The 71731-nt window shown below is 46.6% G+C and overlaps 1 protein-coding gene across 2 annotated transcripts; it reads left to right on the forward strand.

The window, feature by feature from the left end:
• Positions 1 to 213: 213 nt before the first annotated feature.
• PMP22 (peripheral myelin protein 22) lies at positions 214 to 28905 on the forward strand. Of its 2 annotated transcripts, none has more exons than XM_004326698.4 (5): positions 214 to 370; positions 4481 to 4592; positions 5843 to 5942; positions 19564 to 19704; positions 27601 to 28905. In XM_004326698.4, exons 2-5 carry the CDS (start codon positions 4515 to 4517, stop codon positions 27762 to 27764), a joined length of 483 nt encoding a protein of 160 aa, XP_004326746.1. In that variant the 5' UTR covers positions 214 to 370; positions 4481 to 4514; the 3' UTR covers positions 27765 to 28905. The 2 variants fall into 2 exon arrangements, with proteins under 2 accessions (XP_004326746.1, XP_019799790.1); XM_019944231.3 differs by lacking the exon at positions 214 to 370 and adding an exon at positions 2748 to 2943.
• Positions 28906 to 71731: the final 42826 nt, after the last annotated feature.

The following is a 71731-nucleotide window of genomic DNA, read 5'->3' on the forward strand; positions in this document are numbered from 1 at the left end:
CTCCTCTCCTGGCCGAGTCCAGGCTCTCCACACCCCCCAGGGCCTCTTGGGATCATTGTGTTTACTCTCAAATACGCAAAGCTGGGCGCTGTCTCTTTAAATAGTAGAGGCTGAGAGGCTCTCAGGCCACCATGACATATCCCAGCATTGGACCAGCCCCTGAATAAACTGGGTGGACGCCCGGTCTAGCTTCAGTTACAGGGAGCACCACCAGGGCACATCTCGAGAAGCCTGGCTGGAAGCAGCGGGGCTAGATCTGCCAGCTGCCGGTCTTTCCACCGCCCTGTTCCGGGGGGGCCTCGCCTGGGCCTCCGTCACGTTTGACTGCAAAGAAAGCCGCGGGGAGGAAGGGGTTACACCGTTTGGCCTGGTGAGTTGTCTTGGCAAACTCTGCCTCTGGATGGTGTGTGCTTATGCTTTGCAGAGAGCTGCCCAGCCCCGCGTCCTGCCAACCACAAATGGAAAGCGTTGCAGGGGAGGTGGCACGTGTGTGTTGGAATTCACCGGAGAGTCAGAGGATTTCTAAAATCCTTGGTTAAGAGCTGGATATATACTCTGGCTGGGGAGGCGAGAAGGACCCTCTAGGAGCATCTAGAAACCTCAGTGTACCCACAGTGGAAGGGAGAAAGGGGACCAGATGCGCCTTCCCTGATGGGAAACAGCTCTGCACACACAGCTGACAGGTGGCCTTGGATTGGTAAGCAGGTTAGGGAGAAACCTAACCTCTGCTCCACCTGTAGCGGAGCCCTGGCTGGGCTCTGGGTGTGGCCGAGCTGGTGACACCAGCCACACTGGGTGGTATCCTGTCTTCCACACCTCGGGGCTGAGTAGGCGGGACGCAGGCGAGGGGCAGTGAGGTGACCGCCAGGGACGGGTGGGTTCAGGTGTCCCACAGTGTGGTGTGACCTGGTTATTGATAAAAGCATTGGATTCAAAAGAAAGGAAGAGATGAGCTATATCTGACCACGTGTGCACTTTTCTAAATGTATATACTTCATTTAAAAGTTTAGTTGGAACAAAAGAAAGGAAGGGAAAGAAACTCCTGAGTTAAATATGCTAATATTTATAAAGTGCTTAGAATAGTCCGGGGTACCTGGTGACCATGTGAACATTGGTTAGATAAATAAAAATGTCTGAATGGCATATGAAGAGGGGCAATAATTCCCAGGGCAAACCCGGCCTAGACCATGACCCAGGAGGCGAGAGGTCACTCCCATTGGTAGGTAGAAGGTAGTCCTTCTACCTACATATGTGCTTTCAATCTATGGGATTGATAAGCAATTTTAGTTTAGGGGGGTCAGGCTTTCCTTAAAAGGTTGTTGTGAGGATTAAATGTGAAATAATAATTAATAATGATAATAATAGTGACAATTACTGGGTACTGATCCTTTATTCTTTTCCAGACGCTATGCTAATTGCTTCACACACTCTTTTAATCAACACCATAACCCTTTAAAATGGCCATTCTCAGTCCTGTTTCCAGATGAGAAAACCGTAGCACCCCAAACTTCAGCTAACTGCCCAAATCCACAACCCTGAGTAAGCAGGGTAATCGGGTTCGTCTAAACCCAGTGGCAACGTGCCTAACCATTGGACCACACCACCTCTCACAGAGTGTGTCATGCGCGCTGAGCGAAAACTTTACAAGGAGTCTTCTTTTTAATCTAAGGATTTTTGAAAGCCCATTGTTGGAAGATTTTTTTCAAATTATTTTTACCTGAAGAATGTACAATTAGCTACAATAAGCAGCTACTTTCATATAGTAAAATAAGTAGCATGGGAGTATTTGACTCGTTCAGAGCGATGATGTTTTGTGACACAGACGCTGGCAGGTGTAGGTGTCTTGTGTACGACCTGCTGCATTAGCCGGCAGACGTTTAATACCCACCTTCCGGCTCCGGGTTCCTGCCTCAAGGCTGGACCCCCAGAGCGTCTTGTTGGGGCGCGCCTGTCGTGCGCCCGGAAGGGCTATCCTCTCTCCCCGTGACGCTGGGCGGACCCCGTTCAGGCGGCTGTGAATCAGCTGCTTTCCCTGGCTGCGCTTCCCCCACCTCAAATGGCCAACTCCCCACCCTGTGGCCGGGGACGCGAGCCGAGGCCGGGCGCCAAGCCAGGCAAACTCGCCTGGAGCGTTCCGGGTTGTGGTCTGGATTTCCCCAGCGACCCCAGGGCGCGCTGTCCTGCAGTGGGCAGGCCTCTCCCTCCTCCCCCAACCCTCACCCGAGCAGACCCGCTAGATCGGTCCCGGGAATCCGAGGCACCCGGCGCTGATCGCGCAGGCGGGCTTGGCGCGGGTGCGCCCCGCTAGGACTGTAGGGCAGGCCAGGGACGCCAGGACCCGAGGGAAGGGAGGTCTGCCAGCGCTTAAGTGCCATCTCCCCCTACCCGTGGCAGGGGCATCCAGGCTGGCTCTCCCCGCGGGCGCGGTCCGACTGCGTGCGCCCCAGAGCCCCGCGCTGGTCACCCACGGAGGCGACCTCTGGCGGGCTTTCCCACGTGGGCAGAAGGGCCAGTATATCGGTCAACTCTTGGTCTCCGTGACCTCCGCGGAGCCAGGGAAGCGGAGGTGAGAAAGCTCGCTGCCTCCTAGTTTCGAGGACAAGCCACCGCTGTTTTGGAGTCATCGACTTTCTCCTGGGGCGCAGTGAAGGCCGAGGAACTGGCTCCTGCCCTGCCTCCCTCCTCACTGCCCTCTCCCCTCCCCGGGTCCCGCCCCCCTGCACACGCTGACCCGGGGACACACCCTACTGCAGCGACGCAGACAGGGCGTTGTTCCCGTTAAAGGGGAACGCCGGGATCCTCCCTCCGGCCCCTAGCTCGGCGCACGCAGCCCCGCAGAGCAGCTGTCTTTCCGGACGCCAGCCGCCGAGCGGACGCACGCGGTCTGTGCCCGAGGCCACTCTGAGGATCTCCGAGGATCGGGGACAGCTATCCCTTTGGGCTGTAAGTGCTTTTGGCAGGGAAAGTGGAGGAGATGGAAGAGGAACGTGGGCATCTTTCGTAGACGGTGACAGAACGCGCGGAGCAGGGGGCCTCGGGCTGGCGCGGTCCCCGATCGCGGGTAGACCACCGCCTGTCTCGCGTCCTTCCTACGGGGCTTGTAGGGACCCATTGCGGGGTGCCTGGTGGTCTGTAAACCGCCGGGGACGCGGGTGCTGGTGTCCGGGTATGGGGCAGGGGCGGAGCACTTTTCGCCTCGCTGGACTCACTGGCAAAGCGGTCCCTGCGGTGGACATCTCCGGGGTACAGGACCCCCGTGCCCCCCACCCCCACCCCCTGCCCTCGGCATTAGGAGTCACTGGATTTAATTTAAACCTTCTGGGAGACATCAGAAAATCGTGCTTATTTCCTCTTGCACATTCCAGAGTTCACTGAACGTGTTGCTTAAGGGGAGGAACGGAGAGGTTTGCGATTGGGTATTTTAAAAACCGAGTTATTGAAACGATGTCTCTGGCCCAAGATTCTGTCCTGAAGTAGCCCCCCAAACGCAGCTCATCTTCGCAGACGTGCAAATCCTCCCACAGGTCGGCGGATCTCAGTCCCTAAGGTCTGCAAAATGTGGGGCTAGGACCACGCCGTGGCGGAGAGAAGATGTCCTGCCGGCTCCGTCCGGCTGCGCTTCTCCTGGGACCCAACCCATTCCCTCCGCCTCTCCTTCCCACCGGACACTGGCTCCCCTCCATCCAGGCTCCTGGGCCCCTGTCCCGGGAGCGCAACGGCCCGGCCCGCAGGGCTGCCGGGGGAAGCGCGCGCGGTGGGCAGGAGGCGCCGGCCCCAGCAGTTCTCTCCGGCCGTTCTTTCCTCTCCGCTCTATCCAGCTCTGCGCCTTCTCTCCGGGGCCGCTGGTGTCGATGCCAAGCTGTGCTGGGGCCGGGACGGCTCCCCTGCGCGGGAGGAACTGGGTGGAAACTTGGGAGCCTAGCGGAATGCGGAGCGCCCTGGGGTCTGGGAACCCGGCTTCCCGCCGCGCGCTCTCCCTCCCAGCTCGCCGCTGGTGTCCCCGGGCCTCTCGCAGAAATCTGGGCCCCTTCCGCTCACCCCCAGCTCCACCCCACGGGGGAACGCGACCTCTCGCCCTCCGCCCCCCTTCTCCTCGTTGGGCTGCCCCCGGAACCCCCAGGTGGGTGGAGGCGCGCTGCGGCCTCTGCTTGGCACTCTGGAAAAACCTCGCCTCCCGGGGTGACTTCGACGTGCGTCGTGCGTACCACTTGTTTTGTTCCAAAAGCAGAAGATGTTCGGTCGCAGGCGGGCTCGACGGACTGTGGGGCGGGGATGCCGCGGTCGGCTGCTGCCCTCTCTCGGCGGTCGCCGGGCGGGGTGGGCGGGCGGGCGCGGCGCCAGGCCCGGGCCTTCCGAGCGCAGGACCCTCCCTCCGCGTCCCTCCCTCCCTTCTTTCCTCCCTCCTTCCTTTCCTCCCTCGCTCGCTCGGTCAGGCCGGTTCGCTCGGCCTCACGTCCAGTTCGGCCCTCTCTCCGGCCAGGCAGAGACTCCGCTGAGCAGAACTCGCCGCCAGAATGCTTCTCCTGCTGCTGGGTATCATCGTCCTCCACGTCGCGGTGCTTGTGCTGCTGTTCGTCTCCACGATCGTCAGCGTGAGTCTCCGGCGGGCAGCGGGCGGGCGGCGGGCGGGAGGGGCGCCCGGGGCTCACCCCGAGCTCGGCCTCCGGATGGCGGTTCCAACTGTGTCCCCTCCAGTTTGCAGACAAAGCGTCTCAGACATCCCAGGGCCCTTTGCAGTTTCTGGCAATCCGCGCCTTTTCAAAAGTAGTTTTGCGAAAACCAGAGCAGATTCAGCGGGAGGAAGGAAGCGAGCGCGGGGCTAGGTGAAGCCACGCAGGCCTCTCTTTAAGCCAGAGAATTTAGGTACAGATCCAGGGGTTCCCCCCCCCCCCCAGCCCCGGCCCTTCATTTGATAAGCTTGTGTAGCATTTTCCTTAATGCAGGGTCGTTGAGGAAGGAAGTGGAGTATTTAGGAAGGTTTGTTTTTTCTCCAAATGGCATCCGTCAGATGGGCGGTTTAGTTCATAAAACAGCCTTTAGGACTTGAAATTGGAAAGTTCAAACTGGCTTTTCCCTAAGAGTTCACAGCCCCAGGTCTGCTTTGCGCTGTGGACGTGGTAGCTTCTTAGAAAAGCCTCCTCCAGTACAAACAGGTCACTGGGATAACTTGTGTTGCAAAACCATCAGACGTCAAGCTCATTAGCTTTTAAACTTATTTTCTTGAAGCTAAGCCCAGACTCGGGCAGTTATGCGACCGTGGCCTTAACTTCTGTATATACAGCAAGTCCCAGGCGTGATGTTCTGGCCTGGTTCAAAGGTTGAGAAATAATTATGTTGGGGATTGGTGAGTTGGTCCATCGTTTACCAGCATCCTGCCAACATCTTAAGTGTGCCTTATGGCGATCTTGTCAGGTTGATAGGAATTGTAAGTAAGGAAATGGGCTCAGAGTGGCTGCGGCTTTGGGAATGATACCCGGGAGATGGGGGGTGGGGGGAGCTTGGATGCAGGTGTCCTGGGTTGAGTCCACGGCTCCTTCTACTACAGCACACACCTCGGCGCAGAGCAACTTATGTGTGTGTGTGTGTGGTACTTTTACACTTACAGAGTGCTTTTCACTAGCAAAGCCCCGGCCCTCCCCTCTGGCTGTCTGGGCCAGACCACCACATCTCCCCTTTCTCAAGCACGACCCTGGACTCTGGCTAGGCAGCCCCGGGGCAGGGCAGGGGCAGGCCCCGTAGACAGGTTGAGGAGGTTGCTCTTTGCCTACCCTTGGTCTTCTCCCTCCCCCTTTCCGTCACTCCTCACGGACTCCCCTGATTTACCACGTCTGGTTCTCTCCAGCAATGGATGGTGGGCAATGGACACGCGACCGACCTCTGGCAAAACTGTAGCACCTCTTCACTGGGCAACGTCCAACACTGTTTCACATCGTCAGCAAACGGTGAGAATGGTTTTTTGCTCCACAGGTTCGTCCTGATCTGTCCGCGGCATGTTTCTCTGTCCAGACCTGGAAGCACTTGTTCTTGGAAGACATAAGCTAGAGAGTTGTTGCCAGGGTGGGGTGGGACATGGCCAAGACGTCCCAAGACAAAAGGGGAGGGGCGGTCGCTTCACTGGCTACGCTGAGATCCTGGGGAGTCTTTGTGCGTTCTCTCTACCTACGGAGAAGCCCTAGAGCACCCCACCCCCTGCTTCCCATCACTTGTGTAAGGCTTCTTGTGAACCAAGAAATGTGGACACACATAAGCAGTGATGATGCAAAACCTTAGGCAGACCCCACTGGGAGTTTCAGTCCAGTTAGCGTCTTTGGTTTGGTGGCAGGATATCCAGGAATGTCCTGTGTCTTCCTGGTGCAGTGATGGGGGGGCTGTCCTGAGGATAGACGGGCCAGCTTTTGGTCTCCAGTTATAGGATTTCCTCTCTGCATCTTGGGCCTCAGGGGTACCATTTAGCATCATAGCTGTTGAGCGATTCCTCGTTGCAAGATGGGGCATTGACGCTATTTGCACAACCCCAAGCTTAGCCCGGGAGTATTTCTGCTCTGTCCTTAGCATCTTTTCTGTGAGATATTGGAAACCAGGCTTTCCTGGGTTCAGGTTAAGGGGTTAATTGGCCATGGAAGCACTCACCAGCTACTTCCAGTGCCCAGAGGGAAGGAGGGCTCAGTGGGGACCTGGTGTCTTTGGATGTGGAGAGGCAGAGAGAAACAGGATGCATTCTTTTTGGTGACTGGGAGGTGTCTGGTGGCAGCGTGGACCCTGGCAGGGGCCACAGTGCCCGGCATTGAGGACACGGTGGGCCAGGCTCTGCATGGTCTCGTGTTCCAAAGGACATGTCCTTAGCCTGGAGAGGGAAGTACCTATAGATGTGACAGAACTTTCCTGACATCTTGGGTTTAAAGACCAGCAAGTACACGTTTTGATGAGGCTGCAGCCGCCCCTAGATCAAGTATTTCTGTTGAAGATGTTACGCTCAGTGAGAGAAACCAGTTCAGACGAAGCTCAACAAAGCAGGAAGGGCAGTGGCCCTTCGTTCTGTATGTGCACGGTCCAATTTCTTTGCGGGACTTTTCCCCTCAGGGCTCTGCACCCAGCAGTACTCAAGCTGTCCCTGAAGTATCACCAACGAAATATCTCCAACCTCAGTATAAAGAGAAACTGCTCGAACTACTGTAGTTTATATGGGGAGGATAGGCAAGGACTAGAAGACCCTGCTTTATGTTTCCACTTTCCTGGGGGAAGAAAAGAAAAGACACCAGTCTTTGTTGAAGGGAGCAGTCCTTAAACTTTTCTCGGAGTCTGTGAAGGATATTGAATTCAAACCACCCTAGAGGTTGCATTGTGAGTTGGCAATCAAATAACTGAAACACTCGGAGCGTCTGCGCATGTGGCCACAGCACTGCTTGGCCCCAAAGCCACAGCATCCGGTCTCCGGGGCAGGGTTTGGCTGGAGTTCCTTGAAGCTCAGGATGGGAGGCTCCCTGCTCGCTACTGACACCTGGTGGCCACGAGTGGTGACTCCGCCCACAAGGGCCGGCTTTCCCTGAGACCCCCCCCCCCCCCCCCCCCCGAGGTGTCCACCTGGACATTGCCCAACTGGCATTTGGCCACGTGGGGTTGGCAGGGGTTTCTCGACTCAGTCCCGGAAGGAGCAGTTTTGGCAGGCATACTCCAACCCGGCTGGGTTTCAAGAGGGATGAGTCGGCAGAGGCGCAGTGATCTAAATTGTCCGACCTGCTGGACCGTGATGTTTGCCTGCTGCGGACCTGCCTCCTGCATCTTCTGCGGTCGGGAGTGGCTGCTGTTCCGCCCTCGCAGCAGCTCTCAAAGAGGCACCAGCGTTATTCCTATCGCTCAGCTGGCTCTTTGTGTACAAGCTCACCTTCCTGGGTTCGTTGACAGTGACTTTGGGGTGTGCATCGCGGGTCTTTATCCAAATCCGCGTGGTTGCTTCCCTGGGCGGGGGGGCGGGGGGGGTCCCAGATCGTGCTTCTCCTCCGCATCTGCCTTCTCGGCTCTCCCAGTAAGGGCGTTCTGAGGAACTCTGGACAAGCTGGGTTTGTTTGCACTTGGGCTGATTCTAAGTCAGAACTTCCCATTTAAGCTTCCCCAGTGGTCGCTATCTCTGCTCTCATCTTCTGATGGGTCAGCTTGTGTTACAACCTCAGCTCTGATGGGGGTGAAGCCTCTGGGACTCCTTCGCCTTTTCGATTGGGTTGAACCGTTTCTGTGCCAAACAAGAGGTGAAAAAAATACAGAATTAAAAACAATTAGACTGCCTTTACAGATGAACTCTGCTAGTTGTAAACCAGTCACCTTGGTCCGTATTTGCTCTTAGAATGTTTCAAACATACTTTTTATTTTAGTAACTGAAAGTAATTCGTTACAGATACCAATTTGTGAAGAATATGTTGCAAGCATGTTATGTGAAAACGCGTTGGTCTACGAGACTTGCTATTTCTGCTGAAGGGGCTTGTTTTTGCACGTGCGGGGCTGGGGCCGTGCACCTCTGCAGGGCGTCATTCCCTTGTTTTTCTTATACGGATGGTGTTTGTGCCACATTAACTGCACAACAGTCAAACGTCTATGTTATACGGTTGGAAGGAAACAGATTAGATTTTTTTCCCTCAAACTCTTTCTTGATATTAGAGTAGTTTTAGATTCCTCACTAAATGCCCTCAACTCTGTCTGCTTTTCCATTTTCTAAATGTATTTACACACCCTCTGGCCCCATCCTGATCCCGTCTGCAGGTGGAGGTGAAGGAGGCTTAGTGGGGGAATATCTATCATGACTTTGTTTTGAACGCCTTTCGGCCTGAGGGATATAAGGACTTGGAGAATGTGCACGTTGGCCTTGACAGTCCTGAGCTCTGTGCAGGGGGATGAATCACTGTGTGGGCAGCATAGGCCAGATACCCAAGGAGTGGGGACAGGCGGGCAGCGCCAGAGTTCAGGGGAGGAAGTGGAAGGCAGGTCTCATGTGGGAGGGGGGATTTGATCCATCCTCCAAAGGATGGGCAGGATTTAAATAAATGCAGGCAAGGAGGAGGCGATTCCCTACTGAGGCAATGATGACCTAAAGCAAGGGGAAGGCAATGGAAGGACACATTAGACCGGTTGGCTAGCGTTCCGAATGGGATTAAGATTGACTGCATAAAACAGTACATCTTTAGATGGTAGTGGCCTAAATAAGATAGTTTATTTCTCTCTCTTTCAAAAGAAGTGTGGAAGTAGGCAGCCTGAGATAGGTATGGCTGTTCCAGGAAATTGTCAGAGCCCCAGGCACTTTCTAGCTTATTTCTTTGCCATCTCTCAGATTTGGTCCTCATCCTCATGGACCAAAAGGCTGCTAGAGCACCAGCCATTTCTCTACCCTTCAAGCAAGGGTAGAGAAAGGAGGAGGAGAAGAATGTGTCCCCCTCCCGTTTAATGAAACGTCCCCGGATAGACCACACACTTCTGCTTTTATCTTTTCCTGGAAGTTCATCACAGAACCACACCTAGTGACAAGGGAGGCTGAGAATGGAGTCATTTGGCTTCATGGGAAGCATGGCTTCTCGATTCATAGAAATTTAATAGCGAGCACCTCCCAGTAAGCCTGGCTTGAGACTCTTCCCTTCACGGCTTTGACTACCCCGCTCCATACCAATCTCTTTCACGAGAGCTCTGCTGTGTCCTATGCAGTTTCAGAGCAGAGCCCAGTTACTTTAGGATTCTCCAAATGGCCCATCTCTGCTGTGTCCTATGCAGTTTCAGAGCAGAGCCCGATTACTTTAGGATTCTCCAAATGGCCCATCTCTGCTGTGTCCTGGACGCCATCAGCAAGACAGTGACCCGTACTGGAAACTGGAGATTCCTTCGACTTGCCTCTCTTTCTTTCCACCTCCCAAGTCGTTAACAAGTCTTACTGTTTCATGATGTCTCTTGAATCCTTGTTTCCTTCCTGTCCAGACCTCTCTTCTGACCTCCAGATGAGCATATACAGCTAACCTACCTGACAGTTTGGCTGGGATGTCCAGAGGCATCTCCAAACCGGCCAGACTTTGCCCCCCTCCACCCGATCTCCCTCTTTGATGGTCTCTAGTGTTTTAGTGGATGCCGCTTCACCATCCAGTGAGCTTCATGCCCAGAGTCTGCCTGGATGTGTTTCTTTCTCTCCCCTCTCAGAAGCATCCTAGGTCCCACTCCACGCCCATCACCATGCCTGCAGTTACTGTCAGGGCCGCTGCTGCAGCCTCCTAACTCCTGACCTTTCTTCCTTCCTTGTAACTCGTTTGCATATTGAATCAAGGATGATGTTTAAAAATACAAACCTCATCGTATTACTGTCAGTTTAAAACCTCTCAGAGGTCCTTTACTGGTCTGCATCTTCAGATGAGCATCTGTGCTAAGGTCCATACCTGAATGATCTGTTCCTGTTTCCCATTAAGCCTCACGTCCCATCTCTCCTCCCCTTCATCTTGGAATTTCAGCCTTCTCTCACTTCCTTGATCCTGAACTTCCCACCTCAGGACTCCCCCTGCCCTCCTTTCCCCCCTCCCTCTGTTCTTTCATGCAGGACTATTCATTGAACACCTGCCCCGTAGAAGATTCCACCGCAGACACCAAGGCTGCAAGAGTGGACAAGAGTTTCCGTTTTACTGGGCGGAACAGTCAAGAAACATGGATAGTCAGGGGCAGTGATAGGAAAGACAAAGAGAATAAAGCAGGGTGATGTGTAATGAGGGACTTGGGTGAGGAAGGCTGTCCTCTTGGAGAAATGACCGCCTGAGGATGACCAGGAAGGAGTCAGCCACAGGGACATCTGGGGCAGGTTCTAGACAGCGGGACCTCCCGAGGACAAGATCTCTGGGGCGGGAAGGAGCCTGGCAGAGTTGAGGAACAGAGAGCACAGGAGATGGAGCAGCGGCCAGCCTGTAGAGCCTTCTAGACCCCAGAAAGGAGTTTGGTGCAGATGGATGGTTTCTAATTTTTATGATTTCATTTAGACCTGCTCTGTCTTATATGCGTTTCTCAGCTGTTTTATTCCAAGATGGAGTAAAAGTCTTGTGCGTTTATAAGGCAGAATACATCAGAAATCTTACAAAGTAGAAATGCACCTATCTATTTCCAGCAGCAGCGACCTCGTGGCCGTTAGGTTGTGGGCAGCATTAGACCAATGCTTCGGATTGAAAATTAGAAAAAAATAAGTCTTGCCAATCTCAGGAGCCCCCGACTTGAGCCCTCGGTGGTCTCCTGTGTCTGTGTCTTCTGTGATCTCAGATTTATCTCGTTTATCCACTTGGTGGCATTGTCATTTCTGCAAGGACATCATACCATTTCTTCATCTGAGGCTCAGCTTTTGGTCAGAATTTAGAAAACAGAGGAGGCCCTCTGCACTTATGGGTTCATGTTTTGCAATTTAAAATCTCTGTGGCTCCCTGGGCCAACCCGCAAGCTCTGACCCAGTAATGACTCTTGATTTAACAGGCCCTTGTGGGATGAGGAGGTCCTGGCAGGCGAGGGAGGTGCAGGGAGTGGGACGTGGTGTCATAATGATGATGTTTCAACCCTTGAAGTCTCTCGTCAGATGCCAGCATCCATGAGTTAATTCAGAACGCTTGTTCAGACCTGTGTCTGTACCATATGGCCCTGGAAGCTCAGGCTTTGCTTTTTAAAAAACTTAAATTGGGCTTCCCTGGTGGTGCAGTGGTTGGGAGTCCGCCTGCCGATGCAGGGGACGCGGGTTCGTGCCCCAGTCCGGGAAGATCCCACATGCCGCGGAGCGGCTGGGCCCGTGAGCCATGGCCGTTGAGCCTGTGCGTCCGGAGCCTGTGCTCCATAACGGGAGAGGCCACAACAGTGAGAGGCCCGCGTGCCGCAAAAAAAAAAAAAAAAAAAAAAAATTTAAATTGCATTTCCAGGATTTTACCAGAGTCAAGAAAGCATCCCTTGTAGTTTAGGAGCAGGGATTGGCCGTGGGGTGGCCTGAGGGTGTGGATTTGGTCTTTGGTGCCTGAGAAGAGGAAGTCTGGCATGAAGGCTTCTGAGTATGTGGTCATCAGCACACACGTAGACTCTGACCTTGGCGGGGACCTGGGAGGTCATCAGATTCATCCCCCTTCCCATCCCACTAGCTTCGGACTGTCTGCAATGTGCCCACCATGTGCACATCCTACCAGTGATGGGGAACTCACCACCTTTCAAGAGAACGTCTTTCATTTTCAGAGCTGCCAGCGTGGTCCATTCATCCATTCTTCAAATATATGGAGCGCATCCTAGGTGCTGGGCAGACAGAGCTCAACAAGAAAGACCAGCCCCTGCCCCGGCGGATGGAGCTCACAGTTACGCAGGGGAGACGGAGGATAGACAATGAATGAGTCATTGTGGGCAGCGGGCAGCGCTCTGTAGGAGACAGAGAGAGCGATGGAATAGCAAGTCACCACTGGGGAGGAAGCAGCTGGTCATGGCAGGCCTCTTCCTGCCAGAGTCCCGTGGATGGAGGCTTATAAGATGGGAGAGACCAGCTGTGTGAAGAAATGCAGGAAGAGAATTCCAGAAGGTGATGGAAGGGCCAGGACCCTGAGGCAGGAAGAGTTTGGTGTGTCCACCAGTGCCAGGCTGGCGTGTCTGAGTGTGCTACAGGCAGGAGAGGACGGGCCGACGGCTCGGGCCATGATGCTGAGAAGGACAGCCCAGCCACACTGAAGGGTTTGGAGCAGAAGAGTGGCGTGACCTGACTTGTGTTTTGAAAGTTCATCCTGGCCGTTAACACTGAGAATGTAGAATGTCAGCAAAGCACCTGGATTTGGGAATCTGTGGCTCAGGGCAGAGGTCTGGGCTGGAAATTCAGATTTGGAGTCATCCGTGTCTACGGAGGGTATTTGACGTCCTGGTGCCGGGGAGTTGATGAGAGGAGAGGCAGAGGAGCAGAGGGATTCAGAGTGAGTCCTGTGACACTCCAGCAGCTGATGGGTACAGGAGGGAGCTGGCAGAGAGGTTGGGGAGGAGGGGCCGGTGATGCGGGGGAAATGCCCTGGGATGCTGTCATTAACAAATTACATAGCTGAGGCCACGACTGTCCTCTGAATTTCCAGTCGTTTCTGGATGTCTTCATTCATGCCTGGGGGGCTGGACCTGGGTTTTATAGGTTGCAAGCTTGTCCTCAAGGAGTTTAAACGCCCATCGTGTCCCCAGACTGACTTCAAATATTTGGAGGCTGTGGCTTTATCTTCCCAGGATCTTCCTTTCTCTGTGCTGCCTTCTTCTTGCAGTGGCTTTTCTGGTGCTGGTGACAGTCCTTGGCTGTCCCAGCTGGCTAACGTGCTGCCTCTGGATGGCAAGCATCGGCCTCTGGATGGCAAGCATCGGCCCCTTGCTGCTTCTCTGCAGATGGCTCGTGGTTTGGCTTGGCAGGTGGATGAGCAGAGAAGGGGGAACTCTCTCCCTTTGCTGTCCCATTCTTCCTCCTTCCTCCCTATGTTCTGTGGATGCCAAACCTAAAGAAGGGCAGCAGGATCCTTTAATTTGTTAGATTTCAAACATGCTTTTCAACTCCTCAGCACCCCAGTGGATGGGTACCTGGAGTCCCTGCTTTTCTGCACTGGGTCTGCCTCTTACGAGCTGGTTACCTGGGGCAGGTGCCCGGTGGCCTAATAGGGTGAGCGTGGAGGTGGGACCTTGAGTAGGCACCCGTCGCATCCCATGTGTCCTGGAGCCTCTTCCTGTTCAGGATATAATTGTGACGGCGGGTGCGGGGAGGGGAACCTTTGAGCCGGGCCTGGGAAATGGGGTAGAACTTCAGCAGGCATGGGGAGGAGAGAAGCATGGGTGCTTTCCTACGACTGGTGGGCTGGGGGCTCTTAATTTCCATGATGCTTGGCTTCCTTTTTATATTTTAGGATTAAAAAGGAGAGGGGACCTCTGATTATTTTTATATGGAGAATGCCTTTTAAAGGCAAAGATCGTGAGCCCCCTCCCCCAGGCATACCCTCCTTCCCTGTACATTTCCATCAGCACAGCTTGTGATCGGGCAGTTAAAATGCCTTTCTCCTTTCCACTGTCATTGTCTGTGGCCAACACCCGCATGTCCAGGTGGCCTGTTCTTAACAACACCAACAAAAATGGTTCTCCAATAAGTCAATTTGGAAAACACCATTTAAAAGTTACCCAGGCTATTTTTTTAATGGTAAGACTTCTCAGAGCCTTGAGTATGTCGTTGTACATTGCAGTGTCCGAGGAGGGAGGTTAATATACTTGACCATGGAAGCCACTCCCTCTGTTTGTCTGTTTAATCAGCAACAAGTCTCTGGGAAACACAGCCTAACCTGGCCCTCCTGTTACTAGAGTTTTCCAACCAGGGAATGGAGGAAGCCTGAAACAGCTGAATATTTTCAGTAACCTCAGAACCTCAATGGCTGTATTATATTTCCCGTTCAAGTCTAAAGACTAGTGAGAATAAGACTTGTGGTATCAAACCACACATACAAATTAGACTCTGGAAAACTAGCTCCTGTGCCCATCAGGAAGCCTCTTGGTTAGGAGGGCAGTTAACTGAGTGACGGTGTCAGGTGCAGCCAGAGCGCCTTGAACTTCTATTCACTAGTCATCAGCCAGAGGTTCTGCTGCAGTTGAAATGCCCTCGTGATGGTGAGTTGAAAGAGCCTCCCCCGTGGCCTTCCTCTTCCGCGTGAGCTCCTGGCCAGAGGGAGCTGAAAGCCCCTGTGTAGCTTTCCCCTCTGGCAAGCATCCTGCGTGGGTCACGGGCAAAGTCAGCCTGAGCCCTGGGCCCGATTTCAAAGCTCCCAGCTGGACTGGATGGGAAGAAGCTGGAGCCCTGGGCGAGGACCACGCGGGGCCCCGTATAGGCTGGCACCGGTGAGCGAAGCTTGACAGCCAAGGCCACCTGGATAGGAGGCAGGCCGCTGGGCAAGTCAGCCGTCTCTGGGATGACGTTCATCTCGAGGAGGAAGGAGAGCGGTGGTTTGTGGGATGGCGGTGGGTAGGGTAGCGAGGTGTGGGGGTGGGGATCGGCGGGGATCGAGGCCTGGCGGGGAAGCAGCACAGCATTATGCAAATGGGCGGCGCTTACTCCTGCAGGGGTGACTCACCCCCACGGCCTCTTTCCTCCTGGCTTGGCTACCCCCAGTTTATCCTCTGACTCAACGGCCACCGTCCTTCCGTTCACTTCCGGAAAACCTGTTCTCTCTATGGAGTCAGAGAGCTTTTATGAACTGCCTGAGTGGAATGCAAGGTGGGGAGGGGCTGCCAGGGGCGTGACTCCAGGCTGGGAGTGAAAGAGGCAAAGGAACGCAGCGGGGCTGGTGCACTGAAGAGGGCTGCATCCCTTCTGAGCTCTTAGCTCACCAGATCTAGGCCCTGGGCTAAGAATACAGCTGAGGGGGCAGATGTATTTCCTTCATTGCTTAGCTGCCGCTGGGGCAGGAATCTGACCTTTGGTCATTGGGCATCTCCAGCTTTCCCTTCTGCGGGGGGAGTGGGTGTGCTGGCAGCCACGGCCTGGCCCACGTCAGAGAGCTGTCAGCAGCCCTATTACCTGGCATGCGCATGAGAACAGCAGGTCTGCGAAAGGCTTTTAATTCCTGTGCTTGGCACCAACGTTGGAGGTTACAACGCTGCCCCCGGGGATTCCACGAATAGTTCCCGGGCGCTGATCATGGGCTCTGCTAACGACCCTGAGCTTGTGGTTTGGGAGAAAAGAGTATCACTGCCTTGGGGCTTGGGTAGAAGTTCAGACTCACCACTGGGCACGGTGGTCTCACATGAAGGTTGATGTGTATGAAACAGGACTGCAGTGGACAGGGCTTTCCCTTCCGTCCAGGTCTCTCCACTCTAACAATTGTTTTCTGTACGTCGGATGTGCTTGTCTGTAGCAGAGGCTGGCAAACGATAGCCTGCAGGTCCAGTCGGGTCCACGGCCTGATTCTGTAAATAAGATTTTATTAGGTGAACAGGCCACACCCACTCATTTACATATCGACTAAGGCTGATTTTCTGCTAAGGTGGCAAACTTGAGTAGTTGCCACGGAGACCGTATGGCCTGCGAAGCCTAAACTATTTACAACCTGACTCGTCACAGATAATTTGCCAAACTCTGTGCTGAAGATTCCCGTATGAAATGATAGCAGAGTTGTATTAAAATACTTTTTGGTGTTCCTGTTGGCACCTTATAATAACATGGCTTATGTGGACACGGCTGTCCCCGTTATACATGTACTTGGTGCGGCCCAGGTGGAGACGCCCCAGGTACCATCCTGGAACAGTCTGTAGGTGCTCATTTACCCTGCCCCTCAGCTCAGCCTTTTCACGGGGTTATTTGTATTGTACAGAGCTTTTATATCAACACTTTTATTTGATCGTTACAACAATCCTCTGAGATAGTTAATCCCACTTGTTACAGGAGAGGGATTCGGGGGCAAAAATATGCAAGTAGCCGGTTAAGCCGGGTAGAGGGCGTGGCCTGAGCACGGCTGGGACCACAGCCTGTGGGTTTAACACACGTACTGTCAATATCATTCCTTGCTGAAGAAATCTTTACTTCTCATCTTGATTTCTTTATCCAAGGGATTATCTGGGATACTATTTTAAAATGTCCCAATTTATGTTGGCTGGTTTGTTTTGAGTTTCTACTTTCTGTTTGCCTTTAGTTGTGTTTACATCATGTCTGCTTTTTTTTGAGATGTATTGAGATTTTTTGGTTGTTGCCTGCTGCAGTTTGCAAGACTATCCCATGTGTGTTTGAAAATAATTTGTAGTCTTTGTTAAAGGGACACACGTGATCTACATAGCTATTAAACTGAATTGGTTAACGCTGTAATACAAATAATCTATATCTTACCGTATTTTGACCTACTTGATTTATCTATTCTGAGAGAGCTATGCTTAGATCTTCCACTATGATTGTTAGCTTTATCAATTTCTTCTCACATTTCAGTTATTTTTTGCTTTATTTTTTTTCCAGGCCATGGTATTATATGCCTAGAAATTTATGACTTTTATTTCTTCATGGTAAACTGGATCTTCCCTCACTGGCCATTTTCCTCTTTTTCAATTTGAATCCCGTCCGCCTGATGCTATTATTACTGTACGTTTTGGTTAATATTTGCCTGGTGTCTCTTTTCAAAATCTTTTGATTTTCAACTGTTGTTGGTTTTAGGTATATCTCTTGTATCAGGCTACAGATACAAATGATGTAATTCAAGATGGAGTTCCACATCTTATAATGAGTGACCTGAACCCATTCACACATGCTGTGATTGATATAGTTGGACTTGCTCTCAGCGTGTATGTGTGTTACTTATTGTGCTTAGGGTTGAAAACTTGCTTCTTCAACTCTGCATCCCCAGAACAAACCAGAGAGCTTGGCTCAAAACAGTAGGTGTACAGCCAAGACCCATTGAATAAAAACTTCCTTGACTTCCTGATTGGGATCTGATGTGAGAAACAGCTTACGGAAAGCTAACTCAATTGTAATGAGCTTGGCACTAAAATTCAAGTTCCTGGTGAAAGAGTTTCGAGAAGAATTTCATTACGTTATTAAATCTAAGGGACTTCTCCTATTGATGTAGGCTTAACATGTATGATTTTGAGTTTTCTCTAAATATGAGGTCTGGCGGAAGTTTCCTGTTGTTAATGATAGGTAAAGACTTTAGGAAAAGATCTCAGAATCAGAGAGGGAAATCTAGGATGTCACCTGCACCAGCTGTGCCCCTTCTGAGGGTGTGCCTTGAAGGCCACTCTGCAGCAAAATAGAATCACTGTTTTAGTTCTAGATTTGGGGCTCAGATTTCTTTGTTTCCAGCTTCACCTACCAAAGTGCTGGATAATTGCTTTATTACAAAAAAATGACATTACGGCAGCACTGGCTTTGTTGCAGATCACTCCTCCAGAAGAAGTGCTACGCTGGGCATAGTGGTTCAATTAGAGATACAAAAATGAAGCTGGGATGGCTCACAACGCATTAGACATCCTTTTCGAACCGTAATTGACAAAGAAATTGCAAAGATAAAAGCAGCGTATAGTCCGTCACGGTGGAAAGAACACTAGACTAGAATCAGGGGCCTCCCAGCTTTGGCTCTGCCAGTGGGGCTCATCCAGACATCTCTGGAAATCTCGGTCAGTACAAAGGCGTGGGTTAGTTGATCCCTCAGGCTTCTTCCAACTCTAAAATGCTTCCGGTCTCAGTCTGGAAAAATGTCTGTGTCTGTGAAACTCGAGTCACAGTTACCCTAACCAGTACCCTTAAAATTCTGCCTTGAGCCACTCGCAGCTCAAACCAGGTTCACCTCTGTGAGTTATTGGACGTCCCTGGCAGCCCAGTGGTTAAGACTCTGTGCTTCCACTGCGGGGGCCTGGGTTCGATCCCTGAATGGGGAGCTAAGATCCCGCATGCTGCGTGGTGTGGCCAAAAAGAGAGAGAAAAAAAAAAGGGAACATCTTCGCGAGTTATTGATGATTAACCATCGCGATTTCACAGCTTTTTCTACTGTGTTAAGCACTGGTGTGTGTTTTTCTAAGTCAAGACCCATTAATCCTTTACTGAGTGGAGAGGATCAAACCTGGGTCTTCTCTAATTGATCTTTCTCGTTGAGAGCAGCGCCCGCCCCAGCGATTCTCAGGTGCTTGGAAGGAAAGATGCAGGCGACAGGTTGGCAGGGCCCCTGGAGGTCTCCTGGGGGCACACTGCAAGTTCCCCTCTCTGGTGTTAAGCCCAGGTTGTTGCCTCTTGTCCGTTCCTTCCTGAAATGACCTTCATTTGCAGTAGATGGTGATCTACAGAGTTCCCTTCCTTGCCTGAATTTCAGTTGGGTGCCTGGAGATTTGATCTAAGGCTGGGGGTTCAGCAAAGATGAGGAAGGGTCATCCGTGGTGCTATCTGATGGTCGGACTGAGCACCCACTGCTCTGAGATCAGCGTGACTGAGGGAGAGCAGAGGCGTTCATAGCTAAATAAAGCATGCTCTTCCCATCAGCATTTTCTTGCGACTTTCTACAGAATTAGTCTTGGCTCCAATAGCATTTGCGTCTTCCCAGCCATCCCCACGGTCTCTCTGTCTCCTTGGGGGATGCTAATATGTTGAACAGTGGTTTGGAACTATTCTCAGAATCCAGGGACTCCAAGAAGCCCTTCGAACCCCTGAGGGCAGGGAGGGAGGAGGCAGAGGGCGGGGCTCAGAGCCCCTTGAACACACGCACATCTGTGTAAGTAACACATTTGGCTAAAAGACTGGAAGGGAGTTCAATGTATTTTAACTGGAGTTTAACTCCTTGCGGTGGGACTAGGTAGTGTCTTAGAGCCTTTTCTTAAAACGTCTACAATTAAACACGTTTTAATACCTTTTTTTTTCCCTCCAAAAGAAAGCAGGAAATAAAGAATGACTTTTAAGAGTGGGAAGGTGGATAGTCCGACTTCTGTTCACAGGAGGGATGCGGCTGCTGCCCGGGGCGGGTGGGTGAGGAGTGGCTTTCAGCTGTCTTGGTGCCCCGGGCCCCGCCCCCCGCGGCAGAGCCCCGCCTCCCCGCGCCCGCGCCCGGGCTTTTCCTAACCCAGTGTCTCCTCCCTCAGAATGGCTGCAGTCTGTCCAGGCCACCATGATCCTGTCCATCATCTTCAGCGTTCTGTCCCTGTTCCTGTTCTTCTGCCAGCTCTTCACCCTCACCAAGGGGGGCCGGTTTTACATCACCGGAGTCTTCCAGATCCTTGCTGGTAAGTCGGAGATGACTGAGTCCATGAGGGGGCCGGGCACCCCCAGACTAAAGCACGATCCGTCAGAAGGGCGTGGCTCAGAATGACTGGCGTGCAGGAGTCCTCCCCGTGGATGGACTTCATACAGCACAGGTGTGTGTGTGTGTGTGTGAATCTGGGAACTCTCCACTTCTCCATGGAACGGGGTGCATAGGAAACAGGTTAGGGGTTCTGGAAGGAGGGTCCCTAACCTGGGGCGGAGCTACAGTTTGGACATAGCATCAGAGGTAAATGCTGAGGATGTCGGTAGAGCACAGGCCAGTCTTGAGGGTGGATTTCTGTAGCTCACGTTATGCCCCGGGACCATCCCTGCTTCAGCACGGAAATGGCCCCGATCTGCTGCCGAGGTTGCTCTCAGGTACCTGTCGCCTACCTCTAAGCAGTGATGGAGTCACCTGACAAATTCTTACTCTCCTTTACTCTGGCCCCTGGAGTCCACCAGCCTCCGACTTACTGGTGTCTTCCTTTCGGCATGTGTAACACACCATCGGTTCCAGGTTATCGACACGCACCGTGTGCAGAGTCCTAGACGTGATGCGTTCCAGCTCTTGTCTCTGGATTCTGGCCGTTGTCTCACTTTGTTTCCTTTTATCCTTCTGTCCGTTGATGGCCAGTGGACTGAGTCAGCAGAGCACTGGAGAGGCATAGGAAGCAGGTGTGGTGGATTCTACAGTCCAGGCTAATAACTCTTAAAATCTGTATGTGCCAGAGTACATCTGGGGACTGTGAAATGTTCTCACTTCTGGCCCCTGAGTGGGCAGGGGTGTAGCATCTCTTGTTTAGTTGCTGAAGCACCACCATGACTCATGAGCAGTCATTGGAGGGTTGAAAACAGCGCACAAGTCCTGGATGGATGGATGGATAGACGGGTGGATGGATGGGCAGGCAGAGCTCATGGCTTACATAGGTTTGTATGGCAAGACATAACCTGACGTTGAATGTCGATGACCCTTTTCTAGAAGCCAGAGACTTACGCTTTACTGGAAAAAGTAAGTAAACTAGAGAACCATTTCTCATCAAATTCCTAAATACAATATGTCAATGTGCACCGTTTGGAATTTCAAAACCAAACAGTGCTTTGCTACTTGATTTTATTAAGGTTTTATTATATCAGCCAAGCTTCTGGGAGTGTTGCCAGCTTTGCTAAATTACCAATTCTTCAGTGAGATATCATTTCTGGGTACATTAGGAGCAGTGATCATTATTCACCCCATTTCCAGAAGTAGCACAGAAAACTAGAATATATTCTGGGATTTCCTTTTAGGCTCCCTGTTTGCAGTTTGATATCAATGGTGATCCTGTCCATGGTATCAATGATTATATCCTCAAGAAAAAGTGATATAAAATACTTATATTTGATCTATACGCACTCGTTATTTTACGGATAAAGAAACTGAGACTGGGAGAGGCTAAATGAACACGGCTCATGCAAGGACACCGGGTGCCCCCATTTCTTCCCATCCCACGTGGACTGAATACATTTAGAGATTCAGAATCCACCCGAGTTTTTAAGGAACGCAACATCCAAAGCAGAAACTCTGCTTTTGATATGATCTTTCATTGAACCTGATTGACCGTGGAAGATGAGTTCAAATCTACCCCATTTATGATTCTCAAGTTCCCAAACATCTGTGATGAATGAGTCTACACCACCAGGACTAGTCAGACTGGAAACATTGGACAGAGCGAACTTACTTTTGAAGGGACATCTCAGGGCAGGGAGTGCCTCATCTTCATTTTTCCAACTGAGATATTTTAGCTTAAAATTCTCTAACACTGTCTTTTTAGCAAGGTCATTTTCGGTCAAAAACCAAAGTCCAGAGATAAGTACTTCGTTCAACCCAAACGCTCTTAGGTACTGAGATTTTGCTAATCTTCCAAAGTTTGTTTACTCATTCCTCCTCGTTTCACTGTTTGGATTCTTCTCCAAACTCAGTCCAAGCCTTCTAGAACTCTGCCATGAAAACCTCCGGATATAGAAGCACATGGTTTGTTCTTGCGTTATCCCCTTCAAATCTAGCTTCTTATCTCTCCCGAGACCTAGTTTTCGGTTATCGGTTTGTCAGTTTAGCCGTCCATCTGTGAATAGGAAGTTGTCTGGAGGTTGAAGTGTTGATCCAGAGTAGCGGTTGTACTTTGTACGTCCTAAGAATGTTCTGTGCTTGTTCCGTCCGGTCAAAAGGACCTGAGAGAGCTAGTCTTCTAGAAACCTCAGCTCTCTAGAATGTTGTGTTTGAACTTGCTGTAGGGTCTTCCTACTAAACTTGGGATTTAAGAGAGTGGGGACTTCCCTTAGAGATTTCCAGACTTCAGTGTCTGACAACCCTGCTCATGTGTGTTTCCTATCTCATGGCCTATGAAGGATTCAGTAACTAGAGAGACAGTTAGGGAAGGGTTGTTGGGGATGAGAAATTACCCCTTAATATCAAGGAACAAATCAGAAAAGCAAAAACAATCAGAAAACAAAAAGGAGAGTAGAAAGGAGGGAGGGAGGGAGGGAGGAAAGAAGGAAGGAAGGAAGGAAGGGAGGAGCCCTTCCATCATGGGATGTGCAATCCACAAGTGGGTTGTGGCCACCGTAGCTGCGATCCACGCAGGGCAGATGCTTCTTGAAGCACTGAAGCCTGTTGTGTGGAAGCCTCCAAACTATGCTGAGTGTCCCAGGGGCTGTCAGGGCCGGATCGTCTCTGCGTAGCTTCCTTCTGGAGGGCCCAGCTGTGGACTTTTTAAACACACGCGTGAGCATGCAGGAAGGGCAGGTGAAAGGCGTGTGGGGCTCTTTGGCTGATTGCAGACTTGGGAGCCGTCTCTGCCTGGCTCTAGATGACTGACTTGCCTGTGCTTGTGGGGCTGCCTGTCTCACTGCATCATCTCTTCTCCACTTATAATAAGCTGCGAGTCTCACCTTTAAGAACTGTCTTTCCTTGATTACATACTTCTTAGGTTGGCTGCTTCTTTTTTTTTTTTTTGCGGTACGCGGGCCTCTCACTGCTGTGGCCTCTCCCGTTGCGGAGCACAGGCTCCGGACGCGCAGGCTCAGTGGCCATGGCTCACGGGCCCAGCCGCTCCGCGCATGTGGGATCTTCCGGGACCGGGGCACGAACCCACATCCCCTGCATCGGCAGGCGGACTCTCAACCACTGCGCCACCAGGGAAGCGCAGGTTGGCTGCTTCTTGAAGACGTTTTGAGAGGCTCCGTCATCTAGTTGGGTGCTCCTCCATCTCAGCTGCAGACCAGAATCACCTTTTGTGAGAAAGGGGGTGCTTTTAAAAAACGCTGGTGCTCAGGCTTCATCCCCAGAGAGTCTCATTTAAGAGTTCTTGGAGGCTTCCCTGGTGGCGCAGTGGTTGAGAGTCTGCCTGCCGATGCAGGGGACGCGGGCTCGTGCCCCGGTCCGGGAAGATCCCACATGCCGCGGAGCGGCTGGGCCCGTGAGCCATGGCCGCTGAGCCTGCGCGTCCGGAGCCTGTTCTCCGCAACGGGAGAGGCCACAACAGTGAGAGGCCCGCGTACCGCAAAAAAAAAAAAAAAAGAGTTCTTGGGCAGGGCTGCTCCCTGGTGACTCTGATGTCCATCCAGAGTTGGGCACCACTGTTGCAGCCATTAACCTGCCCTAATCCCACTGTAAGTTCTTCTAGGATGATTTACAGAGCTCATCCTATCCACGAGCCAACAATTCTTCTAAACCCTCTTCTTAGAGAAGGACCGTCCTGATCCTGTATCTGGATTTTGGAGTCATTCTTATTTTCAGGACCTGCAGCCATCTGTTCCCAGACAGTGCTTACCCTGGCCCCGGCTCTGCTGGGTTGAGTGGCACAGGATGGGAAAGCATCACGGAGATACAGACTATGTTTTGATTTCTTTCACGAGTCACACCCAGCGGCGAGCTCCACGCACACCTCCTAGAACGCCCTGAATGTCCCACTTGTTGGGTGACTGGGTAATGTGTTCCCTTGGCAGAATTAAACTCAGGCCACCTGTGTAGTTTCTGCAATTTGTGTTTATTGTGATTACGAGGAACAGCAAGGATGGTAGGAAACTCCTTTTAAAAGTGACTTTTACTTTTTCTGTTTGTTTTGTTCCTTTTCTTTCATACACATTGAGGTGGGTAGAGAGCATTTAGAATGAAAATCTGGGGGAGGAATAAAAGCCCAGTGCCCTCCCTGTTCTGAGTGGTTCCAAGACAGCTTAAGTCGGAGACCACGTTAAGAAACACCAGTTCTGGGCGAATCATCCCAGATGTTGCCCTGGCTGGGCCCAGATGGGCATCTGGTAATGCTGTGGGCGACTTGCAAGGCTGCAGAAATCACACGGAGGCTGAGAATGGAAAGGGGGCTGGCGGCACAGAGGAGGCTCGGTGTGGGTGGGACAGAGAGCCCAGTGCTCTCCGGGTAATGGACCTTCCAGCCTCTTCCTTCTCTACCTCGTGGCCTGAAGGGCGAGGTGGGGAGAGACAGGGGCCTCGCTCACGAAACGAGCTCCAGGGAGGCGCTCCCACTGCCCATCTCGGTGGTCTCCCCCAGTGCTCACTCCCTAGCCAGCCCCACCCAGGCTCCTGGCTTCGCTCCAGGCTCTGAGCTGCTTCGGCAGAGGTCACGGATGTACACGGATGGCCATTTGCTGACTCCCTCCCCTGCTTTCGATACTGTTGCCATCTCTCACCTTGAAACTGTACTTCCTCAGCTTGCAAGACCATGTCCCCAAGTTCCCTAAGTTAAGCCACCAGGCAGTCATGCCAGAGCCGCCCACCCCCACCCCAGTCCCCCACCGGCTCCTCCGTTGTGTGGCGTCACACCTAGATATTGTGCTCATTTCTTTTCTTTTACTTGCAAACACCATTGCTGGGCAGAAGCCAACTCACGCACCTTCCTGTCCCCGATCTTGTCCCCACCTCTAAATCTGGGGCGGTCTTTCTGGACACACCTCTGATCCTGTTTCTCCTCCACAAAAGCTGTGCTTCCCTCCACAACCTCGTCAAGTGCCCTGGTGGCCCTCTCTTCCAGCCTCCATCACAGAGACTCTGAGTGGGACCCGCTGGTGGTGTCCACGGGGCCCTCCGTCCTCCTTGCCGCGCTCGTGGTCTCCCTTCTATCTGGGATTTCCTTCACACCTTTCAGCACCTGGCCACCTCTTCCACATCCTTTAGACCCCGGTCAAGCCCCGTGTCCCCTTTCAGGATTCCCCAGGCCCCTGATCGATCTGTGCTCTCAGGGCATCCGGTGTGTTTCTCTCTCCTTTCCTTGGAATCACATCCTACTCTCTTGGAAGTCTCTACTGCTGTGTCTGTTTCCGGATGACACTCACCTTGAAGGTGGGGACCACGTCTTGTGGATCTCAGTGCACTCAGCGTCCAGAATGGTACCCGCACATGCCAGGTGCTTATTCCATGTTGACTGAACCGAACAGAATGGAGATGAGGAAGCCTAGAGAACCCCCTCCCTTCCTTCCTCTGCCTTTGGTCTCTTGAGGACTCCCTTCTAAAGATGCCGGGCTCTGATTGTTCACCTGTGGCTGCTGTCACCATTAAAGGGGGCTCGAGGCCTGGTCTTCGGGGAGCATGTCTAGTGATGCAGACCCAGCCATGCTGAGGCAGGGGGGAACTCTTGGGAAGTCTTGAGCGGCCAGCATTTCTGTGTTGTCTGGACAGGGTCAGTGCCTTTCCACGTACAGCTGACCTTTGCTCCCAGACGCAGGCCCCTCCCTGCTCATCTCTGGGGAGGGCAGCACACCTGCGTGTAGTCGGTGGCCTCACTTACCTTCTCCACGGAGACCTTCAAAAACGCATCTCCACCTACTGGTGGCCAAGAACGCGAATCACAGTCCCGTTATTGGGAGAAGTGTTTGACTTTTCGGGACTCACTACCTGCTCTGTATTCCGGGGCTCATCTGTTGCTTTGCATACAGACAGCCTTGTAATGATATATTCCCTAAAGCATCAGTCTCCCGACAACAGTAATTATAAAGTGTGTATCCTCTTGTTGACTTTGCAAGTGTACAAGCGTGTGGATTCTTGAAGCGAAGCATAAATCCCTTTACTTCTGAGATTCTCCCAGGGCGAATGTCATATAATTAAGCCACTGAGTTAGTCACTGCACTTGTGTGTCCTGTCTCTCTCGCTCCCCCCAGGTCATAGACAAAGTGTTTTTTCTTTGCTATTTTCTCTTTGCTGGGGAAATCTGGACACAGCTGGTCCACGCAGCTATCACTACATTTCTCATGCTGTTGCTGGCTAGACACACGCCCCATTTGGAAGATGCTGGACACTGTCTTGCCCTTCCGATGCTCTGCTTACATCTCACTCTCTCCCTTGCTCTTGCCTCGCCTTTGAGGCTCTGCCATCATTGGGTAGGTCAGATATAGCCTAAGAGACAGGCAAGAATTAGCACTTTGGAGAGGTGAGCTATAGACCTTGAGGTCCAGCAGATCGAAACCGCAGTTCCCCTCCTGTGACCATTGGCCAGCTGTGACTTCCCCGCGGAAACAGATGTCTTCCCGTCTCCCGGGCTATCTGTAGGTGGCAGGTCCTGGAGCTGATGCCCCTGTGGTCCCAAGACTGTTGTGTGGCTCTCTCGACGGGGGCCAATGGAGTGGGTGTTTTCTCTCTCTGACTTGCAGAAGGACAATCTTATCGGGGCAGTGAATGTTACACAGTCCCACTTCTGCACTTTGTTCAAACAGAGTCGCAGTGTCCAGTTAAATAACCCAAATAGCAGTGAGGTTAGATGTAGGTGGTCCGGGCCTTGGGGGGCTCTGGACCCACAGGCATCCCACATGCGTTCTGGACTTATAATAGAGTCAGTCAGAGCCTGTCAAAGCCCCTGTGTTCAGGAGCGGACAGAGCAGGCTTTGTGCCGCTCTGGGCTGGGGTGCTCACGTCACTGGACTCCTCCCTGCAGGGATGCTGACCGTCACCGTGGGCATGGACCGTCACGCTTGAACTTGCCTGCTTTGTGGGGTCTCAGGTGGAGGATTTTCTTGTCCCTCCACCAAGGCTCTGTGGTAGACAAGGAAGGGGTTGCCTGACCTGCCTGCGGATCTGATGCCCTTTCACCTTTGTTTGGGCTTTAGACCAACCTTGGGGGACCAAGAACAGTTGAAAGAGACCAGGCACCACGCAGCTTGCCCGTGACCACCTCCTCTCTCTGCAGCGTCCTTCCCCCCTTTCCTCTCCACGTGTTCTTCTGTCTGCCTAGTGGTGCCCATGGGCGTTGCTTGCTTGGTCTCTGATGTAGCGATCCTGCTAAGGAGGTCAGCGTGGAGTTCCGCCCCTGTGCTCGGCGTGAGTGCCGCTCAGATAACGGTGAGGTGTCCCTTCCCCTGATTTCAGAGGATGCCGCCACCCATCTGTGGAGTGGTTTACCGGCTTCCAGGGGCTCCCACACCCAGCCATCCTTGCAAAGACATAGGTGGGCTTCTCTTGCCACCCGAATTCTCGCTGGGCCCCTCGTGTCAACTGGCAATGGGTGACGGTTAAAGGAAATGAGGAGGAAAGAGGAGGGGAGACCTTGGAAGCCATGGTCTGGGTCACATAGATTGGACACAGAGAGCAGATCGTTTCCTGGGTTCCGGTACCTTTGAGCCCCTCCTGTCAGTTCTGGATCTGGTGGCAGATTCCTGCCTGAGATGGACGTGCCCTCTCTTCCTGCAGCCCATATCCTTCTCCCTAAGAAAGAGAGAAGGGTGCCTTGGTGTGTGTGTGTGTGTGTGTGTGTGTGTGTGTGAGGTGGGTCGAGTCTGGGAGGAGAGCAGGGTGGGTGGGGCAGGTGCTCCGGGTCCCATGGAGTCTGGTTTGGGGGTGGTGCAGGGTCCCCGCTCCATGACCCCTCCTGCCCCCAGCTGGTCCCTCTCCTTCCCAGGTCTGTGTGTGATGAGCGCGGCATCCATCTACACGGTCAGGCACCCGGAATGGCATCTCAACTCGGAGAACTCCTACGGCTTTGCCTACATCCTGGCTTGGGTGGCCTTCCCACTGGCCCTCCTCAGCGGCGTCATCTATGTGATCTTGCGGAAACGTGAATGAGGCACCGGGACAGGACGTCCGAGGGTCTGAGCGCATGCAGGGAGGGAGGAAGTAAACCAGAAGCCAGGAAAAAAAAGGAGCTAGCCAAAAAACCCAAACTCAAACCAAACCAAACAGAGAGCAGGTGCGGGGGGTGGTTAGTGTTGATTGAAGATGTATATAATATCGACGGTTTATAAAACCTATTTATAACACTTTTTACATATATGTACATAGTATTGTTTGCTTTATGTGTTGACCATCAGCCTTGGGTTGAACCTTAAAGTAGCTAAGGAACTTGACATCCTAACCGTATAATCAAGCTCAGTTTTTTTGTTTGTTTGTTTTTGTTTGTTTTGCCCAGAAATAAAATAAGTCCATCTTGCCCCTTCCCTTTCGTCTGAAAGAAGATGCCTCCCTCCCACTCCACCTCATTTAGAAAACCAAAGTGTGGGTAGAAACCCCAAATGGCCCAAAGCCCTTTTACTGTGGGTGACCCAGTGCGTCACACACAGACATGCACTGCCCACGCCTCTGTGTGCAGCCTTACCTGCACTCGGACAGAACCCCCAAACTGGAGCCCTCGGAGAATCACGGCTTGTGGCTTTGGAATACTTGCCCTTGAAGGGGGGTGTCCCGGTCATGCATCTAGGTGAGAAATTGGGGACAACAAACCTACGAAGTGGTGCTATGTATTTACCATTCCTTGTGATCACTAATCATCTAAACGCCTCACTGGAAATTCAATTAACAATTTTACAGCATGAAGTCGAACGGAGACCTGAATAATTCTGTGTAAGATAAATGGTTTATAACCACATTTGTACCTAGCTAGGCTGCTGTTATTACTATAATGAATAACAAACCACCGCCTTTATCACTCCCACGTTTTCCTTATGGTCGGAGCATCAGGACAAGCTTCTAGACCCCCTGGGACAGTGGTTCCTGGGATGCAGCATGGTCTAGACTGTCCTCTGACTCCAAGGACTGTCTGGCAATGACTTGTACTGGCCACCAACTGTAGATGTATATACGGTGCCCTTCTGATGCTAAGACTCCAGACCTTTTTTTTTTAATTTTTTTATTTTTTGCTTCGCTTTTTCTGATTTTATACCAACTGTGTGGACTAAGATGCGTTCAAATAAACATCAGAGTAACTCACTGAGCTCTTGTGGGTTTTTGTGGGTGAGGGTGCGAGGTGCGTGTCGGAGCAGAGGGAAGAGGGTCACGGAGCCGCTGTTGGGCAGATGACCTGGGTTGCTCTGGCGTCTTTGGACATCCGTGATGGAAGGGCTTCTCCCTCCCAAGGTTTCCAGCAGAGACCCGCTTTCTCTCTTTTGACTCGGATAGATTGGGTAAAGTGGCACAGATGGCCACAAGGTGATTGAAAAAACTGGGAATTTCACTTTACGTGCTTGAACTTTGAAACTGCACATGTTTATGTCATAAGGTTTCTTTTATAGCATTTAACTAAAAATAAAAATTAATAATTAAGAACAAAGAAGAACAGAAATGGCCCAAATCTCGCCATTTAGGTAACACTTTTGGCATTAAAAAAAGTAATATACATCCAGGATCATGATGTGCGAAAGCCTCTTTTCCCCCTCTTTTCCATAGTCTCTCGCCAAAGGTAACCAGAAGACATAGTTTATGATTTCTGCCAGGAAGAAATGCAGTGCCCACACAGATACATCCATTCAAGTATTTGTAAAACTTACGCAAAATGGAGAAAAATAACGTTCTTCTGCACCATGCTGTTCTTCTCACCTAAGGATATAAATTGGAGATCTTTCTATAGGAACGTATACCTTGTTCTATTTAGCGAGCTGTGTTTCAGTCTTTCCAGATCTGCCTAGTATTTCACTGTGTAGCTGCACACTTATTTACCAGTCCCTCAATGATAAACGCTTTGATTGTGTCCTGGTTTTTATTATTACCCAAAATGCTTCAGTGAACATGCTTACACATGAATATTGGTGCATTTTAAGAGTACATCCAAGGGCTAAATTCCTGGTAAGGATATTACCAAGACAAAGGGCATGCATATTTTTAAGAAGTATAATAGGTATGGCCAACTTTGCCTCCAGAAAAATTGGACCAACTCTGTGCTCTTTTTCTACACATAACTCACGGGGGCTGCCCCAAACAGAGGCATGTTAAACTAAAAAATCTTGAGTAGAAACAGGGACTTGGCTACCAGCTCCTTTGCAAGTGGTTGTGGTGGATCTCCCGTCCACAGGCCAGTCTTTCTGATCTGGGAACCCGTCTGCCATAGTTTATTCTAAGTGTGGAAATACTTGCAGATCATATATCTGGAAAAGGACTTGTATTCAGAATATACATAAAGAACTCTAACACTCAATATTAAAAAGACAAATAATCCAATTAAGATGTGGGCAAAGGACGTGAATAGATTTTTTTTTTTTTTTTTTTTTTGCGGTACGCGGGCCTCTCACTGTTGTGGCCTCCCCTGCTGTGGAGCACAGGCTCCGGACGCGCAGGCTCAGCGGCCATGGCTCATGGGCCCAGCCGCTCTGCGGCATGTGGGATCTTCCCGCACCGGGGCACGAACCCGTGTCCCCTGCATCGGCAGGCGGACTCTCAACCACTGCGCCACCAGGGAAGCCCATGAATAGATTTTTGTCCAAGGTATATATGCAAATGGCCAGTAAGCAACTGGAAAAAATGTTCAACATCTTTGGTCATCAGGGAAATGCAAACACAAACCACAGTGAGATACTAGTTCATACCCACTAGGTAAGCTCAAATCAAAAAGTCTGATAATAACACAGGTTAATGAGGAGGTGGAGAGATTGGAGCCCAGATACACCGCTGGTGGGAATGGAAATGGTTCAGCGGCTTTGGAGAATACTGTCCGTTCCTCAAAGGGTTAAGCATAGCAACCCTATGACCCTATGACCCAGCAATTCCTCTTCTAGGTATTTATGCAAGAGACATGAACAAATGTGTCTGAGCAGGAACTTGTACGTGGATGTTTATGGCAGCATTAATTATAACAGTCAAAAGATGGAAACAGCCCCAAAGTTCAGCTGATGAATGAGTTAACAAAACGTAGTCTATCCACATGCTTTCTCCATAAAAAGTAATGAGGTACTGCTACATGCGACAACATGGATGAACCTGGGAAATCTTATGCTAAGTGAAAGAATCCGGTCATAAAAGACTGCATATTACACGACTGAATTTCTATGAAAATCCAGAACTGGGAAATGGATAGGGACAGATTTGTTTAGAGCTGGGAAAGGGCGGATGAGGATGTAGGGCTGTAATAGCTAAAAAGTAGGATGTTTCCTTTTGAGTGATGAAATGCTCTAACATTGTGATGATGGTTGTACCTCTTTTCACAGAGGCGAATATACTAAAAACCAATGAACTGTATATTTTAAATGGGTCAATTGGATAGTAGGAGAATTATATCTCAATAAAGCTAAAAAAGAAAAGAAAAGGGACAGCTGTTTGCTCTAGCCCTTGCTAATTTTCTCATTAGGTCTGTTCTTTCTGTTTGGAAAGTAGTCACCTTTTATTTTTTGTGCTTTCAGATGAGATTCTTATTCCTTCTGAGCGATATAAAGCAAAACAGGATATTAGAGATGAACGGTTAACATAGCTCTTCACTCACAGAATCTTGGGTTTTCCCAGAGGGTTGTTTTGATGACATTTATTTTCCGTCCTTGAGCTCTTCTGAGAAATACTGCAATCTTAGGAATTTGTAGCAATGGAGTTTTGGTTCGAAACTGCCCTCCTAGCAGCTGCTTTGTGTTTGCGCTCAGGGGGGTACCGCTTATGAAATGGCAAATGCAGGGAGGTGTCAGGCTGGCTTCTTTGCAATTATCTTCTCTCCAGGACCTTGAACCCTTTTTGTCTTAGCGACTCTGAACTTCAGTTTTGTCTCCCCAACTTTTCGAGGTGCTAAGAACGCTCTTAGCCTTCCTGCCCTTTGCAACTGCCTTCAGGACAGCTTTTCAATCTCTTGGTCTGTTGCTTATTAATTGGCAAATTTTTTAAACAGAAATTTAGGAAAGGATATTGGGGTTTTCTTCTCACATCTGCTGCCTGAGTCCTGGAGGTCTTGGTATCTCTTGATGCTGTCAAACAGATGAAAAACTAGAATCCAGATTTTCTAGTAGTTCTTGGCCAGAAGAAGTTATCTATTCTATAAGCTGCTATGAGCTATTCTACAAGAAGACCCTTTTATTTTGAAAACAAAAATTCAGTATTTATTTTGAAAGAGTTCATTTAAATGTATAAGTGTCAATTGGGGGGAACATTGATAACGTCCTGGGCAGGCACACAGTCTGGATAAACTCTAATGATTCCACTCTTTGTTTACACTTTAGTAACATTTTTTGTTTTCATTATGTAGGTCCTATACTTTTACGTTAACTCTGTTTCTAGGCATTTACGTGCTTTATGGCTTTTGTGAATTTCTTTTATTCTATGGTGTTTTATTGCTAGTTATTGTGGGCATGTTGGAAACATTGATTTTTCTCAAGTTTTATACTCGTTTCTTTTACTGAATTGCCTCATTATTTTCAATATTTCTCTAGTTAATTATCTTGGCTTTTCACATAGATAATCACAGCATAGCAAGAACAGAAAAAAAGGGAGATAATGTGCCTTTTCTTCCTTTTCCGTATTTACAGTTCTTAATTCTTAAAATTTTATTAATTTTCTAAAACTTCTAGAACATGCCAAATAATAGCTGTGAGCGTAGACATGATTCCAGTTTTTTTCTGAATTTAATAGGAACGCTAGTGCTTATAATTATTTAACAATAATTTATTTCAGTAAGTACATAATTCTGATTCTCCACTTAATAAGAATTTTAACCAAGAATTTATATTAAATGTTACCAAATTTTTTCAATCTTTATCAAGAAGACTTTATTTTTTTATACCTTTAAAAAAGAAAGGTGAATCCTATCAATAGTTTTCTTAATATTGACTCTGATTTTGTTAATGGAGTCAAGTCCACTTTTTGGAAAGCAGCATTCTTTTGACATATTGTTGGGTTATTTTTGCTAGTATTTTATTAAGGCATTTTTGGTGTTAATGAGATTGATTTTGAGGGCTGTGTGTTGTGTGTTGAGGATGGAAGTGTGGAATGAACTCCATCCGTATTAGTACACAGAAAACATCAGCGTGTTTTGTTGGGGGACTGTATGGGGGACTCATTTTCTACACTTTTGGCAGTTTTCAAGTCATGTGCACTTCTGTGCAATGACTGCTGAGAATTGTGAGACAGTTCACAATCGATTGACCTGTTGATTTGACATAATTGATCGTGATGTTTAGACTCTTCACAATCTAATCAGTGGACTCTAAAACTTAACTCTACACGTTGAGAATTTCCAGTGGATTGTCTCTGGGATTGATATTGATCCTTTTCTTTTTGGAATTCCAGCTGGAGCCAAGAAGAAGGTAAAAATAAGATTTAAAAATGCCCAAGCTTTATTACTGCGCTCGGATTTAGAATATAAAGTCTTCAGTGGGCCGATCCGTATGCGGCAGGCACGGAGGTTTAAGATTGGGAGAGGTATGGGACCACCTTGAGGCGCCTACCCTGTTTATCAGGACCTAAATCTCTGAGAAATATACGGTGAGTCCACATCTCTGAAGGACTGCAGACAAGAAACATTTCCTAATTGAGTGAAAAAGCATTCCCTTTACTCTTTGTGCTCCTTTGGTTTCCATTAGGTATTTCCCAAGATAATTTTATGGCTTTGCCAAATTAAAAAGAACAACAAGAAGACTATTCTCTAAGAGCACTAGATTCGCACTGTTCATCCTGAAGGAGATGAATATTCTTTTACCTGACGAAATCCGTGACGCACCTTCAAAAGTACTGGAAAGGCTTTCATTACCCAGGTAGACAGGGGATGTCAGTCTTGAAACTTTAAATTATGGGTGCTTTTCTCACGCCACTCCCAAGTAGGTAATTCAAGGAGTCAGTTACAATGTATGGGTTCCAAAGTAGATTTCCACAGAGGGAGCCCCTGCTTGGGTAATAGAATATTCCTTTTACCTCCGTTAAAACTAAGAAACTAAAGATTTTGAATAGGATTCATTTGCATAATTTTTCCACCTCCAGCTCTATTTGCATTCAGATGCTCTACCACTGAGCTATACTTCCACGCCACTCCAGCTCTATTTGTTTACTAAGCACAAGAATTTTTTTGGCAGAAATGAACCAAAGGACTGTTTCTATTATGGCTGACTAATATGCCATTGCATATATGTGCCACATCTTCTTTATCCATCATCTGTCGATGGACACTTACTTCCATGTCCTGGCCATTGTAAATAGTGCTGCAATGAACATGGTGGTACATGTCTCTCTCTCTTTTTTTTTTTTAACATCTCTATTGGAGTATAATTGCTTTACAATGGTGTGTTAGTTACTGCTTTATAACAAAGTGAATCAGTTATACATATACATATGTTCCCATATCTCTTCCCTCTTGTGTCTCCCTCCCTCCCACCCTCCCTATCCCACCCCTCTAGGTGGTCACAAACCAGCGAGCTGATCTCCCTGTGCTATGCGGCTGCTTCCCACTAGCTGTCTGTTGTATGCTTGGTAGTGTATATATGTCCATGCCTCTCTCTCCCTTTGTCACAGCTCACCCTTCCCCCTCCCCATATCCTCAAGTCTGTTCTCCAGTAGGTCTGTGTCTTTATTCCCGTCTTACCCCTAGGTTCTTCACGACATTTTTTTTCTTAGATTCCATATATATGTGTTAGCATACGGTATTTGTCTTTCTCTTTCTGACTTACTTCACTCTGTATGACAGACTCTAGGTCCATCCACCTCACTACAAATAACTCAATTTCGTTTCTTTTTATGGCTGAGTAATATTCCACTGTATATATGTGCCACATCTTCTTTATCCATTCATCTGATGATGGACACTTAGGTTGTTTCCAGTGTTTTTGACTATATATCCAAAAACTATATATATAGGTATTTTTTTTAGCATTTTGGAAGGATTTTTAGTATTAAAAGATGCATATATGACTTTTTTGCTGGTATCAACTGATATCAACATTTCACTAGTACAGAACTCAGCACAAGACAGCTCTATGAGAAACAAAATAAAAGAAATATAAACGTCTAGAATCTTAGAGAGACTACAGACTAGTGAGGCGGGTTAGACAGATGTATACGCAGAATCTCGGTGGCGTGCTTACAATTTGACCTAAGCTCAAAACAATATGGGTACATCCCAAAGTGAGAAATAATGGTGTCACCTACCACTTATGAAGTGCTTTACTGGGCATGAACTGGAGTGTTTCCACGCATTGTTTCTTTGATGACGCATGGAAAATGCATATGAAAATCTGAACTTACAAGATAGCTCAATTAAAGGGTGACTATTTGCATTATAAAAGAATTCTTTGTGGTGCAAAAGTATTAGCATGGGGTTCCTTTAAATAGCATCTCCCCTGCGTATTAACGTGTTTATTTATAGATCATTAACTGCTTGACAGAGATGCCGCAGGGCAGAGCAGCTCACAGACAACTGGTCAGGTGGCCTTACCGGTGGAAGATCAATTCGATTTGAAGACAGAGTGTCTTTGAAATGCTACACAAAGTGAATGGGGAAAGGGGATTCATTTGCCCAAATTTGTTTGATCTCAGTGGGGAGCACATACATCGAGTGAACCGCACACCTATGTGCTCTCACTCATGCTTTATCCAGGCAGATGCGTTCTCCAGTCTGTATGGCTAAGGTCTGACCTGTTCAGGGTCATAGCGATGTTTGGCCTCCTTTTGGTTGCGCTTTAATTAAGAGGTAAAATGATTAAAGTGACAGATGTTTCTAGCCTGAGGACCTGGGCCCCGTTACATCAAGCAGATGGTCCCAAGTAGGAGAGCATCCTCTAATGAAGAAACATTTGCAATTCATGAGCGTTCGTGAGGTCCATTTCTCTCACTCTCCAATGTTCTGCTTGTCAGGGGTCCCATTGTGTGGCCAGGGACCATGATGAATTAGGCAAACCCCTTCTGGTTTGGGACAGTGTCTTGCGCTGACGAAAATTAAAAGTATTATCACCCAGAAGATCAGAGTGGGGAGTTCTCCTGCCCTCTCTCTCATGTGCCTGCTGATCTGGCTGAGCGTCAACACCTACGGCACAGGCTCTAGCAAGGTACGAATCGGCTTTAAGGATGCAGAGCTGTGAAAGAACTCACTTGCTTCTCCCTTCGATTCCTGAAATTCTCACTTTGGGATTGACCCTGGGTGATCTGGGGCTCCTTTTCATTCTTTGCCCGGACGACTGGCAGGCAGAGGCTCAGGGAAAACTGTCATTTGCAGGCAAAATATTTTGGCTTGATAACCAGAAAACGGATTCTGCTTTTGATGCCCAGGGTGACCTGGGGCAAATCACACACACACACACAACCAGATAAACTTAACCCAAATAAGGGAAAACAAATACACCGCAGTCGAAGTGAGACGGGGAAGGCGACCACAGATTCTAGGTGGATTAAAACAATAAAAAGATGATTCTGGAAACAATTCCATGTGAATACATTTCAAATTGTTACGGAAATGGAAGCTTTTCTAGGAAATTCAAAACTTGACACAAGGAAGAGACCTAAATAAAGCAATCACCGTGAGAAAATGTTTAAACATTTGTTAAAGGACTATCCCATCCCAAAAATACGAGGCCAAGAGGGCACTAAAAAGCAGCTTTTTGACCTTCAAAGGCTAGAAAATTCTTGCACTATTTAATGTGTTCCAGAGCATAGATAAAAATAGAAGGCTTTCCAGTTCGTTTTACTAAGTGAGCCTAACCACGCGTATCAATCAGCTTCCCAGCAGGAAACAGATCTCACACTCACATTGACTAATTTGAAGAGAGCTCAGTTAAGGTGTGGGAAGGATGCAGAAGTACCAGATGGTAGTGCAGTCCTGTTCACCACCCTTGGCTTGAAGGGGCGGGGAGAGGGTCTTATCAGAACCTCCCAGGAGGGCCTGGCAGCAGTTGTGATCTTTGCTCCTTGGACCCAGTCAGCCTCCCGTGAACTTGCAGGGAAGGCCTGGGAGAATAGATGCCCTCACCCCCTTCTTCTCCCACCCTCCGATTTCCTTCCTGGTTCCTCATTGGCCAAACCCAACTGGAAGCCACAGGTCAATGGAGTCCATTGATGTGGTCCCTGTGGGTCAGCCTCCTAGGGCAGACAGCAGGTGGAGGAAGGTGGAGGTGGCCCTAGAGGGGCCAGCGGAAGTCCTGTCACACACCATAGTACTGCAATACCTTGAGGGCAACCTGAAAAGCATTGCACAAAGAACACAAGTGGAGAACAACCTAGCCTCTAAATAGAGATGCAAAAATATTGAAATGAAATACAAGCAAATTGAATTCAGAACTTTATAATGATACTATTAGCAAATAATGCTTTAGAGTTGGGTTGGCTGTTATTCTAATTTCATATATGTATATTTTTAGAACACTTTGTTTTTGATTCTTCATGTTTCAAGGAAAATCCCCACTCTTTCCTTCCTTATTCTCTCCTTCCCAAGGGAGGAGAAATGACTTACTTAATTGATGAGTGTTGAAGAGGACACGGGGCCTGATGGGTCTCTTTTGGAATGAGTTTCTCCATGGAATGTAAGCCTCCTCTGCTTCTCCATAGAGTAGCATTACAGGGAAGACCTCTGGGCTTTAAGCTGGGCCAGTGACCAGGGGGGAAATTTACTGAATTCAAGGGCAAAAAATTAGCAAGACCATTTAGCTGTGCATCTAGACCGTGTCATCCAATCCAGTTTTTATCAGTAATCAAGCTAACATTTATCTCCATCTGATTCCTCTATCTTTTTATTCATTTTGCACTTTGGAGGAGAATGAACAGTGTTAATTTAGTGGCCTTTAAAAAGTGCTAACATCAAGGGTGTGGAGAAAAGGGAACCCTCCTACACTGTTGACGGGAATGGAAGTTCGTGCAGCCATGATAGAAAACAGTATGGAGGTTCCTTAAAAAATTAAAAATTGAACCACCATATGATCCAGCATTCCCACTTCTGAGTGTATATCTCAAGGAAACGAAATCATTGTCTTGAAGAGATATCTGCAGACCCACGTTCATTGCAGCATCAGTCAAAACAGTGAAGACATGGAAACAACCTAAGGTCTGTCAACTGATGAATGCATATATAAGATGTGGTCTGTATATATGAAATGGAATAGTATTGAGCCACGAGAAAGAAGGAAATCCTGCCGTTTGCAACAACATGGATGGACCTTGAAGGCATTATGCTCAGTGAGATGAGTCTTTAAGCAAATACTATATGATCTCACTTATATGTGGAAACTTAAAAAAAACAACAACTGAACTTGTAACAAGAGACTGGATTGGTGGTCCCCAGGGGCTGGGGGTGGAGGATTTGGGGAGACGTTATTTAAGGGTACAAATTGCAACTGGTAGAGAAATAAGTTTTGGAGATTTAATGCACAACATAGCGATGATAGTAAAAAAGACTGCATTATAAACTTCGAAGTTGCTAAGAGACTAGATCTGAACTGTTCTCAACACAGAAAAGAAATGGTAGTTACAAGACACGATAAGAGTGTTAGCTAATGTTGCTGACAAAATATAAATGCATCAGACTTACACAATGCTATGTGTCGATTATAGCTCAGTTACAAAAGTAAAAAAAAAGTTAAAAAAAAATGCCAACACCATTTACCTCTAATCCTTCTTTCTGTAGACACTGCTCTGTCATCACCACCAAGCAGTCGTATAGCCAGTGGGACTCTCTATAAATCGCCCTCTGAGCAGGGAAGAATCAGAGAGAGCAACAAAAAAAATTCATTGCCTTTTGAGCTCTGAAGCAGACCTTTAGAAATCTGTAGCCCAAATAGAGAATTAAAAGCCACCACTCTTCTGTGAGTAGAGAGAATAAAGCTTTGATTTTTCAGAAACTTGGCTCTAAGCGGAAGAATCAGACGTGAAGTATATATCATCTCTCGGAGCACGAGAAGAATTGGAGCTGAAGTAAGACTCTCTCCCCTGCCAGGACAAGGAGAGATCTCAACCATCGGCAAGAAAGGAAGAGTGAGAGGGTACTCGAGGTTGGAGGTGATGGTCAGGGATGGAAATTTTTACAGTATCATCAGAGGAGCTGAAGGAGGGTCCCAGAGCAGAAGAGGCCATTTCCGCCCCAAAGTGGAGTCACTGATGCTGAACCCCATGTCAGGAAACCAAGACTTAATTACAGTTTCAGCCTCTCCCAGAAACGGAATCTTAAACCAGGGAATCGGGAATCCCCTGATCAGCGCCAGTGAGGTCACCTGCCGGGTGGACCCCTGCATCCCCTAAAGGGAAGTGAGTGACCTTGCAGTAACCAGCCTGCTTTTGGCCGAGTACAACTTCCTGTTCCCGCTCCTTCTGCCTGTAAAAGTCTTTGACTTTGTACAGTTCCTCGGAGCTCCGTCCTCTCTGCTGGATTGGATGATGACCAATTTATGAATCATTGAGTAAAGCCAATAAGATCTTTAAATTTTACTCAGTTAAATTTTATTTTTTAACAGGTCTAAGTCCAAACAAAACACAACAAAACATGCCCGTGTTGAGTCCAGTGGTTGAAGTTGACATGGAACCATACAGTCTAGGAGGTGGCCTTGGGGTAGGGGAAGGGAGAGATTCAAAGTTTGGAATGAACAGATACACACTACTGTATATAAAATAGATAACCAACAAGGACATACCGTATAGAACAGGGAACTATGCCCAATATCTTGTAATAATCTATAGTGGAAGAGAATGTGAAAAAAGAATATATATATATATATATGTATAAGGGAATCACTTTGCTGTTCACCTGAAACTAACACAACATTGTAAATCAATTATATTTCACTAAAAATAAAAAAAAAGAAGGTGGCCTTGCAGATTCCTGGGCTCTTTTGGGGAAAGCAGGCAGAATTCCCTGCCCCAGCCCCCTGGTGGAAGGCCAGACATCTGTTAGAACAAGTGGTCCCTAGAACACACTTTGCGATTTGCGGTTGTGCTTAGTTAGTTCCTGGATCTGAGGCCAGGAGCTTGAATTTGGGCAAAAGAGCACACCTGACACCTTTGGGCGGAGACGCTTTAAGCTGCCTGCACTTTCTCCTTTCCTGGGGACCGAGTGGATTGTGTCAGCACCTGCCAGAGACCAGAGACTCTTGTTTTCTGATAACCTGACTGTATTTCTCAGAGGTCTTCCTGCCTCAGGAAGCTTCACAGTGCTGCGATGCAAGAAATAAATGTCTTGGCTGTTCCTAAAGGGGCTCCCACGACCAGATGAAGACAGGAAAGGGGTGATGGTAAGAGCGCAGATGCGCAAAACGACTAAAGCTCTCAAAGTACTTGCTCACGGCAGCGTTGAATCGGAGTCACTTCGAGCTGAGAAAAGTGGCATCTCAGAAGATTAAAATGTTTTCCCAAGAACACAGAGCCATGGCGTGGCAGAGAGGGCATTCAGACCCAGGGTTTAAGCTTCTGGCTGGTCCCAGTCCTTTCTTGCTCCATCTCTCTGGGCTGCAGTGATGGCTCGGGTCGCGATGAATGTCAATGAACTTTTAATGAGGTCTTAATCAACTGCTTCATTACTGGGACTCTCGGGGAGCCCAAGCCATGGTCCTTCGGAGACAAAGGCTGGTATTCAAGCCAAAAGGACTTGAGACTGCTCACAGGTCCTGCTTCCTTTCAAGGACAGCGCTGTCCGCCTTTTCACCCCATTACTTCCACCGCCAGGAGGACCTTGAACCAAACAAAAGGAAACCCTCAGATCTACTTTGCATTAGCTCTGGACCGCCCTTGGCCTCAGTGCTAATGAAGGAACTCAATAAATTCCCTCCGAAAAGTTGCATTTTATTTGCATATGTTTAGCTGCCCCCAGTATCCCTCATTCCTAAGACTGATGTGACCCTCAGAAAACCACAGGAAGCCACATTTTCCCTCCCTCCCCTCCCCAGCTAACCTGTCTTGCTTATTGAGGCCCATCTAACAACAGAGTTTAGCCCCTGGCAGATTTTCCACACAACAGAAAGGCAGAGATTCATACGCCTTCATTCTGAGCTGCTAACTTAGCTTGAAAATCCCAGCTTGACCTCATTTCTTACTGTCTTTTCTCCTGCAAAGACCCAAATGTGGATACGCTCACAGCTCGAGAGAACTACTGCTGGTGGAAGGATCGTTCTCGATAAGCTCTTGGTTTTCAAGCGTTTTACCAAATAATGTGGACCTGTCATGAGCATTTTGTCTGGGTGCCGAGATCAGACTTGAGGAAATTGTCAGAGACTTTTTGTGTATTTTACAGTCATTCTCATCAGATGCCTTGAACACGGAGCCCTGAAAACGGCCAACTTTTAAAATTCAAATATCGATTCAGTACATTATGCTCACACAGAAGGAGCTGGGCATCCCGCTATTTCACTCTCTGAAGATTCTGTGAGCAGTAACGTCCGTAAGAGGATGGCCACTGTAGGTAGCACGAGTGGGATTACACAATACCCACTTATTGGAAGATAGTAGAAATCAGATTGTAATAATAATAATAACAACAGGGCTTCCCTGGTGGCGCAGTGGGTGAGAGTCCCCCTGCCGATGCAGGGGACGCGGGTTCGTGCCCCGGTCCGGGAAGATCCCACGTGCCGCGGAGCGGCTGCGCCCGTGAGCCATGGCCGCTGAGCCTGCGCGTCCGGAGCCTGTTCTCCGCAACGGGAGAGGCCACAACAGTGAGAGGCCCGCGTACCGCCAAAAAAAAAAAAAAAAAAAAAAAAAAAAACAACAATAACACTAATAATAATAATGGTTCCAGTACATTTTCTTTCCTGTTTCACTTCTATTAACATTAGACACACAATTCACCTTCAGCCAGAAAATGGCGCAAAGGAAGGATCCCTTTAAAAGCCCACTCTGGTTGTCAGGTCCTTCACCCCTTTCCCCATCTTCCTTCTTAACCACCTCAAACCCAGGAGGAGGGAAATGTTAACAAACAAAATTCAACTGAGTTAGTTTTGAAGATCTCATTGACTTCATTCAACAGTTCACGAATCAGGCACCATCCAACCTGGCAGATAGAAAGGAGCTCCGAGGACGCGTACGAAATACACAGTCGCTGAACGCTCTCTCGAGAGCCAAGCTGATCCAGCGCCTCAATGTTTTGGTCCAAATGCAAAGTTACGTCAGTCATTTGCATAGTGAGACACATCCTCCGTACCAATGAATTTTAAATTTCAAAGCAAGTATTAACTGTACATTATTTATATATGTCACCTCTTCCTATATAAGTGATTGCATTTTGGTCTATTCTGTTAAAAACAAGACAACAGGCCCAAAATGGAGTCACTTATGCTAAGTCCCACGTCACCCAACCAAGACTTAATTATAGGCAACAAATGGCTTTACTACTTTATAAAAATCTTTTTAAATTAAAAAAGTGTGTAACACTAGGTGTCTATTTCCACAGCAAGTGTGCAATAGATTCATTCCTGTAATTAGCATTTATTTAGTCTTAGTTATAAGGCACAGAGACATGGGAAAGACACCCTTTATCCTGAAGGAACTCTCAAACTTATGGGGAGACCTATAGTTCATTGTTAACCATTTCTATTATATACTTGTGTATTATGCAATTTTATAAAGCTATAATGTATAACGCATAATTCATTCGTCGAACACTAGGGAGCCCTCTATGTTCATGTATAGTACATAGATGCACACACAATAGAATTCATTCATCAGGAAAGTTTGGGGGCCTCTCACAGAGGGGAACATTGATGATCTCCGTTTTGAGATAGACATTCTGTCTACAGGTACGTTCAGAGCGGTACAGGGCGTGCGGAAGCCCACTCAGCCGCTGAAGCAGCTTCTGGAGGATGCAGGGGCAGATGGGCTGCAGTCCCCTGGGAGTGACAGGGGAGGGACCTGGGCTGAGCTGCCAATTAGGGGATTCCCTGGAGGTCCGATCTGTCCCTTTACATGTTCAGGTGAATTTGAAAACCTTATTTCTTCCTTAAGGAAGAGACAGGAGAAACTGCTCCGTGAGGTGTGGAGAACGCTGACCTGCGTGAGGCCATTAATGACAAGGGATCATAAAGAACCACTTGGGGTCACATCCTTAGCAGAGGACCAGCTGAGAGACTTCAAACCCAGGAGAAATCTGTGAAAGGTCCAGAGCTGAAGACAAAAGCAAAAACACGGGGGTATTCAGGCAAAAAGTCCAACATCTCTCAGAGCAGCAGTGACCACATCCCACTGCCCCCCAACCTCCATACCTGTGTCAACTACAATTGACACTTGCCATCTACCTCTACAAGGATTAAATCATGTGCTCTGCAGCTGCTGACTTGCACCACCCCCCGAAAGGAGTTCAGGGTGGAGAGCAGAAATGAGGCCTCTGCGCTCTGGGAAAATTGGCAGAACAGGTCTTCAGAGAGTTAAATATTTTCAGGAGCTGATTTTATGAGCCCAGTTCTTGTATCTCCTCGGATCTAGAAAAGCACCAAAATCCTTCATGGTGACGACTGCTCCTCGTGACTAGCAGAAACGTGCTGCAGAATAATATGTGCTCGATCGCATGGACTCCCCTCCCCCTTCACCCAAATCACATCTATCCTGACCTTCCCCGCTGCCTCTCTGGAGCAGTTTCTCAGAGCTAACTGAAGTGCTGTCTCCTGGGCTGCAGTTCTCATTTTGCCCCCAATAAAACTGAACTCACAACTCTCACGTTGTGCATTTTTTTTAAAGTTGACACCTGCAAGGGTTCCTTCAAAGCACGCACCATGTGTAACCCAGGCGAGGGCTCGTACATGACCTCACGAGGTGGATACATGTAGCCCCGTTTTATTTTATTTTATTTACTTATTTTTAATTTAATTTTTATTTTATATTAGAGTACAGTGGATTTACAACGTTGTGTTAGTGTCGGGTGTACAGCAAAGTGATTCACTTACACATATACATATATCCATTCTTTTTCAGGTTCTTTTCCCGTATAGGTTATTGCAGAATATTGAGTAGAGTTCCCTGTGCTCTGCAGTAGGTCTTTGTAGATGATCTATGAGCTGCAGAGAAGTGAAATAATTTACCCAAAGGTAAAACCTCGGTGAAACCAAGACAGCAACGGGCAATGGATGCTGAAGTGTTCCTGGCACCTGTTTCTAATAGTTCGCTGTGGATACACAAGACGAGGTTCAGGACACGCTACCCCAAAACATGGCCGCTGGGTGTATGCAATATTTTTGAGCAAAGGCATTTGAGAAACGGCAGGTACAGGAAGGGCTTTCCGACCTTCCCCTGAAGCATGTGCGAGGTGCCCTCCCGGTACCCGGAGGAGAGGAGGGTCCTCGTCTGCGAAGATGGACGGAGCTGAGGAATCTGAAGGAACAGCCTTGCCAACCCCCCCAGTTCATCCCTCGTAGCTCATACCCGTGGTCCCATCACGTCTTCCCGGGACCCTCCACTTTTCATCAGAACTGGCACAGAAACGCTCAGGCTGTACCACTCCTTGGGGTCTTCACTTCTGAAAGCTCCTGTGTCCCATACAGCTCACGGTAAACGCATGTGGATCCTGTTCTCTTGTCAATCTGTCTGTTGTTACAGAGACCCAGCCGAGAACCAAAAAGCCTGGAGGAAAAGGCTATTTCCACTGCCTTGCAAGCATCCCATTTAAGTACGGCTCAAGCCCTCCTTCCTCCCCTTGGTTCCCGGTTCCAGCCCTATGGTCCTGGAACAGACCTGAACCTCTCTCTCTCTCTCTCTGCAAAGCCTTACTGGCTGAGGACAGCGTTACTTTGACTGATGGCTGAGGTTTGTACTTTTCTGTACCCGAAAGCTCACCCTTGGGGACTACCCATCCCCCACCCTAGGCCATTCCCCCGACCAGGTGTCCAGGCCCAGCACCCCAGCTTCTCCCGTGGGACCTTGTTTAGACTCTGGCATCTTTAGTTCTTGCTTCTCGTTAAGTAATGAACGCTGTGACTCCATCTGCAAGTTGAGGTAGGATGTGCTTAGGGCCAAGGGCCTCCCTGTTTATTACTCCTAAAGTCATCCTTCCGGGCCACAGGTGTCCTTGGAACACCTCACGTGCTCCCTGTATGGTGTCTGTGATTGGGGGCGGGGGGCATCATGGCAACAGGTGGGTCCTCTTTCCTGCAAATCCCAAGGGAAAAGAGCTCTGGCTGCAGGGACGGGAGACCAAGACCAGGCCCTCTGTCTTCGGGTCCAGGTGATGACGGACAGGCCGCCCCGTCAGAGCCCAGGGCTGCTTCCTGCCCTTCTCTCTTCCTTGTGACCAAAACCCAGTGTCAACACAGAATTAAAGTTAACCTGATAGAAACACTGATTGGAAACACTGTTCTTCTTAGAAAGTCTCGTCCCTCTGTACTCCCTCCCACCCTCCCCACGCCTCACTTCCCATGCATCTCTTCCACCCTCCAAGTTTATCTGTTGATCCGCCATCCGTCCCGCTCCCCTGAAGGTCACCCACAGGTTCCTGGCCCTCGTCTGCACTGCCCTGGGCAGGCCGGCTGCCCGGGTGCTCAGAGCCACCGAGCTCACGGCCTCCTGGGGTGAGGGTGGGGTGCCACAGGCCAGGGTCGGCGGAGGGGGAGGCCCAGGGAGCCCCACAGCCCACCTAGCCTCTGGGTGCCACCCTGCTGGTCCCTCAGCGTCCGTCGTACCTGCCGGTCCCTTCCCTTACGGTCTGGGGAGCTCCTTGCCCGGAGCAGACGTTCCCAGAGGGTAGAGACCACGCCCACCTTGTTCACCTGTGTCTCCAGCATCTAGCTAAGTGTCCGGCCCATCATAGACACAGCGTATGTTCGTTGGCTGAGTGAATGCAGTGAAGCTCTGTGTGTGTATGTGTGTGTGTCTGTGTTTGTGTAGCGAGGGAGGGGGTAAGGTGGGGTAGAGAGTAAGATGCTCCTTGTATGCTGTGGGGAAGGGGCTCATGCTGTAATGCTGAGCACGTGGGGATGAAAGAAGAAAAGAGAAAAAACTAGAACTAGAACCAAATGGTCATTTAACCACCCATCCCCCTATGCCTCCCGGCAGGACCCCCTCCCAGAAGAGAGCTGAGCATGAAGCTTGCTGAGTCTTTTCCCACCTCCCTTGCAGCTAAGACTGGCTGGGGGGGCCCGGGGAGAAGGCTGCTGGGAGGGGGGTCTCTTGTAGTAAAAGAGACGCAGGTGCAAAGGCCCCGCCCTTTCTGTAGGATTTTGTGTCTACAAGCGATGCCTGTGCTTTTTTGTGACCATGAGTCTAGCTGGGGTAGAAAAATAACAAGACCTGGTCTTTGAGGACAAGTTGAACCTACTTTGAACAAGTCTTGCCTTCAAGTCCTGTTGTTTGAAATAACAAATGATCTTGTTTTTTCAGCCATTTTTCATACTTTCGGAAGAAAGCGTCCTCACTGACGGATTATTACAGCCACTTATGTGAGCAAATGGCCATTTCTGACTAACACAGAAAACTTTTTTTTAAGAGATAATGTGCTCTGCCATGATCGATTTTTTAAAATAATCTTTATTTATTTATTTATTTATGGCTGCGTTGGGTCTTTGTTGCTGCGCGCGGGCTTTCTCTAGTTGTGGCGAGCGGGGGCTACTCTTTGTTGCGCTGCGTGGGCTTCTCATTGCGGTGGTTTCTCTTGTTGTGGAACACGGGCTCTAGGTGTGCGGGCTTCAGTAGTTGTGGCGCACGGGCTTCAGTATTTGTGGCTCGTGGGCACTAGAGTGCAGGCTCGGTAGTTGTGGGGTAGATCTAATCCCCACAACGAAGAGTATGGGTAGATATAGGCTAACTGGCGCGATTTGGGGGAGACTTTAAATTTATTCATAGGTGTCCTGTGTCTGACTTACGGTTCATTTTTTTATAATTATTAGCTCACAGCTTGAGAAGGGTGAGGACGGTCATTTAAAGTGTATTTTCATTTCCTGTATTTTCATAACATGTACAAATTAAATTTCTTGAATTTCTAGAAGGTGTTACAGCCACTGTAGACCATCAAGTAGGCCTGTGTATATTCGAGTGAACCTCTGAGATTCTGTGAGTCACTGAGGGGCTTCTTGAACTCTTTTTTCTCTGTTTATCCAACCGAGAATCAGGAATGCTGGTTGTATTACAAAAATCTGGCTAGGAGAAATGGTGAACTGTGCATGAAGGTCTAGGAGTCTGGGACTTAGAGGTAGGTGTAAGCAGATAGTCACTACATAGTAGGTTCTAAGTACCATTGGTTAATAATGAGCAAATTCTCAATTGCCTTTTCTAAAGACCCTCCCCTGCTCCATATTTTAAAGGGAAATGAACAGTCATGAGTGCTAGCAGGATTTCCCTATTTTCTCCTGAAATTCCATCATATCCCAGTGGCAACACCGCTCAAGTCTAGTTGATCTGCTCAGCTCACTGACACAGAGAAGAACGTGGGTCGAAATTCATCGGTGAAAATAGCCTTAAGGAAATTGCAGTCAGATGTTGGCCAGGGTCTTTTTCCCCCACAGGTGTAGTACCAGGCTGTGTCCACTGGGTGGTACGCGCGGCCACCGACTGCGCCCGGGAGGCCCGGCCTGGCTGGACTGAGTGGAAACAGATTTATAGGAAATGGAAGCGTTTAGTTCAGCACAGTTCACAATCTGATGTTTTAAAAATGTGCAGTTTCCTCTGTTCTTGAACGAGCCTAGTTCTGCTTCTTAACATCGAAAAGAGACAGGCTGTAAAGTGGTCTTAAGAGATGAGAGGGTGAGTTTGAGAATAAAAGACCCCCGAAGGGCTCTGAGAGCCCAGGAGCCCAGGGTCTGCGTGAGGCTCTGGTAACGACGCAGACCCTGGTAACGCCCAAGTCACTTTACAGCTCGGGGACTCGGAGGGAGCCAGGAGAGGGCGTGTGGTATCGATCTGATTTCCAGCTCCCTTTCCATGGGAGATCCTCTGATGTATGGTAAGGAGGTTGTTTACACAGTCTGAACGTGAGGCCAGGGTCTAAACCAGGATCCTGGTGGAAAGAAAGGACAAGAAAATTGTAAACGATGATTGCTTTCGGATATTGGAGCATACATGCGGGGTCACATTTCTTTATTTTCCTAAAGTTGAATCAAGCCAGACCTCCAGGAGGCCGGGTACCCGGGAGGAGAGAATCTGAAGGAGGCTCGCTCTTTCCTGGAGGACCCCTGTCCTGCGAAAAGCAGTCAGAGTTCATTCCTCAACGGTGGTGTCGAACTGCCCCGCAGGAGAGAGACACAACACAGTAAGAGGAAAGGCTTTGATGGTGTCTGGCTGGTGGTCCAGCCAGAGTGATGGGGAAAGCTTTTGGCATCATTAGTTTAAAAAATACAGAGAGGGCTTCCCTGGTGGCGCAGTGGTTGAGAGTCCGCCTGCCGATGCAGGGGACACGGGTTCGTGCCCCGGTCCGGGAGGATCCCACGTGCCGTGGAGCGGCTGGGCCCATGAGCCATGGCCGCTGAGCCTGCGCGTCTGGAGCCTGTGCTCTGCAACGGGAGAGGCCACAACAGTGAGAGGCCCGCGTACTGCAAAAAAAAAAAAAAATACAGAGAAGTGAGGAGGAGCTGCATTTGGAAGGAAGTGGATGCATTTCATTCATTCATTCCCTCGTTTTTTATTGAATGAGAGAGGACACCAGGCACCAGGGGTGCCGATCTCCTCGAGGACTTTATAGTCAAGAGGGGCAGACAGGCAACTGGACAGATGAGCGCTCAGATAGATGTGATCGCACAGTGCAGTAAGCACTCTAGGATCTCATCCAGATTCAACAGAAAAATCAAAAGCTTTACAGACAAGTAAAAGCTAAGAGAATTCAGCACCACCAAACCAGCTCTGCAACAAATGCTAAAGGAACTTCTCTAAGTGGGAAACACAAGAGAAGGAAAGGACCTACAAAAACAAACCCATAACAATTAAGAAAATGGTAATAGGAATACGCATATCGGTAATTACCTTAAATGAATATGGATTAAATGCTCCAACCAAAAGACATAGGCTCACTGAATGGATACAAAAACAAGACCCATATATATGCTGTCTACAAGAGACCCACTTCAGACCTAGGGACACATACAGACTGAAAGTGGGAGATGGAAAAAGATATTCCATGTAAATGGAAATCAAAAGAAAGCTGGAGTAGCAATACTCATATCAGGTAAAAGAGACTTCAAAATAAAGAATGTTACAAGAGACAAGGAAGGACACTACATAAAGATCAAGGGATCAATCCCAGAAGAAGATATAACAATTATAAATATATATGCACCCAACATAGGAGCACCTCAATACATAAGGCAACTGCTAACAGCCATAAAACAGGAAATCGACAGTAACAAAATAATAGTGCGGGACTTTTACACCTCACTTACACCAATGGAAAGATCATCCAGACAGAAAATTAATAAGGAAACACAAGCTTTAAATGACATAATAGACCAGATAGATTTAATTTTATTTATAGGACATTCCATCCAAAAACAGCAGATTACACTTTCTTCTCAAGTGCACATGGAACATTCTCCAGGATAGATCACATCTTGGGTCACAAATCAAGCCTCAGTAAATTTAAGAAAATTGAAATCATATCAAGTATCTTTTCTGACTACAACGCTATGAGATTAGAAGTCAATTACAGGGAAAAAAACATAAAAAACACAAACACATGGAGATTAAACAATACACTACTGAATAACCAAGAGATCACTGAAAAAATCAAAGAGGAAATAAAAAAATATCTAGAGACAACTTACAATGAAAACCCGACGATCCAAAACCTATGGGATGTGGCAAAAGCAATTCTAAGACGGAAGTTTATCGCAATACAAGCCTACCTCAAGAAACAAGAAAAATCTCAAATAAACAATCTAACCTTACACTAAAGGAACTAGAGAAAGAAGAACAAACAAAACCCAAAGTTAGTAAAAGGAAATAAATCATAAAGATCAGAGCAGAAATAAATGAAATAGAAACAAAGAAAACAATAGCAAAGATCAATAAAACTAAAAGCTGGTTCTTTGAGAAGATAAACAAAATTGATAAACCTTTAGCCAGACTCATCAAGAAAAAGAGGGAGAGGACTCAAATCAATAAAATTAGAAATGGAAAAGGAGAAGTTACAATGGGCACCACAGAAATACAAAGCATCATAAGAGACTACTACAAGCAACTCTAGGCCAATAAAATGGACATCCTGGAAGAAATGGACAAATTCTTAGAAAGGTATAACCTTCCAAGACTGAACGAGGAAGAAATAGAAAATATGAACAGACCAATCACAAGTAACGAAATTGGAACTGTGATTAAAAATCTTCCAACAAACAAAAGTCCAGGACCAGATGTCTTCACAGGAGAATTCTGTCAAACATTTAGAGAAGAGCTAACACCCATCCTTCTCAAACTCTTCCAAAAAATTGCAGAGGAAGGAACACTCCCAAACTCATTCTATGAGGCCACAATCACCCTGATACCCAAACCAGACAAAGATACTACAAAAACAGAAAATTACAGACCAATATCACTGATGAATATAGATGCAAAAATCCTCAACAAAATAGTAGCAAACAGAATCCAACAACGCATTTAAAGGACCATACACCATGATCAGGTGGGATTTATCCCAGGGTTGCAAGGATTATATGTAAATCAATCAATGTGATACACCATATCAACAAATTGAAGAATAAAAACCATATTATCATCTCAATAGATGCAGAAAAATCTTGGCAAAATTCGATACCCATTTACAGTAAAAACTCTCCAGAAAGTGGGCAGAGAGGGAACGTACCTCAACATAATAAAGGCCATATATGACAAACCCACAGCAAACATCATTCTCAATGGTGAAAAACTGAAAGCATTTCCTCTAAAGTCAGGAACAAGACAAAGATGTCCACTCTTGCCACTATTATTCAACATGGTTTTGGAAGTCCTAGCCATGGCAATCAGAGAAGAAAAAGAAATAAAAGGAATACCAATCGGAAAAGAAGAAGTAAAACTGTCACTGCTTATAGATGACATGATACTATACGTAGAGAATCCTAAAAATGCTACCAGAAAACTACTAGAGCTAACCAATGAATTTGGTAAAGTTGCAGGATACAAAATTAACACACAGAAATCTCTTGCATTCCTATATACTAAAAACGAAAGTTCAGAAAGAGAAATCAAGGAAGTAATCCCGTTCACCATTGCAATAAAAAGAATAAAATACCTAGGAATAAACTTACCTAAGGAGGTAAAAGATCTGTACTCAGAAAACTATAAGACACTGATGAAAGAAATCAAAGAGGACACACACAGATGGAGAGATATACCATGTTCTTGGATTGGAAGAATCAATATAGTGAAAATGACTATACTACCCAAAGCAATCTACAGAGTCAACGCAATCCTTATCAAACTACCAATGGCATTTTTTACAGAACTAGAACAAAAAATCTTAAAATTTGTATGGAGACACAAAAGCCAAAACAGTCTTGAGGGAAAAAAACGGAGCTGGAGGAATCAGACTCCCTGACTTCAGACTATACTACAAAGCTATAGTAATCAAGACAATATGGTACTGGCACAAAAACAGAAATATAGATCAATGAAACAGGATAGAAAGCCCAGAGATAAACCCATGCACCTTTGGTAAACTAATCTATGACAAAGGAGGTAAGGATATACATTGGAGAAAATATAATCTCTTCAATAAGTGGTGCTGGGAAAACTGGAGCGCTACATGTAAAAGAATGAAATTAGAACACTCCCTAACACCACACACAAAAATAAACTCAAAGTGGATTAGAGACCTAAATGTAAGACCGGGCACTATAAAACTCTTAGAGGAACACTCTTTGACATAAATCACAGCAAGATTTGTTTTGATCCACCTCCTAGAGTAATGGAAATAAAAACAAAAATAAACAAATGGGACCTAATGAAACTTAAAAGCTTTTGCAAAGCAAAGGAAACTATAAACAAGATGAAAAGACAACCCTCAGAATGGGAGAAAATATTTGGAAAGGAATCAACAGACAAAGGATTAATCTCCAAAATATATAAACAGCTCATGCAGAATAAAAAAATGGGCAGAAGACCTGAATAGACATTTCTCCAAAGAAGACATACAGATGACCAAGAAGCACATGAAAAGCTGCTCAACATCACTAATCATTAGAGAAATGCAAATCAAAACTACAATGAGGTATCACCTCACACCAGTTAGAATGGGCATCATCAGAAAATCTACAAACAGCAAATGCTGGAGAGGGTGTGGAGAAAAGGGAACCCTTTTGCATTGTTGGTGGGAATTTAAATTGATACAGCCACTATGGAGAACAGTATGGAGGTTCCTTAAAAAACTAAAAATAGAATTACCATATGACCCAGCAATCCCACTACTGGGCATATACCCAGAGAAAACCATAATTCAAAAAGACACATGCACCCCAATGTTCATTGCAGCACTATTTACATTTAGTCATGGAAGCAACCTAAGTACACATGGACAGATGAATGGATAAAGAAGATGTGGTACATATACAATGGAATATTACTCAGCCATAAAAAGGAGTGAAATTGGGTCTTTTGTAGAGACGTGGATGGATCTAGAGACTGTCATACAGAGTGAAGTAAGTCAGAAAGAGAAAAACAAATATCGTATATTAACGCGTATATGTGGAACCCAGAAAAATGGTACAGATGAACCGGTTTGCAGGGCAGAAATTGAGACACAGATGTAGAGAGCAAACGTATGGACACCAAGGGGGAAAGTGGCAGGGGGCGGGTGGTGGTGGTGGGATGAATTGGGAGATTGGGATTGACATATATACACTAATACGTATAAAATAGATAACTAATAAGAACCTGCTGTATAGAAAACAAATAAAATTCAAAAATTAAAAAAAAGAGAATGTTTATATAAGTATACCCGAATCTCTTTGCTGTACAGTAGAAATTAACACAACATTGTAAATCAAAGAGGGTGGTCAGAGAAGTAACCAGGCCGTAACACTGACCCTGAAGTTTCCTGAAGCTTTTCTGTTCCCTCATCCAGGTGGTCTTTGGTGACTCTGCTGTTAAATGTGTCAGGTATGCAGTCAATGACTGTATCCTGGTTATCTTCTCTGTCTTAGGCAGGCTGCGAGGTCCTGGGGCTGTAGAGGTGAGTAACTCTGTGTATCACCTACTGTGAGCCATAGGCAGTGCTTGGGCTGTGCAGTCTACAGCTCACCACCCAGTAGCTAGGGACCTTGGGCAAGTTAATTCATTTCTTTAAACCTCAGTTTATGCGTCTGTATAATGGGAACAGTGATAGAATCGACCTGCAGATTATTTTGAGAAATGATATACATATTTTAAGTATAATGTATATATGATGATATATTGAGTCCAAGGTATGTGATGATATAAATGATGTAAATGTTATAACTCATATAACTATTGTAATAAATGTGATAAATATTAAGTGCTTAGTGCAGCAATTAGTGCAATAAATGCTACCCTTTGTTGTAATTATTAATCTTTCAAGAGCTTACTATCAGTTGGGGAGGCAAACGGATGATTGGCTGTTGGTACAAACTGCTAGTGGGGAGATAGGTACAGAAGGGTAGGACACCTGGGACAGAATCAGGGGCAGCCTTGGAAAGGAAATGACTCATGAACTGAGTTTAGGAGTTTGTCAGACACCTCTACTGCCACAAAGAAAGAAAGAAAGAAAAAGAAAGAAAGAAAGAAAGATGATGGGAAAGGAACATTTGTTCCTCTCACAGCAGGCTGCCGTGGCCAGGCAGCTGTGGGAAGACCCGTGTGTCTAATCTGCATGTTCCTGCATTAAGATTGCTCAGCGCCCGGGCATCACATGGTCCAGATGGTTCCAGTTACATGAAAGCAGAGGTGGGCCAAGTGGGAGGGTGTGTGTAATGCGCAAACACTCCAGGGCATCTCTGCTCTCAGGACGATGAGTTTACTTTTGTGTTGACATGAAGCCACGCAGCTGGTTTTATGGAATTTTTCACCGGGTTAATGATGTTTGGAGATCAGGGAGAAACAACCTGAAAGAGATGGATGGGCAGTTCCTCTCCTCTGCGTTGTCTCAGGAGCCGAGGGCTGCTGTCTCTGCTGGGGCGGCCAGGGTAGGAGGGATGGGAAGCATCCCTCCCATCACGGAGCTGAGCTGTGATGCCCCGTGATTCTGTACAGAGAGAAGGCAGAGGGACTTCTTGGCCGGACTGGATATGAAACTGATGTGTGTGAGGGTAGCTGGACCAGAATAAGTCCCGACCTGAGGAAATCTGCTCTCAATGCCTCTTCGAAGAACCATATTTCACTTCTGCATCTAGGGACCACCACCATACAATGCACATCATGGTACGGCTGTAGTGCAATAGTGAGACACCATCTTTTAAATTGTTGACTTTTTCTTAGAAATGTCTGCAAAATGAGTTCATCATAGATGCTGGAACCCTTCCCTGGCTGGTGACCATCCTCAGGGGAACTGGGCTGACCCTTCTACTCCCACGACTGCCCAGAAAGCTCGGGATACCTTTACCCCTTGCTCCTTGCCTCTTTTCAGTTTCCTGTGGGACACTGTTAATGGACGGAGAGGAAAGGCATGGTTGAGCCTTTCTGGACAGAACTTGATCATCCTGCAGTAGATGCTGGTTTCTGAGACAATGAACACGATTATGTCCTCAGCTCTTACTTTCAAGGGGACAGCGTCTTTAACAAATCACTCATCGATTTATTTCTAATTGCAGACATGTTACATGTTACATGTGAATGGTGGAAAGAGTGGCAAAATGCAGGACAACTCAAAGGAGAAAATAAATATCACTGGTCATTCTGTCATCCAGAAATAACCTCTGTTAACCTTGTGATATTTCTTTCCAGCTTATTTCAATGCCTGTGTTTATAGTGATTTGGGATTATTCCACACAGACGATTTCTACAACCTAGTTTTTATTTAATTTATCATTACATTTCATCTTGTCTAGGTATTCTTCAACATATTTTGTATAATAAAGTATTCATTCTATTAGATTATAAAAATAATCTACAATGTTCATTGTAAAATGTTTGGACGATATTGAGACACAAGGTCTATCAGCTCTTTTTTATTTTATTTTATTTTATTTTATTTTATTTATTTATTTTTTTTGCGGTACGCGGCCCTCTCACTGTTGTGGCCTCTCCCGTGGCGGAGCACAGGCTCCGGACGCGCAGGCTCAGCGGCCATGGCTCACGGGCCCAGCCGCTCCGCGGCACGTGGGATCTTCCCGGACCGGGGCACGAACCCATGTCCCCTGCATCGGCAGGCGGACTCTCAACCACTGCGCCACCAGGGAAGCCCTATCAGCTCTTTTTTAAAAAAATTATTTCAACTGTTTGTTATGAAGAATTCAAACATATACAAAAGTAGACAGAGCAGTATCTGGCTTCAACAGTTACCAACTCGTGGCCAATCTTGTTCATCCCTAACCCCTATCAGCTCTTTTAGAAACAGCTTCTATACCACGTAAGCACTTAAAAGCATGGAAAACAGTGGAAAACTTTCCAGTTCATTCTATGAAGTTAGCAGAGTGTAGCTAAGAAAGCCTGAGAAATGTAGCATATGAAAACAGAGCTACACTCGTGTCATTTATAAATATATATGAAAGCAAAGAAAAATATTAGCAATAGAATTACGATGATAAAAGAATACTGTTCCTTGAAGGGTGGGGTTGTTTTGTTCCCCTCCCAAAACCCAGGGATGATTCAGTTTTAGAAATAGATTAATAATAATGACTGTATTAATAGTTTGGGAGGAACCAGCATAAGAAAATCCTTATATATACTAAAATATTTTTGAAAGATTCCTGAAAAAAAAACTCTGTAAAAAGGCAACTACGGGATACTTCCTAACCAATAAAAAGAACAACTTTCTGAAATAAACCACAAACACCCCTTCAGGGCAAGACACCAAAGGCACTTATTTGCACCAATGTTGATTATAAAACCAGGATGTTAACTTTCCTCCTGACAGCCAGTCCATAGAAATACATTGAACTCAATCCCTTCCTGTATCCTGGCAACAGTTACTTTGAAGTTAAAATAGAAAAAAAAGACCTAATTAACAAAATCAGGGACTTCCCTGATGGTCCAGTGGTTAAGACTCCATGCTTCCAATGCAGGGGGCATAGGTTCAATCCCTGGTCAGGTAACTTGAGATCCCACATGCTGCAATGTACAGCCAAACAAACAAACAAACAAACAAAAGAACAAAGAACAACAACCACAAAAAACACCCCAAATCAATAAAATATATGAAATACCTATCAGTACACGAAAAAACTACGACACTTACCTGAAATACCCTAAGCAGAGCTTCAAATAAACAGAGTTAATTCCTACCCATCATCCTTCGCAGGAAGACTTAATACCGTAAAGATGTCAATTGCCCCCTCAATTGACCTATCTATAAATTCCCATAATTTTTTGACATGAAAAGAGCTCTTTTTTTAATTATAAAAGAACATGTTTATTGTTCAGAGCTTCAAACAGTATGGAACACTCTAAGGAAGAAGGTACAATTAGTAAAAAACAAAACAAAAACACAAGAAACTAGAGATTACTTCTGAAAATATTTGTTGGAAAATTCTTTAGAAATGTATGCATACATAATATGGCAGGATAATAAGGCAAGATAATTTGCATTTCATTCTTGGTCTGTGGCCTCTCCTTTACTCCAAGAGCGTGGAAGTTCCTTTGAAACCTTATTGACCACAGGCAACAAAGGGTTCCCAAAGCCCCGTGCCCTGGGGTGGATGGAGGCATTGAAAGGTAGAGGGAGCCTCCCACTCTGGGGTGGAGAGAGAGATCCACGCAGGCTGCCATTGTGGGAATTCTCCTCTTGCCCATCTCCATGGAACCACGCAGGACCCTCTGGACTTTCCCAGGACAGACCCTTCTTCATGTCCTTTGCTTTAGGGCCTCTCTGAAGTACCCAGATAATAGTATCGGAGGCAGATTTCCTGAGTTTTTCAGATGCTACAACCTCCACCCAATGGAAGAAATTGACTCCTTGATGATGATGAGCACGTAGCCCCCAGACCTTCCGGCGCCTAAGGATTGAACACCATCAACCAGTCAGAGAATCGTGCTCGAGCTGATCACATACGCTGGGATGCCCCTCCCTCACCTGGCCTTTAAAAATGCTTTGCTGATAGGAATTCCCTGGCAGTCCAGTGGTTAGGGTTCTGGGCTTTCACTGCCGGGGGCCAGGGTTCAATCCCTGGTTGCGGAACTAAGATCCCACAAGCCATGCAGCTAATTAATTCACTGCTTTGCTGAAACCCTTTGGGGAGGTCGGCGTTTTTGAACAGAAGCACCTGTGCTCCTTGCGGCCCCTGCAATAAACCTTCCTCTGCTCCAGACTCACATGTCTTGGTTTCTTTGGCCTCACTGTGCATTGGGCACAGGAACCCGAGTTTGGTAACATCCCCCCGATTCATGGAGGGACTTTCTCTCTTTCCTTTAGTCTGGAATGGTTCAAATATTCACAGGCATTCTCTGTTCCTTAAGGATGTATTAAACTGAGCTGTAAATGATCGGAAACCAGTTCCTTCCCTACAGGAGTAACTCCATGGTGGCCGGTCCAATTTGTTCTCTGGTATAGGGCCTGTTCTGGTTTTCTCAGTCTTCTTGGGTTCATTTCAAAAGTTTTTATTTCAGTGGGAAAACCTATTTTCTCTAGTTTTCACACGATGCTACAGGTTGAACACACTTATCTATTCCTTAATAAGTTCGTCAAAGCGGGATTACTGTGTCAGTTTTTAAACGTTGAAACGTATGATGAAGGGGCACAGCAGAAAATTTTGCCCATTTCTAATCCCACCAACAGAGGGAGAATCCTTTGGACCACAATATCTGTATCCTTCCTCATCTTCCTGGCAAAGAAAGTATAATACCTTGTTTTTCTTTGCATCTCTTGGGTTACCAGTGAATTAACTTCAAGGTCTGGGTTGAACAAAATCTTTTTCCAAATCGTTAACCAAGTTTTTAAATCGCATTTTTGAAAAATTTATTTTTTTCTATTCTGAACAGAAAACTTACATGTGTCATTTAATTTGTTCATCTTGTGCTATTCTAGATTTTCTTCTTTATTTGTCTGTCTATTTTGTACCAATACCACATTGGTCTCAATCATTTTAAATATAGTTTGCTTTCTGGTGAAGTAATTCTCCTTCACTACTATTCTTTAAATTTTTTTTCATGTGTGTCTCTTCTCTATGTTTATTCTTCTGAGGAACTTCAGAATTTTAGTGACAATCCCTCCCTCTCTCCCCCTTCCCTATGAAAAAACCAACCACACATCAACCACCCCCAAATAAACAAACAAACCCCCCCTCACATTCTTGGATTTTTTTTAACTGGCATTACATTAACTTTATGAAGTTATTTGTGAATTAAAATATTCACAGGATTCCCTTCATACACAAAGCTGTGATTTATGCCTGTTTTGATTTTATGTTACTTAACCTTATCGGCATCCAGGCAGGTTACCTTGTTCTCATATTTTGTGTTTTTGCCAGATTTTTGTATCAGTCATGCTAGCTTCCCCAAATGAGATTTCTCCCCTCTGCTCCACGACAATTTACATAGCAGAGATATAGTCTGTTCTTCAAAGTCTGTGAAAATTCTGCCTCTATTCCATCTGACCCAGCACTCTTTGGGGATAGTATCAAATAACTTCTTAAAAGATACTTGCATATATAATGGTCTATTCAGGTTTTCCTCCACTGGGAAGAGTGAATCTGTGTAATTTATGCTTTTGTAGAGATCAGCTTTTCCAAGAGTATGTATGTATATATACTATTGTACGTATGTGTACACATAGGTGTATATAGTATTCTCATAAATTTCTTCTTCTTGTATATGCAATATATAACAATATTTATATTCTTTTTCTTCATGTTATAGATTTGTTTTTTCTTTCTCTTTTGTATTTGAGTAGTTTCTTTTTTTCCTTAATTAGTATTATTAAATAACTATTCTTGGAAAACTGTGTGGGATAAAGATCTGGTTCCCTCTTTCCAATGTCTGAATAACATTCCTCGATACAATGGAATCAAGTTTGATTTAAGCATTCCCCTAATTAATGACACAGGTTGTTTCCAGAATGTTCATAGAAGATGCTGCTACAACGAATGACATTGTACCGCTCATCTCACTGGTGGTTTTATTTTTATAGATTACATCTCCTGAGGTGATCTTGTGGAGACATACGTCTATGTATCCTAACTTTCCATAGGTATTGCCAGAATATTTTGCAAAGCTATTCTAGTCACTTACACTCATACCAGCGTATGAGGGCACCATTTATTCACATTTTCTCCAGCCCTAGATACTATGGTTTATTTCGTCTTTGTCAATTTTGAGGGGAAAAATGGTATCAGATCGTTGCTTTGTTTATATTTCCTTGATGATGAGCGACCTTGAGCATCTTTATTTTTTCTTAATTTATTTTATTGAAGTATTGTTGAGTTATAAGGCTGTGTTAATTTCTGCTGTACAGAAAAGTGATTCAATTATACATACATATATACACATATATATATTCTTTTTCATTATGGTTTATTACTAGATATTGAATCCAGTTTTCTGTGCTGTACAGCAGGAATTGTTTACCCATTCTATCTATAATAGTTGAGCATCTTTTATATACTTCCTGGCCATTTGTATTTCCTCCCCTGTGGCTTGCTTGTCATAGTCTTTGCACATCTTTCTATATACTTGATTATCTCCTCCTTTTCGATTTATAGGTGCTCTTTTGATCTCGGGGATATTAACACTTGGTCTGTCATTTGAGTTGTCAACATGTTTTACTAGTTTGTTAGTTTGATTGGAGATGCACTGTCTAGTTCCAGTGTCTGAAAGCAGATCCTATCTTTCCTGTGAGTGACTCTTACACAGAGAAACTAGACTCAGAAGTATGAGCGCAGAAGTAGCAGGTTTCAGTGACGTCTTATTTCTTCCCATCCCACTGGGGCAGAAAGTGGAAGATCCCTAACTCAACAGGAGTAAAGTGTCCGACTTCTCACCATGCCAACAGAGGAGAAGGACTCGGACTTTTGCATATCCCAAGCAATGGGTTTTTTTCCCTCATGGGTTCTGCCAGCAGTTCTCAGCTGGTACAAAAGTCATAAGTGGGAACTCAGTGTGTATGGAATTGTCTATGCCTGTTCTTGACAATGGGCCCCAGGACCCTCACCTCTGTGGGGTAAGTGGTATGTCATTATGTTGAGACCACTAGGTGTTCAGAGGCTGGACCACCCAGGCACAGGTAACCCACCAGTTCCTTGAAATGACTCTGGTATAGGTCAACACCTGCTTTAATTTCAAACACGGTGTGGATACATAGATTTAAACTCTTGCTGATCAAGATGCACAATGCTGTTCTATAGTTAAGGCCTATAGGCTTCAACTAATTTGAGACAATTCAGTAACCAAAGAGGGAAAGCCATACTGTGGTGTGAGCTCTGCAGGATGGTCCCAGGGCCCAAGGGGAGTTGCCTGGGAACGTTTGCCATTACATTAGTCTTCATCTGCCTTTTCCCTTTGTGTACAGCGGTTTTTTTTGTTGTTGTTTTGTTTTGTTTTTAATGTAAAAGTTTAGACATTTTATGTAGCCAAAAATGTCTGTATGGGTTCTGGACTTCTTAGCCTTCTTTGGAAAGCTATATTCTCTAGAGCTATATATTCTCCTGACTTTTCTTCTAGTGGTTTTTAATTTTTACATTTAAATGTTTAATTCATGTGCAGTGAATGACTACATCTGGGATGAGTCTGGCTTTGTTTTTGTCTAGGTGGAGATCAGATCATGGTAGCACCACTTATTAAACATTATAATGTCTGAAGAATTGAAGATACAAGGAGAGATTTATAAAAAAAATGCAATTATAGTGGGAAATTTCAACATTTGGCAAATCAAATAACAAGCTATAAGCAGGTATCCATGGTATTTGAATAACACAATCTATAAATTAACGTACAATCAAAATTTGGCTCTTTGGTATACACACACACCCGTGCATGCGTACACACACACACACACACACACACACACACACACACACACACACACACAGAGATTGATAGAAGGAGAACATGACTATCTTTGAGGAGAAAATGTGATTTTTTTAATATCTGTGGAAAACTTATAATGATATACTTGACCAAAATAAAGTTCAGTAATTTACCAAAAGTAGAAAGTTAACAGACCACATTCTTTCATCATAATCCAATAAAACTAAGAATCAACAATGAAAAGTGGACCCAAAATGATTTTTAAATAAATTCAGGAACACTTGTAAGTAACCCCTTACCCAAATAAGAAATCATAACTAAAAAAAAAAACAAAACAAATTTTCTCAAACGTAATAACAAAGAAAATATTTCAGTCCCAAAACCTACCGGATCCAACTTACGTTTCTAGAAAACTGTATAGCTGTATACGATGTTATCTTTAATCTTGAGAAAAGACCAAAACCAAATGAACAAAATATATACCTCAGACATGAGAAAAAGAAAAACAAAGTAAACCAAATGAAAGCAGGAGGTGGGTATTAAGATAAAAGCTTATGTGGATTCATTAGAAAACAGAGAAAGAGTTGAAAAGATAAATGAAACCAAAAGTTGGTATCTGAAAAGACTGATAGAATAGATATTTCCCTGCTGGTTCTGATTCAAAGAAAAGAAAGAAGGCCACATTATACCATGTTAGTAACAAGAAAAGCAATAGAAAGGTGGAAGAGATTAAAAATATTAGAAATGATTGTGTACAGCAATGGCAACTTATTATAAAATCTTGAGAACACAGAGAGTCTCCTCTTAAAATATAAAGTTCTGAAAGGGACCCAAGAAGCGTTAGAAAACTGGAACAATCACAGAATAGACAGAAATGGTGATTACAGAACTACCATTGAAAAGAAACGACGTTCAAATGATCTTGCAGCCGAGATCAATATAGCGGAACCGATAATGTGTATATTAATCTGAATGATTCCAGACGGTAGAAAAGATAGAAAACTCCTCATTTATGTGCGTGTGTAATGTTCAAAGTTTATATGTACATATAACACTTTATGTAACGAAGGGCACGATGGATGCTTGTTTTATTTTACAATGACCTGTTTTTGTTTTTGTTTTTAAATGGAGTCACATCCAGGAATAAAGACGCAGACGTAGAGGATGGACTTGAGGACACGGGGAGCAGGAAGGGGAAGCTGGGACGAAGTGAGAGAGTGGCATGGGCATATATACACTACCAGATATAAAATAGATAGCTAGTGGGAAGCAGCCGCAGAGCAAAGGGAGATCAGCTCGGTGCTTTGTGACCACCTAGAGGGGTGGGATAGGGAGGGAGGGAGGGAGGGAGATGCAAGAGGGAAGAGATATGGGGATATCTGTATACGTATAGCTGATTCACTTCATTATACAGCAGCAACTAACACAACAATGTAAAGCAATTATACTCCAATAAAGATGTTAAAAAAAAATTAAATGTCCTTGAGAATGTAAAGTTCTTGGAAAAGTTTTCTTCTGCTAATTGCATGGAGTCTGTTTTGAAGGAAGTAATTTGCTGGGATTCCTGATACTGGTCTCCTTTTGAACCATTCACCCCTTATAGTAGGTGTATGTCCTTACTGAAATTTTTGCATAGATTCTGCAAGAATTAGTGTGATTCTTTTTGAAATCTCTCAGGAGCAGAGCAGAGGGAAGGGAGAATTTATGTTTTAAATTTCCTTGGCCAGTTCAGATCCTGGGGTCCCCCTGGGCTAGAAAAAGAGGCTGCCAACCGTGGGGACTCTCTTCCTGTCGACCAGCTTTCCTCAACCTCTGCTTTGGAAACGCGAGGCTGGCGGGCAGTGTCCTTCCTTCCAACACGTCCACCAGGAGAGTTCTGACGACAGGGTCTCCTTAACTCTGAGTGCAGTTCCCCAGACACTGACCCCTGTTTTCACTCCTGCTGAGGTTTCAGTGGCTCATCTCTCTCTTCCTATAAACATATTTACTGCAGATGCGTTACATTCATTTTCATTAAGATAGACATCTCAATTTTGAGCTATGATACATACCAGAGAATTTAAGTCCATCAGGAAGTCCTGTCAGTCACAGCTCCCAAATGTAACTTTCGGAAATTCTGCTCTACTGTTGCTCTTACCTACGGTCATCTCTTTCCTGGCCCCAACAAGGGCCCCCTAACTGTTCTCTCAGCTTCGGCTCTTCTCCCCTCAGAATCCCCTTCCTACTCAGCATCTAAAGGCATCTTTAAAAAAAATACAAATCAGATCCTACTATTGTCTAGTTTAAAATGCTTCCAAGTTTCTTTTTGTAAATAATTTTTTAAATAAATAAATTTATTTATTTATTTAGGCTGCACCGGGTCTTCGTTGCTGTCCGCAGGCTTTCTCCAGTTGCGGCGAGCGGGGGCTGCTCTTCATTGCGGTGCGCGGGCTTCTCATTGCAGTGGCTTCTCCTGTTGCAGAGCAGGGGCTCTAGGCGCACGGGCTTCAGTAGTTGTGGCACGTGGGCTCAGTAGCTGTGGCTCGCCGGCTCTAGAGCGCAGGCTCAGTGGCGCACGGGCTTAGTTGCTCCGCGGCATGTGGGATCTTCCCGGACCAGGGCTCGAACCTGTGTCCCCTGCACTGGCAGACAGATTCTTAACCACTGTGCCACTAGGGAAACCCTCGCTGATATTTTAAAAATGCATGGTAAGTTTCATTGTTTCTTCTCAAATACTCATTATTCTTCAAACTCTCATCTCATGAGCTCTGTTACAGAAATCATCTGGAAATAAAATATGCCATTTATCCACAAGAGGGTGTATTTGATCTTTGTAGGCAAGAAAGCTTAGTATTTAAAGCCTCTCTTCATAGACAAGGACTTTGCAGAGGGTTTAATATGTATGAGATCAATTCCAAATGTCATCATCAAATTATTTAAGAAAGCTATTCGTGTGTGTGTGTGTGTGTGTGTGTGTGTTTGTGTGTGTCCAGGAAGTCTATATATCCCTCCCATGTGTTCTCTGATGACTGAGCAATGGGAACCATACTTTGACAACATTTCCTCCATCAAACAGTAAAGCTTTGGCATTAAAACAAGGGATTGTCCCACGAAGAGGACAGGGTTCTCATTTGGAATCCATTAAAAAAAAAAGCCCAGCTCAAAATAATGCTGCAAAACATGTCTTGCCTTTTGGAGCACATTGAATGGCTCAGGATGGAGAGCCCAAGGCCCAGAGCACCAGGTCCGAGGCACCTTCTTTTCTAAGTGTCCCCACTTGATAATTCAGATTTGTTGTTTCTGCTCCTCAAACAAACTTCTTTCTACCATCCTTCTTCTCGGCACCAGGGAAATTCCATTGTAGACGCTTGACTCCAGGTGAGCAAACTTGTCCGTTCAATCTCACGACGGGCCCACCGGCTCGTGCCAGCGGGTCCTGATGCTTCCACACCTCTTCGCCGCATTCTCTCCACTTCTCCAAAGCCAGCACAGAAGAAAGCGCATAGGCTTGAGGTTGGGCAGATTCTTTTCTTGGCCACCTACCAGTTGCCTTAACTCGGAGAAGTTATTCAAGACTTCTTAGTTTTCCATTTTTTCATCTGAAAATCATCGTCACAAATCTGTTGTGAGGTTTAATGAAATAGTCTGAGTCTGGCCATATATTTTTTGAGAAATACAGGTGTTTTCCCCCCACATCCATTCCACCAAAGGAAACAGATCTTTCATGCTTCTCTGCTTTGGAAAAGGATTTCAATGATAGCAGAGTCGCCTGGTAGCCTCTTCCCTTCCCAGCTTCTGTTTTACTAAATCCTGAACGCAATGATGCAATGATGCAATCCATTCAAAGAATCTCCTTTGAGGGATCTCAGGAGATAGAGGGAGTGGGAGGGGGAGAGATTATCAGTTTGTTTCTACAATAAAAGAAGAGTGTTAGAAGCCAGGATTGGGTAAGAATACAAAGTCACAGGCTTCCTCCTGAAGTGTCAAGACACAGTGGGGTCAAAGGGCAATCTTCTCAGGATGCTTAGGGAGGCTTCATCCAGCCCAGGCACCAATTCCTAAGCTTCACCCATGGGTGGCACAGAGCAGAAAGCCTTCCAAGTCTTAATAAATCACTACAGACTCAGAGAGTGAGTGAGGGTTTCAGCAGGGTTACGATGAACCAGAAGCCCTTCCTACCATTGCAATATTTCATAGACCTTCTTGGTTCTGTTGCAATTCTTGGAAGCGGGATCCCCAAATGACTGAATTTCCCACCAGCCTAGTAGTCTCAGGGCTCCAACTTAGATTTTATTGGACTTAAAACAGCGAAATGGGTATTTCTTGCATGTCAGCCCTTGTACACTGAGAGTCACTGCTGTTACACTTGTGAAACCCTTAGACAGGACCTACCACTTAGAAAGCTCATGGTGGAATGATCGTTTCTCGTTAACTTCCTCTGAATTCTTGGACCATTTGCTTAACATCGCTGGGTTCCAGCGCTCCCCCCTTGATAACAGAATGTGACTACATGATCTATATAATCCCTGCAAACTCTAACATGTTTTCATTCAACAAATATTCAGTACCTACTCCATGCCAGGTCTATGGCAAGAGACTGGAAAAAACGTTGGGGTTTTTTTTTTTGTAGTTGGAGAGATAAATGAGATAGTTTATAAAATGTTCAGGGATCTGAGAGAGGAAACTTAGTATCCACTGTCTGGCGTTTCTCTGTTGACTTTGGTACATTGGCCTTGGTGATGAGAGTTTAGAAATTTACGTTTCTGAATGTTAGCATGATCTATTTGCCGAGTGACTTTATTTTGTAGTTGAAATGGCTTAAGATGGCACCTTGACTAGCAGGTCTTTATGAATTTCTTTCAGCTTCCCTCCCAAGTAGTTTTGAAGAGAGAGCGGGATTGAAAATCAGCCTGATGAACAACCCAAGGCCAGAAGACAGAGCAAGGTAGACAGGCCCTGAGGGAGGAAAAGCATCTGGGTTCTCCCACCTGGTTTGCTCAGACTTAACCTCTTCACGAATAATATTACCACTGAAGCCGAGATAGGGATGTATTTCATATTTCGCCCCACAATCCGAGCCTGGGGAGGAATCCAGTTACTCTGTAGGCTTAGTCTTTGGCAATTCTTGAAGAAATAATTTCCAGAAGCCAGCAGGGCAGAAGAAGGCTGGGAGGACTTGGCCATGGTAGGCGACAATCTTCCAAGTGAAGTGAGAGGAAGGGCCCCCGGCCGTGCGTGCTGGATTTTGGATGCTAAGCTCTTGGTCACGTGGAAATATCAGAGTCCCCAGCAGGGGCTGTGAGAGACAAATTCCCATCTTGGTAATTAGAACTATGAGAGTTGAGTGCCTGCTAGATTGGGCTCGGAGCTGTGTGGGTACGCCGGCCCTCCAGCGGTGGATCAGCGAGAGGTCAACGAACTCTGAACTAGGTCACTCCTCCTTATACACCCAGCATCTTGAAAAAAAGAAATCTGTTCTTATTCAACTATACATTAGAAGAAAATAAGAGTTCCACGTTTTATAATTTGTATTATTATAAAAAACACTGTTGGAGTCCACCTAGCCTCATGGTCTTAAATACTATCTAGATGTTGATGACTCCCAGTGTGTATCTCCAATGCAGGTCTTTCTCCCAAACTCCAGGGAGAAAGGCTTATATATCCAACTGCCTACTCAGTGTCTCCACTTAAATACCTAATAGACATCTCAAACTTATCATGTCTAAACCCAACTCCTAATGCCCCCCTTCCCTAAAATCATCCCTACGTATCATCTTCCTCATCTCAGCTGATGGAAGGTCCATCTTTCAGACTCAGGCCCCAAATCTCATCTCCTCTCTCATCTGTGACATCAAATCCAGTAGGAAACTCTGTTGCCTCTACCATCAAAGTAGATCTGGAACTTTACTGGTACCACCCTGGTGCCAGCGTCTTCATCCCTTGCCTGGATCGTTATAACAGTCTCTGGCCCATTTTAATCACAGTAGCCAGAATGGTCATTTAATAATGGAAGTTAGAACCTTCCATTTCTCAGCTCAGAACCCTTCCGTCACTCCCCTGGGTATTCACGGTAAAAGTCCAAATCTTTGCAAAGGCTCTAGAGGCCCTTAGGAAATCAGGACCCATCCCCTTTCCAGCATTATTTCTCTGGTCTTATCTTCTGTTTTTTCCTTCCTTATTGTGATTCAAGAATTTTACTCTTTTTTTTTTCCCATATGAAGGGAACAACAAGACATTCTCTGCAAGAGACTTATCAATAATATGTATCTTTCTTGAGAAGAATATTTATAATATACTGCAGCCATCTGAGAGAAGAAACAGAAAGAAGCCTTGAGATTGTATAAAATCTTGATAGAAAAGAATGAGTGGTGACCAACTTTTATATCAAGTTAAGGTGAATTAAAGTTTGAATATGTTGCTTAATCTGGTTTCCAAACAAAATTAAAATTATAATCAAGAATTCTTATTAAAGGACAAGAGGGCTTCCCTGGTGGCGCAGTGGTTGAGAGTCTGCCTGCCGATGCAGGGGACGCGGGTTCATGCCCCGGTCCGGGAAGATCCCACATGCCGCGGAGCGGCTGGGCCCGTGAGCCATGGCTGCTGAGCCTGCGTATCTGGAGCCTGTGCTCCGCAACGGGAGAGGCCACAACAGTGAGAAGCCCGCGTACCGCAAAAAAAAAAAAAGGAGAAGATATTTAGGAGAAAAACAATATTTAATTATAGTAATATGGACCTAAAATTCTAGACTTCACCAACTCAATATAGCAAGTAAGAAGAGGAACTGGGCAATAGAGAGGTGTAGAATTGTTTTTAAAGGGCTAAATTTATTAAAAAGTGCTTCTGAAATATGAAAGGCTCAAGAACACCATTTCATTTTTGAATTTGTAGTTGAAGTAAAAGAAGTTAAACATAATTTTGCCAAATATAATGCTAACTACCATTAGAATTAAAAACAGTATATAATGAAGATATACAGCAAAGACAAAAAACAAGAAAAATGAAACCAAGGAAGAAGTTTGTGGCCAGGAATAAAATAATGATAGGAATGGTAACGAGTAATAATAATAGTTAACATATACGGTATATTTACTCTGTGCCAGGATCTGGACTTACAAATTTACATTATCTCTCAACCTTATATGGTAAGCACTATTATTATAACAATTTTATTAATGAGGAATTTGAGGCTTAATGACAGCCTACTATAGAAAAGAATCTGATCTATATTAAAGGTGACATCTTAAAACATTAAGTATGAATCACTGAATAAACATTTGTGGAAAAATTAATTAACCATTTATAAGAAACAAAGTTCACAGCAGAAAATGAAACAAATCTTAAATCTTGGATTTGGGTTAACTAAAACATACACACACACAAAGAAAAAGAAAATATAAGTGTGAGTGTCAGTTGTTTCTATCTGCAAGTCACAGTGTCCCTGACTCATAGAGGCTTAAGACAAGAGAGCTTCACTTATGTCACGTTACAAGAATGCTGGAGGAAGGGGCTCACAGGCTGATTCAGGGGCCCAAAGCATCAGTTCATCAGAAGCATCTTTTCATCCTCATCAGGTTGCCTTTTGGGGTTTGGTCACATCCCCTCACAGAAGCAAAATGGCTGCCCTAGTGCCAGACATCCAGTTTATGCAGAATTGCTTCTAAAAACAAGAAGGAAGGAGGCAGTAAGGACGGCGGGGGGTAGGGGGGACCTCCTTGGTAAAGCTTTCTTCCTTCTTATAACAACGGGAAATCTTTTCCAAAAGCCCCCAGAATAGTCTCCATTTTCTCTCATTGGCCAGGGTTGGGTCACATGACCACTCTCGCTACGAGGGATGCTGGGAAAGTGAGAATCTAGCGTTTTTGGTGTCTGCAGTGAGAGATTAGCTCTACGGACTAAGTGACAGGGAAATGGCTATTTCTCTATTTAAATGGTGAATTAAAAAATTCACTACCGTAAAAAAATTCCCTACCACAGTGAATTTTTTTCAAAATGGAAATGTCCTTGTAAGCATACAGTAAGAAACTTTAAAAAAGGACCCGATTCCAAAAATATTAAACACTTTACCCTCTTAAAAAAAGGATAAAAAGAGAAAACTTCTATTAAAAAGACCCACCACCAACAAAAATGCATCATAATACACACAGACTACATGATAAATTGGCAAAATATATTTGAAACATATGACATCAAATGAGTCTGAATGTATTGAAACGCTCTTAAGATTTTAATCTTTCTGCATTTCTTTCCCTCATTTGCTTGTAAGTGTCTTGTCCTTTAATCAGTCATGTACATCAACATCACCTTGAATAGAACTGGAGTTGTTATGATGGCAATGTAAACAGAGACCAAATGTTCATTTTTTTTTAACTTACAAATTGAGAAAGAAAAGGGAAGACCCCAGAGAAACACAGTGTGAAGTTTAAGCTTTAACAATAGACCAGAAAAATACTTTGGAAGGAGTGGCCTGCCTTGGGATGCCAAAAGAAGGTGGTCCTGGGTAGAGAGGGGGCAGGACAAAGGGTACGGGACTTAGCCCTCAAGGAAATTGGGGAAGTTTGGACCTAAGTGCCTTCTGGGGTCATCATGGCTGGAGGCTCAGGGCCGGCATCTACACTGGAGGCACATCTGTGAACAGTGCCTGGAGCCCAGAGGAAGGTGCGCCATCGCTCATGGACCATTCCTTAGCATCTCAACGAGTACCGCAGTGTGCGACGTTCCCATTGAGGAGTCAGGATGCCGTTAGCCTTCACTGCCAGGGGGTGAGGGCCTTCCTTCAACAGATGCATTACCCAGAGGAGGATGCTGGCCTGGACCTCCAGGCTTTGTCAAAGGCATTAAAAATGCTCTACAAGCCCAGCTCCCCTCCTGCTGCCCCTTTCAGCAGCCGAGAATGCTGGCTACATCCCTGAAGCAGGGCGTAGGCGTTCTTAGCGCTAAGCTGAACAGTGATGGTTTAGAAGGCAAAGCCCAGCACCTGAACTTGGGTGGAAATAATGAAATAGTCCCCAAACAGTTGGGGTAGTAAGTGAAACCTTCTCAAAGGTTTGCGGCGTATTCCCACTCATGGCATAGAAAAAAAGTCAATTTCCTAAAAATGTTTAGTTAGATATTTCAGATGATGTAGCTATTTCTCAACTGCTTGAAATTCACGTCCCCAGTTGATAGATACATGCTTTTCCCCAACCACGCTTCCCAGATTCTGATAAATCCTTGCATCTTTTTTTTTTTTTTTTTTTTTGCGGTACGCGGGCCTCTCACTGTTGCGGCCTCTCCCGTTGCGGAGCACAGGCTCCGGACGCACAGGCTCAGCAGCTATGGCTCACGGGCCCAGCCGCTCCGCAGCATGTGGGATCTTCCCGGACCGGGGCACGAACCCGTGTCCCCTGCATCGGCAGGCGGACTCTCAACCACTGCGCCACCGGGGAAGCCCCAGGCAAGGCTTTATTGGGGCCCCTGCTGCAGCCGGGGGCAGCGAGAACAAACAACAGGTCCCGTTGTTTGCCAGCTGCCTGAGAGTGGGCGAGCTTGTTCCTTATATGGGGTGAAGGTAGGGGTGTGTCCAGGGGTTGGGCCAGAGGGGTGACAGACCTAGGTGACTTGCCCACTGCTCTGGTGGTTTTGAGAGGAGGGGGCATGCGCAGTACCCAGCTTCTGCTCAGGACTCTTCAGAAGTGTCAGTTGGGTTTTTTGGTCTCTTTGTATCTTTTGTCCATAATTTGCCCCAACTGTGCTGCACGCAGTTATTTTTAGTCCCATACAGTTTCTTTGTATTTTCTTGCTCCAGGAGAGGTGTGTCCAGGTGCAAGCACTGCAGCACTGCAGCAAAGGGTCCGAGGCCCCAGCCTGTCTCAGTCCCTGTGGACGTTTGGTGACCCCCTCCCTCCAGGGCTTGAGAGGACGGGCAGCTCAGCCAGAGCTCAGCTTCGCTGTTTTTCTTAAGTGACCTCTCGTCCGCTATCTCCCACCAGCCTGTTCACATCCCGTGGGCAACCCCATCATGTCGTGCGGCCCCTCATCTTACCAAGAGGTGGGGAGATATTCCCAGAATCCCCCAGCAGATAGGGGCAGATTAGAGTGGGGGGGTGAGACTCCTGACTCACTACGTTTTCTCCACGACTCCCCACTCCTCCCTGACACCGGCAGTGACAGCTCCCACTGTCACTCAGCATGGGGACCTCTGCCGGGGCCCTGAGTGGAGTGCCCCGGAGACCTGGGTGCCCCGGCTGCAGCTAACACGCGGTGTGGCCTGGGTCAAGTCCTTCCTCAGGAGGTCCTCCTCCACTGGCCCAGGGACCAATTGCACGGCCCTGTTCCCATCACAGCTGCCACCCCTGTTCACGGGTGGTCCCCCGACCTGGAGAGCTCCGTCCCCACAAAGATCTCCTAAGTGAAATCCATTACTCCACGGCTGCAGACGGAGAAACAGACCCCAGGAATTTACATTTCCAAGTCGCCAAGCCAGGAAATACTGGAAGATGCGCCAGGTAGCGATTGAAATCTGAGCAACTGGACAGAAGGGCAGCCTCCTCGCCAAGTGATTCGGTCGTGGTTATATTCTCAGCCCTTGGAGCCTGTTACAGGGATCACCTGGACCCGGGAGCTGATTCATCAAAGCAACTGATTCAGAAAATCACACCAAATACGCTGCAGAACTGTCCAGGTGACCGGGTTGTCCCCTTCCATAAGGAGATGCAATAGCATCTCCTTCTGGAAGGGAAGGAGGAAGGGGCCGAGCCCCAAAATTGGCCGTAAGAAGCAAGTTTTATTGTCTTGACATTCTGTATCAGGTAAGTCCCAAATGGTTGTCCCGAGGTATTCTCCCTCCTCCCCTTCCCTGTGCAGTGGTGAGAAAGGAGAGACCGGTTAGGGGCTGGGCGTCTGACCCTTCACCGTGGCCCTGACACCCCACCTCTCCAGCTTAATAAGTTTCACCCCTCGGCTCAGTTTCCTCATCC

Source organism: Tursiops truncatus, chromosome 20, assembly GCF_011762595.2.
Source record: "Tursiops truncatus isolate mTurTru1 chromosome 20, mTurTru1.mat.Y, whole genome shotgun sequence".
In the NCBI taxonomy this organism is placed as follows: Eukaryota; Metazoa; Chordata; class Mammalia; order Artiodactyla; family Delphinidae; genus Tursiops; species Tursiops truncatus.

Coding starts and splice junctions, on each gene's coding strand:
- PMP22 (XM_004326698.4), top strand. CDS start 4,515: ATGCTTCTCCTGCTGCTGGGTATCATCGTCCTCCACGTCGCGGTGCTT. Junction 4,593..5,842: donor TCGTCTCCACGATCGTCAGC/GTGAGTCTCCGG, acceptor GGTTCTCTCCAG/CAATGGATGGTGGGCAATGG. Junction 19,705..27,600: donor AGTCTTCCAGATCCTTGCTG/GTAAGTCGGAGA, acceptor TCTCCTTCCCAG/GTCTGTGTGTGATGAGCGCG.